This window comes from Uloborus diversus, chromosome 3 (genome assembly GCF_026930045.1).
Source record: "Uloborus diversus isolate 005 chromosome 3, Udiv.v.3.1, whole genome shotgun sequence".
Taxonomy (NCBI): Eukaryota; Metazoa; Arthropoda; class Arachnida; order Araneae; family Uloboridae; genus Uloborus; species Uloborus diversus.
The window spans coordinates 195,464,973-195,537,061 of NC_072733.1; positions in this window are offsets into that span (position 1 = coordinate 195,464,973).

Consider the following 72,089-nt stretch of genomic DNA (forward strand, 5'->3'; position numbering starts at 1 on the left):
ATCATTATTAATGAGATTCAGATTTATGAAAGTAATAATCTTTAACTAGCTTTTGTCTTGAACGAGAAACTCCTGTCCAGAGTCTGACGAATAAAATGTCAAGGGGCCTTAAAAAAAAAAATTGTGGATGGTTCTTAAAAATGTCTTGGGTTTCCATCAATATGTAGGAGCAAGTGTCAAAAGGGTAATTCATTCATATGTAGTAGGCATAAGTCATTGTAATGGTTTCTTCGAAGCAGACGTATGTGATATCTGCATGCTTACAGACGTTCATGTTAGCTGTTAGCTCCATCACACCTGAGTCTCATCGAAGATTTCATTGATATATTCGATTCCAGGGAGAAATCGGTAATTTTTCGTCGTATTGCACATTTAAATGTACCATAAAGTGGTTCGATATAAAATAAAAACTCAGATTCTCTTTCATAATACGTGAAACACACTCTTCAGCAATGCTTGTTCTATACACCTTATCGCTCTTATCCGATAGAATTCAAGATTCTTCCATCGATGAATTAGGTTTGTATTTATACGGCTTTGTTGCCAGGACGTATTTTTGTGCTATCTTGAGCTTCTAATATATTTTACTTAATATTGTATATTTTATTCTCGACCCTCATCAGCAAATTCCAAGATATTCTCACAGCTGAATTGGCAAGTACGAACACAGAGAAGATGAGTTTTGATAAATTGTTCACGTGCAAACAAAGTAACATTTATTATTGTTACTGTCCTATGTGAAACATATCGTCGCCTCAAAGCAACAGAAAGACATCTAATCCTAGAAATGAACAGTAAGATATCTTACTGTTGCTCTGAGGCGACGATATCTAAGTAAAAGAATCGAAATTTAAAAATCAATCAGGAGGCAAGAAGACTTTTCAGAGTACGATAAAAATTCCCACACGTTAGTTCGAGAGCATTTTGCACCTTTTTAATAATGTGCTTCCTGAAATTTCGGACAAAAAAGTTAAACAAAACACCTGTGAAGTAAGGATAAATTTTTCATATCGAGAGAGAGACGCGGGGGCACTTATAAGAACGTAACATACATGCATATATGTATACATGCATTTTTATGATACATCTAGTTTTAGTATTTCCTGTTAAATGTGTAACCTGTCTATTCCTACCACTCCTCTACTAAGCTACACTTTGCAGCAAAATGTTATTAAAACGCTAAAAATTATAGTAAGCACTGTAAAAGCACTTGTTTTCGCTTGCTGTAATTTTGGTGAAAGGAAAGATTCCGCGAGCAGAAAATTTTGAGAATTTTATATGAACAAAACCAAAGGTTGAAAGAAAAAAAAAAAAAAAAAAAAATTCGCGTTTACGATAGGCTCGCAAAAATCGCGAAAATTAAAGCATCGTGAAAATAAGTGCTTTAGCAGATTTCTGAATGATACCAAAATTAAAAATCTCTAACAGTAAAATAAAAGTTTGAGATTAAAGAAAATAAAGAAATTGGAAAAGATAATTCAGATATCCCAGTCTCTGAAAGAGCGATGGAGGGATGGCGCACGCGCCTCAAATGTTATGTAGCACTCCCCCCCCCCCCTAAAAAAAACCCTTACAACTTAACCCTCCTAAAAATGTCTATGTTGCAGTGTGTGCCATAACCCTCCCCCCCCCCTTGAGGCCATCCCTGTATAATTTAAAGATTAGTTTGAAGATGTTGGGTGGAGAACTTGCGCGGGAGGCCTCATAGAGTGGATTCTAGTCATTATGAAAGAGTTATGACTACCAAAAAAAGAAAATGCTGGACCTGCATCTGAACTTCCTTGAACAACTATTTGAAGGACTGAAAATCGGTTATAGATGGTTGAAATTTTTAATAAACACCGGTCCCCAGCTTGGTATCATATGACGTCAGACTAAGCGGTTGATGATACAGATAAGAAGCTAGTTGCTCACGACACAACGAAGGAACTAAGACCTCAAGGCTGTTTCTTTACCTGTCATAACTCTATCGAAAGTCGCATCCATGAACTCGATCTTTATTAAGTAGTGAAATCCCGGTTCTGATTTGAGCAAGCCTCCATTTTTGAGCACAATGGAAAAAAATATTGACTTCTCTTTAATTCTTTGATGTACCTGACAGTGGGGAGTAGATGGGGAGGTCTCGCCACACCGGGTGGTAATTCTTTGGGTAAATAGCTCTGAGCTAAATCTCAATGGAGCGCTCCTCTTGCCCTTCTTCAAGGTCGCCTGACCCACGAGAGGCCGATGGAGGAAGATCTACCCGCAGAGATGTATTTTGGTCAATTAAGATGGCCAGGTAATTTTGTGGGTTGTTCCTGATGACTCTGGCTTGATGATTGGTTGCTTCTCGGGTGATGAACTCGTGAAGATTTCAGTTTTCTTTATGAATTATTTTACTTGACTAACGACTATGGACTCCAAGTCCTAATCGTGGAAGAAATACGGATAGTTTTGAAAAGACGTACATACTGGCGTGTCTTTAAAAGGATGTTTGATCAGAGCATTTTTTGTTTTTTAAATCGGAAAGTAATGTAATGAATGACGGGCGTACGGGAGTGTTTGTTTGAGATTGTAATTATTTCTCTCTCAACAGGTAATTAATTTCATAAGCTTTTGACAGATGAGGAAAATAATGTACTCGTTGATGTCAGAGCTCTGGCAAATTTCGAAAAGTAGTGAGGTATTATAAAGAGAAAATAGTAGTGTGGACGCATATTGAGTCATTTTCTGAAGTTTCGTTTTTAAAAATGTTTGAATTCATAAGCAAAATTTAACGGCTAATTTTTGCTTTGTATTCCCATCAAAACGTTTTCTGAAAAACACTTTAGCTTTAACAATTAAAGTTTAAGACCCAACTTACATTGACCTACCCTTATCGAGTTTCCTCATGTAAAAATGTAGATAAAAATCTTAAAAGTGATATCATAGGGTTGTCAAATCAAAAGAGGTCCAATCATACTATTATACTAATTTGAATTTTCAGCAATTGAGTAGTTCTGCCGGTATCATCAAATTCTGCAGGAATCTGCAAATGTTCTGCTGATTTTTATATGTTAGAAGTAGATATAATTTTCCCGCGAATGGCGCTTAATCAAACTCGATATTTTCTTATGAAAAAGACTATATGATGCTTTGTGAAATTCTGCAAGAAATCTACAGAGATTTTACAGATTTCTGCAAAGTTTCTTTTTTAATTTGAAGATACTTGCAAAACATCTGCAGATTTACTCAAATATTGAAATTTTAAATAGCGACAACCTTACTATTGCACCACTTTTGAACGAACCTATATCATCGGGTATGTAATGTTTTTATCAACTTTTTTTTATATAAATAACTCATTAGAAAATTCGATAAGGGTAGGTCAACCTGAATTGGATCTTTGACTATTATGTGTTTATCACGTATTCACCGGTCTCAAGATTGAAGGTGCATGAACAAGTTACATGAAAATTGCTTCTGAGACTAATCATGATGATTCTCATGCAAAATAACTTGCTAAATCCAAAGATAATCCCAGACAAAAACACTGTCATTCGATAGCGCCAGAATATTAGAAGCCACTTTTGTATTGCTACAGTTGATTTGTTTATTATTATTTTAGATTCTTTTGAAGTATTTAGAATTGGGAGGCTTGATTACAAATGTTTTTAAGGGGGTCCGGGACACAAAAATCGTCAAATTTTGCAATTTTTTTTTAACATGTGAAAAATTACTCCGTTTTTTTCTGCTTAACCGGATGTTTGAATCTTGTTTCTATCTTAAATAGAACGAAAGATATAATTATTTTTGTTGCATGCACCTAACTAATGTGTACTTAACTTTAAAAGTTTAAACGCGTTTTTCTCCATGACGCAATTTTTCCCGATTTCTTGCATTCAAACTCTTATAAGTCAGGAACCGATAAAGATAAAGTAATGAAACTTGGAGCATACTTTTTTCAAACAGTTTACTTTAATTTTTATTAGGCGAATTTGAAAAAAACGTTTATTGCAAAAATTATGATTTTTTTTTAAAAGTATCTTCGAATTTTTCGAAATTTTTCTTCAAATATTTTTTATTGAATCAGTATTTTTTAAATCGCTGAATAAAAATTAAAGCTTAGGTATTTGTGCATAATTTATTTAAAAAAAATGAAAATTGATCAAGAATATTTTGAGTTATAGCAATTTAAAGCAACCCCATTATTTAAAAAAAACTAATTAAATTTAAATAATTTTCTTTTTTCATATTTATGTTATGATTTTGCTTATTAAATAAATAGTGAATCAGTGCAAAAAATCTCAAAACTCTAAAGTATATAATAAAAAAATTTCAAAATGTGTCCCGGACCCCTTAAATAGATATGTGGAGAACCCTTTTATTTTTGTTCAATGCGGGAAAAGAGATACAATATAACCAGTGCCAGTGCACCGATTTTAAGTAAAAAACTTAATTTAAAACTTAATTCAAACCTCCAGCTTATACTGTAAGATTAGTCGGAATGGATGTGACTGTAGTCCATTCTAATGTTTTTGTGTGTGTTTGTAAACAGAAAAAAAACTGGTAAGCATTTTTAATTTTTTTTCTCATGTTTTCCTTTGACTGTAATGTATTGTTTAACTTTTCATATTCCTCCCCCGTTACTTTCTTTATTTTACAATGATTCGATATCGTCCGATATTTTCATTAATTGTTTTTAAATCACGTTTATAATCAAATATGTTCTTTGACTGGAAATCTTGTTTGTGAATACATTGTTCAAATTACACGCAAGAAAGCTTGATGCTACAAAGAAAGCTTACTACAGTTATGGAGTTGACCTACTATTTGTGGGAAAATATTGGGTTATTTGTGCGAAAATATTGGGAGATGTGTAACTTAAATTTCTGGAGTACTACTAAGTAACTTAAGTTATTGAGCAACCGCGCTAAAACTGTAAATAAAGATTTATAGATTAGTCGTTATTCGTTAAATCATTTTGTTTGTCACGTCTTACTAAAGAGTTGTTTTAATCACGTTTTTAGAGCTTCTATTTCGAAAAATTGTAGGTCCTCTAACGCTCCTAAAGATGACCTACAAACGCTCTTTCAAGAGTTCAATTTCGAAAATGCCCGTCGGTGGACCGAGCCCCAGAACCTCTAACAATCTCTAGAGTACCCTTTTGAGACAAAATTAGAAAAAAATCCGTGGGTAAGCCCTCGAATCTCCTCTCTGTAACTTCACCAAAGTTTATCTAAAACTGCGTTTTAAGAGATCCAGTTCCGAAAAGTTTCCAGGGTACTTCTCCCGAACTTTCTTTTCCCTACCATCTTGGAGATAACATCTGCGTTTTTAACGTTTCAGTTTCGAAAAATGAACGAGAGAGCTCTCCTGAACCTCTTATCCCCCTAACATTATCCGCAGGCTCATCTAAAATGCGTTTTAAGACTACTAATTTAAAAACATTTCCGGGGGAGAAACATCCGAACTCCCCCCCCCCCCCCCATCATGGAGAGAATACTGTGCCCAGGATTAGATTCATATTGTCAATACAAATATCTTAAACCAAAAAGACTGAACCCCATTATCTTTCCCTGTGCTTGAGATGCGTTTGAAATAATTTGAGGGGTCTTCAATTTCATACACTCCTCACTTTTTTGAATCCGCGACTGCCCTGCCCATATGCGTCTATGGCATGTTATATAAAAAGCTTTCATAGTTTTTATTTGTCTTTTGTGCATTAGCCAACTTTAAATTACGTTATAAAACGAATTTAGTTATATATATATATATATATATATATATATATATATATATATATATATATATATATATATATATATATATATATGCTGCTTAAAAATAGTGTTTATTAAATTAGTATTGCTATGAGTACAACTAGTTAAACATTCTTTAACTTCTGCGTCAGCAGAAAATTTTATCTTCAATAATTACAATATGAACCCGATTTATTTTTATGCTTCGGAACGTAACTAAAATAAAGAGAACTGTCTACAGTTCGATAATGTTAATTACAAGATAAGTAGATACATTAGAGCACTTAGTAATTATCTAAATTCTAATCATGGATCTCTAAATAGCTTTCCGTAACATAAACAAGTAACATTACCTACAAAAAGCGGGTTCTTGAAGAGACTCATTAATTATTAATCATACTATTTGGAAATCAGGAGGCCTCTATTTCAGTGATAAATGATGTGTAGACAAGTCCCTTATTATTTTCTGCAAGGTGCATTCAAAATGTTCTGTACGACATTAAACTTTCAGGCACTTTTTGGAGATGGGTGGATTTCGCCGTTTCTCGCTCTTTGTGTTTTTGTTTATATTCAGCAGCTCAAGCAGTTCATCAAGAACTTATTAGCAGGGCTGGCTTTATATCAGGACAGAGTGTGTGGGCACAAGCGTCTTGGGGGCGATCGTAAAAATAAAAAAATATATATATGTGATTAAAGTGAAACATAGCATAAATAAAACGCAAATTGTTTGGAAAATGCTGTATTTTCTTGACAGTTTGTGATTTATTTACGCTGACACGAATGTTGGCGAGCGAGGCGAGTAAGGGGCGGAGCTCTTTTGTCTTTATTAAAAAACTTCTATTTTCGGAAATAATTTCAGAAATTTAAAATTATAGTGATTTTCTTGATGAAATGTCCCAACTGTTATCCTTTTATAATAAAAAATAAATAAAAGCGAAAAATGTTACCGAATTATAAAATACGGATGATGAACAGCTTTTTTTTTTTCATCTACTAGATACAAAAGCATCTCTTTAAGGTGATATTTTTCTGTATTAGTAAATGAAACATTTACAATCAGTTTTAAATAGCGTATTCACAGCACAATCATCTTTTTCACTGTGGGACAGTATATGTATGAACGCTTTGAAAATGACTCTCAACAAAATGACCTGAAAATAAATAATCAGGAATTCACAGTGAAAAGTCTATCACATGAAGTTTCTTTGCCAACATTTACTGAAATATGTAACGCAAACAAAGTGTATCGTGCTTTTTTTTTTTTTTTTTTTTTTTTTTGCACTTGTTGAAGGTGGGAGGGGTTTCCCATTTAACCTGAGGGCTCAAATCATTTTTTATTAGGCTGTAGCTCCAAAACAGGCCCAGCTGTCATGTAAATGACGGAGGAGTCACCTCGCGTTGATAAGAAAAAGCGTTACAGTCGGGGGCAAATTTAGGTTCGAAACTGCCCTGGGCTATCGAAACTATAGTCGTACTCAAAGCTATTGGAACCTTAAACAACTATATTTATGAATTTTTACCAAAAATCAATACACGTTGCATTTAATTTAAAGAGCCTTGTTACTTTAAAAACTGAATTAAATATTGTATAGCGAAACGTTAGTTATCAAAGCTTTTGTAATTTTTCTACTCTTTTGCTTAAGCAAATAAATGAATTATATTTTGGATTAATCGATATCCCTGATAACACAACTTTCTATTGAAAATAAAGAATACAAATTTCCTCTTGTTGCAGTGTTACGAATGTATGTCTTTTTCTTAATTTGCGTGAAGTAAAACGCGTTTACCTCTGGCGATAAATTAGTAGGAAGAAGGTTCTAAAGTATTTCCATTTCGATGTTTATGAATGAATGAATATGCTTGAACGCCTTTCTCATGAATAAAAATTAAAAGAGTAGAGAAGTGGAAAAGATACAACAAAACGAGACTCCGATAAAAATTCCCAGAGTTGTCGTTTTAATTTGTTCAAGACCGGTTTTCAGTTTGTCAACTTTTTTAGGATTGATAAACCTTGCTTTATTGATTATAATGGTAATTCATAACAAATATTAAAAAATATATCTAAAAAGAAAGTGTAAAATGACTACATGATCGCTCAATTTTCTGGATGAAACCCACTTTTTTTTCATTTTTTGGTTGATTAAAGGAAATATTTTGCCGACGTCCCAGTTCCGTTAGCCTACGAACGTGATTTACAATACAGTGCTGTCCAAATTATTATACTAAAGAGTTTTTTTTTTTTTTTTTGTACACTATTTGTACTAAATATTATTTATTTTACTGTTAAAGTACAGTATATACTGTACTGATAATTACGTTATTTTAGCATAATTTAATGCTTGCAAGTGGCAGCACTGTCTGCTTTGCTTATGTTCTTTGTTTATCGACCTACCAGGAACACAACCTCCATCAGCTTATACAGTTCACTAGTTCTTTTTATTAGTGTGTTCAGTTATATTTAAAGTTAGTTTTAGTTAATTAGTGAGTATGTGTATGTGAGTATATATAATAGTGAGTATAAATAATTTTTATCTCCTTTTTTAAAAAGTTAAGAAATGGTGTAAACCTTGTGAAAAGTATGCCAAAAAGACTTAAAATGCTCATCAAGAACAAGGGAATGCATACTAAATATTAGATAATTATTTTACTGTTCGTGAATGTGTCTATAGTTATGTAATCAATCAAGAATTAGCTTTTAAAACAGTCTTAGTCTAATAATTTGACCAGCACTGTAAGGCCATCGAAGCTCATCCTAGACACTACCTAGCTTTCGATAAGGTCAAAATTAGACAAGATTAGAAAATGTTATCGAACTATGGTTTTAGTTTGTTAATTTTGAGGTTTGCACTTTACACGGTGTGACGCGTTTCGAGCAGACGACGGGTTGCTGAGTTCTCCCTCCGTCTATAGATTTCTCTACTCCAATCCTTAAAACAGCTCCATCTATTTGAAGGTTGGCACTGCGGGTGGATCAGATCATAAAACTTCCTCTCTATAAAAAGTGACAGGGCACCCCGTCGACACATCCACTGCTATTCCTCACGTCTCAGGTCTTGACCCCACAGGAAACGAGATAAGAATTCAGATAACTCCCGCCCCCAGACACTTTCCCCCAACTCTCTCGAAAATGTCACTGGGCTCCTGCATATGGCGATCGGTTATCCCCCACTCTATAGAAAGGAAAAAGGTAGGTCAGAGATAGGTAAACAAACAGCGGGCGGTCTTCGCGTGGTTAGAACCCCCTGGAAAAGACAAGCCGACTTATCCGACATCTTGGTTCCAAGACAGCTTTGGATCCAACCTTGTTTCTTTTATTTATAAATATGTTAAATTTTCGCTGGTTGTGTCGTAAAACAATTGATGATAAGTTGAGTAAAATGTCACTTAAGGTAAATCTTGAAAGATTACTTTGTTCACAAATTCAAGAAAAATGTATAGGGAAATGTTTACTGCAATGAATCTCATTTTCACACCTTGTTTGTTTTTAATTTATTTTAGTAAAATCTTCTTTATTTACAGAATAAAATGATCAAACATCAATCAGGCAACATATCAAAAGCATGGGCACCAGTTTTTTGCAACGAATCTTTTGTACAACTGCTAATTTTCCCCCCGACAATTTTGGAACCAAAATGTCGGATAAGTCAGCTCCCCTTATATAGTGGCCTTACGCGTGGTAGTAGAAGCTGTGGCGTTGAAGTGGAATCCGTTTAGTTCGGATGGACGCGAATTTCAAAGTTTTCTGAACAAATGATGCAGTTTATGCAATACAAAACCCCCTGTTGCGTATTTTCATGTGAAATTATAAATATCATATGAGATTTGGCCTCTACACTAATGAAATCATTTATATTAACTTCAGAGTATCCTTAACCCCCTGACATATAATGACATCGGGCAGAGACGGCATTCATTTATAATCTGCCACTGTAGACTTTGATGTCTGCGAAATGCCATTCTTTTTCTGTGCCACTGCAGACTTGGATATCTCCGAGACATTTATAATCTGCCACTGTAGACTTTGATGTCTGCGAAATGCCATTCTTTTTCTGTGCCATTGCAGACTTGGATATCTCCGAGACATTTATAATCTGCTACTATAGACTTTGATGTCTGCGAAATGCCATTCTTTTTCTGTGCCATTGCAGACTTGGATGTCTCAGAGACATCATTTATTTCAAATTCCATTGTAGATTGAAGTCTTCGACATGTCATTCATTTCCTGAGCCAGTACAGACATTTTGACGTCTGTTAGACGTCATTGTTTGTCAAAGGGTTAATGTAAAAAGCAATACTAACATAGTCAAAAAAAAAAAAAAAAAGAGGGGGGGGGGTGTTACCATGATGTTTAAAATTAAATGTACGCAATTATAAACTTTTTCATCCTTTTTTTTTCGCTTGGAATTTATTGTTCTTTTCGTTGAAGTATTTGGTGTGAAAAAATGTATTACGTCTCGCTTAAAGTCCGGAAGAGTTGTTTTACTCTTTTGAGGAAATTTCTCTTCCAATACGTTATAAAGTTTAAAAAAAAAACATTCTTATGCTGTGTAATATTTTCTACTCCATGATTATTGATGAAACATAGAAACAGCTTTAAATTTTACAGACACTTCTTCCCAGAGTGTTACGAATTAAGTCCTCCTCTAGAAAATATCTCCAGTCACTTCGTATTTGAAGAGTCAGAATCTCCTAATTCACATTTTTGAATGGATTTGAAATGTGAACAGCATATAAGAGGAGAATGTGGTTTAAAGTGAAATGGTAAAATATTTTACTGTGGCTGCGAGCCACCTATCGGGCAATATTTAAATTATGTTATTAAGTATGTTGTGGATTCCTGTCAAAAAAATTCTACTTCTGCAGATCAACGTACATGATAATACGAAACATTTTCAAAATTTGATATTGTATGTAATGGGGCGTGGTATATCAAGAATACGTTTTGTTTTCACAAAATGAAAAAGTTCTTGTTATTACCATTTCAGATATTAAGACCTAAGTGTTCAGTGCACAATGTATTTCGTTTATAAATTCATTCACTTATAAACTCATTGATTTAATCATTTATTAATAAATTCTTCAAACATTCATCAATTTATTCGTTCCTTTAGTTATTCAACATTCACTAATTTATTCACATATATTTGTTTAATTAGTAATTAGTTACTTAGTCTTTGATACACTCTTTTATGTTTTTTTTTTTTTAATTTTCCAGAGAACTGTAAGTTAAATGAGCATATAGAAAACATTTTTTGGAAAAATTTTTAACTGTCACTGTGTTCCACGGTCAGGGGCAAAATGGTAATTTTCCTCTTTTATAGTCGAAGTAAGACGTTTATGAAGGATGAAATAACCCCAGGGTGCCACGGGTACCCTAGGGAGATGTTACGGAAGCCGCGAAGAAGCAGCGCAGCCAGAAATTACCTTCTCGGTGAGGTTTTTAGTCAAAAGTGCTCTTATTTGTTTATGAACTACCGCAGTGGGATTGGCAATGTGTGTCAAAACCAAGGACTCTAGGAGGGGTTCTGACCCCAATACCTTCCAGCTGGCTGTGCCACTACCGCGAAGTGTGCACAGTGCCAATATATGTACCTATACAATAGAGTCGATTCGAATGCCGTGAGAAAATTCTAATTCTTCAAAAGATCCCGCGAATTTGAAAAGTTACCCGTCATCAGGCCTTGTCCAGACTTTCAGGAAGGGAGGGGTTCTTACCCCTGTATGGGGGGGGGGGGTAGGATTCAACCTCTCACAACCTTTAGTTTTATGACAAATTGCCGATCCCAGTATGGCGTTTATACACATACAAGGACTGCTGTACCCCCCTCCCCCCACCCTAGAAGGATAATTCTGGCTGCACAAGTGACCAAAGTATTCCTTCATTTTACAGGTTCACTTTAGTCGATCCTTGTTTTTCTTTTTAATTAAATCTATTTACTATGCAGTGCATTGCAAGTAATAAAATCTCTCCACAAATTATTTTATAATGTAGAATGTATGTCAGGTTTTATGTTCTAAAATAATGCTTCAATAAACTAAACAAGAAAGAGCTTATTACAGATGAAAATTACATTACCAAACACAATCACTACTGCATCTTCATAGTTGCAACATTTGCCAAATTCATCATAACCTCCTCACAGTAAGCAATATTAATGCTTTGCATTGGTAGAACATTCAGCGGGTTTAACACCATAATTTTTCCAAAATATTATTTCAGTTGGTAAAGCTCTAACGGTTGTAAATTGCAAAAAAACTTCAGAGAGAAAGTTAAAAGAAAGAAAAAACGCTGAACGTAAGCTTTCCCAGAAAAGTTAATTTAAGTCAAATATACATTTTCTTCATTTGACTTATTTTCCCCAAATGGGAGAATTTTAACCCCAAAATCCTCCCCTTGGACACAGCCTTGTCATAAATATCAGTATCATATATGGTGGTAAATGAAATGGAAGGATAAGCAACTATCTTTAGAGGGAAATTATTAAACTTCATTTATTCTTGAAAAAGAAATGAATAAGGAAAAAAAAAGTGAAATAATTTCCTAATCCCCGAATCTATGTTTCTTTCCAAAAATGATAATTGTCTTTCCAAGTAAAAGGTGAAAAACGTGATTATTGAAATGTTCGCCATGGATCATTCATTCTTTACGTTCGCAGCGAAGAAACACCACCAGAGAGCAAAAAGCATTCGAGAAAATCTACCAGAAAGAGACGCGCGAACGCGCATTTTGCCCGTCGTTACACCACAATAAATCATTTAGAATAAACAACCGTATAATCACGATTCAGCGACGACAAGCCGCTCGTTCTTCTTCTAATAAAAAGAAGAAATAATTATCGCCACGCACGTGGAGCTCAAAAGAAAATGCTAACCAGAGAGTAAAAAAGAAAGAAAAAAAAAAGAAAAAGAAAGAAAAGGAAATGTGTGTATGCCATTCGCACGCGATGCTAGGCGATAGCTGTATTTTCATGGTCCATTTAAATTTCTCACTCGTATTTTTCCTTTTTTCTCCCCTCTCTTCTTCCGGTTGCTACTTAAGGAGGTGATAAACGACGATAATATGAAAGCTCAGTTATGCACACTAGTGTTGTAACTTTTGATTATGGATTCAATAGACTTCATTTATTGCGTCCGCGACTTGGTGTCTCTGTCCGTTATTTGTGTATGCTTCCATTTATGTATTCAGGGTTGCCAACAGCTCCGCATTTTGTGGAGTTGCTCCACACAAATGGCGAAACTCCGCAAAGAAGTTCTTTTGCTCCGCATTTTCCGGCCGAAAATCTTCAAGTTTAAATTTTGCTTGCTCAAAGATTGAAATAGTGTTTGAAGCTGTTTTATTAATTTAAAAATAATTATTTTTTACTCGTGCTTAAAATAATTTATTAAACCTAGAAAACATTTTCAGACACTTTTTAGTTGTTTTTACTGATTTTTAGACAAAATACCGAACTGCTCCGCAAAACTTTAAATTACTCCTCAAAATCCACACAGATGCTTCTTAAATTGTTTCTTCAAGGTTGGCAACCCTGTATATATGAAAGCTTACCATCCGGTAAGATGTAATGAAGTACAGCTATTTTTGCGTCTAAAAAAGGAAAATGTCCTTGTCAACAACATCAAGTAATTTCTAATCACTTATTTCATTTTTATCGTTAGTTTTTTTTTTTTTTTTTTTTTTTTTTTTAATATAGCAATGATAGGAATTGAATAAAAATTTTTTTTCTTAAAAATCAAAATAAGATATAACGACGTTTTATTGCACAAAATTGCAAATTCCTCCTGACAAGTGTTTCGGCGTTTCGAGGAACACATTTTTCAATGTAAAAGAAGTCAGCATAGAAAGGACATTTTGTCTGGTATCTTTCACCCATAAGCACACTTCTTTTGCATTGAAAAAGACAATCCTTGAAGCTCCGAAACACTTGTCTGCAGTTTTCTGCAATTTTTTGCAATAAAACAAAATGTTTATGCTACTTGTAGTACTTTGATATAGACATGTGTTGTGATCTCTGGTTGAAATTATCACTCATTTTGGTAAAAAAACCTATGTAATCTACAGGCATGTTATATCTTATATTATAAACATAATCTATGTGTTTATGGAGTCAGACTTGGTCTCGCAAGAGGGTGCAAACCTTGACTATATATATATATATATATATATATATATATATATATATATATATATATATATATATATATATATATATATATATATATATATATATATATAAAACTCTGAAGTCGCACAGGTTCAAGGAAGCACCTGCCCGTGTGCCGATGCACAGTGCGGCACTCTAATCCGTTCGAAGTGGACAAAAGTCGTTCTTTCCAAAATATATTTAAGAGTTTCATCGCAAATATCTTGTATTTTTGGACAGAGTATAGATTTTAAAGAAAACTTTAAGCTGATCAGTAAAATACCCTGTATTAAGGGAACTTTTAATAAAAATCAAATTTATATGAAAATTTGACGCCCTCTTTTGAGGGTGTAGCATAGCTAAAGTAATTTTCCTCTATTTTTCTCTTAATAAGTCCTTAACAAAAAGTAGGTATACATTTTTTTCAGATTTTTTTTCAGCATTTTTATTTTAAAAAACTTTATGATTGGAAAATGTTAGGTTTTTAGAGAATCACCCAGAACTGTTCAAAGCAGTTTAAAGCAGGAAATAGTATTTGTATAAGTATTTATGGTGTTTGATTGTTATTAAATCAACATATTTCAGAAACTAAAAATGTTTTCAGTCAAAATTGAAAAATATTTATTTGAATTTTTTTAACGTTATTTAAAGACATTAAAGAAAAATTTTTATTCAAAGATATAAACGAAACAAAAAATGGATCTTACTCACCTTTTTTGAAGCCTTCCATAATAAATGGAATATAAATGCAGCAAAATTTTAAAAAAATGCCGATGTGTCCTCAACACGAAAGAGCCTACTAAATTAAACTTGTTTCACCAGTGTCGGCAATTCGGAGGGGAGGGGCGCGACTTCCCCTGCACTTTTTTTTATCATCAAAGAGCGTCTCAGCGTTAAAATTTCAATTTCAAAACATCCTGTGTGAGATTACCTGAGCATTAACTTCATCAAATATTGTTTAAAATTTCAGCTTTGAAACTTCAATTTTGAAAATTTTCCGGGAGAAAACCCCCCAGCGCACTCCCTCCTTTCTTTAAATTCAAAGATATCCTAAATTTGCGTTATAAAGACTCCAGTTTGAGGAAAAAAATAAGAAAGGGAATTCATCTAGATAGCGTAAAACTGCGTTTTCAAAACTCCAATTTAGAAAAAAAAAAAAAAAAATTAAAAAATAAATAATAATAATAATAATGGGAGAACCTCTGAACCCTTTCGTTCCTCTTTATGACAATGAAAGAGAAGTCTAAAATAACGTTTTAAAAAACGTTTAAAATTTTTTTTCAACTTTGCAAAATTTCTGGGAGAGAACCCCCCAAACCCCTTGCTATTTTTTCCAGGAAGAGCGTTACTTACCCTTACATTGCCAAAGACGGTCCAAACCTCTTCGTTTTTATTACCATTATTATTATTTCGACTTTATTTTAAAAAAAAAACATTACGGGGGACAACCCCGGAAACTCCTCTCCATTCCCCAAACGTTGACAAAACACTTCTAGAACGGCGTTTTTAAAACTACAATTACAAAAAAAAAAAAAAAAAAAAAAAAAATTGCGCGAGAGAACATCAGAAGCCCCCCTCCCCCCCTAGTCAGTGAAGATAGCCTAAAATAGTCTTCAACTTCTTTAAAAAAAATTGCCCCCGCACTTGTAAGCCCCATTCGCCACCTCTGTGTTTCACTTATAGAGAAATGCGATCTGTCACTTATTCAGACATGATTTCTATATTTTGTTTTTATGATATCGGATTAATAAAAGGTCCAGTTCCACTTAACGAGGTCACTATGAAAGGATTAATAAAATAAAACAAGTTGCGCGATGGGCCGGCGAGCCAGTCCGCCCCTGCATTTATAATAAACACATAATCCAATAAAATACACAAATAAATATTGCGACCAACACATTCACACTACCGCCTCTAGTTGAAAATGTCTTTTTTTTTTTTATCGAGCCTGCCTATATATCTTTAATTAAGGATAAGCGTACCCTTTTATGGTTGCATTTGAAAATATTTTCAATAAAACCAGTCTTCAAACATTTTGAAAAGTAAAAACCCTTTCGACAAAACAAAAAAGAAAAAAGACAGAAAATCTTTAGAAATTAACTCTGTTGGCTGAAATTACCCCGAAATTATTATTCAAGGGAGGGGGGGGGGGTGAAAATATTTCTAAGCCTGAAGGCATTTCATGTTTAAAGACAAGAAGACGTAAGCAAGGAGGTAATTTTACCTGACCTAGATTCTCGTGTCAGTGCACTTTGAAAACATTATTATGATTTTCAGAGTTATTTTAATAACATTTTTTATCTTCAGCGTTCTCTATAGAATAAATAACAGTAAATGATATCGTGTTTTTGCGACTGAAAGTGGATTCAGTGAGACATATTAAAAAACGTTTCTCCACAACAGTTGTAAAACAAAAATACTTCAAAAGCAGCTGCATTCTGCAATTATTTATTTATTTATTTTTTGCTTTATCGACTTTTCAGTACATTGCTTTAGATCGTTATCATGGTTATTAATTGTAGCGTAACAAGTAAGTGCGCGAGTAAGTGCTTTCTGCTCCAATAAAAAGTCTATATTATTACTGTTATCTTTACCAATGATATAAAATCAAAAGTATTTCTGATTGTATCTCTCCATTTAGCAGCCAAATTTGGTATATAGTGAATCCAAAAATTAACCAAAGAAACAAAATTTGATTACACACACTCCCTCTCTCTGATTATTAAGACAGACCACATTCTGAAGGGGACTTTCAATTTTTAGCATGCTAAGTTTATAGGTTGAGGCTCATGGCTCACGAAGTAGTGAAAACTATTATCACAAACCAGAGGAAAGGAAGACATTTTATTACAGTTCATACAATTTAAGTAACTCCTTACGAAATTCAATAGTTTTGTTAAGATTTTTCACTTTTACCGAGGAGGTAGAAAGTTGCTACATTGTTTTATATTCACTACAAACTGCCAGAAACCATAGCAATTTATAGACCAAAAATTATCAAAAAATATTTTTTATATACGAAGAGGATTTTTTCTTTCAATTTAATTGTAAAGCAACTGTTGAACCAAATAACACGAAAGTTGACAAACAAACTTAAATGCTAATGCTGATTATACATGAGCGATTGAAAGGGGATTGTCATTTAAAACTTTAAAGCTGATTCTTATTTCTATATGAAGACTACACTTAAACAAGCTTTTATTACTGGCAAATTATTCTGAAAAATTCTTACTGATAAACAAACACATTTCACTCGACTCTAGTGTTAATGGTTGATTTATTCTGAAATAAGGAGAATTTTCGGTTAAAAAATATTATTTCAATGACTATAAGTGGATTTTATTTTATGTTAATCTCAGATTACAGTTTCAATTAATTAACTTTTTGTCATTGAACTATTGAAATGACAGAAATGTGGTAATGATATTTGAGAAAATGGTAATGACAGTTCAATGCACGGAAATGACAGGTACCTAAATAATTACACTCACAGAGAAATCGCGTTACAATTCCATTTCACAGTATATCGGACAAATGTCGAGTCCGTAACATGACACTTTTTTTGCCATAACTATTTAATTTACTGTTTCATTTGCAAATTGTTTTAATTTGAGTTTGTGTGTTTGTAGGACAAACTCAAATTAAAACAATGTGCTAATCAAACAGTAAATTAAAAAAGTTATAGCGAAAAAGGTCATGTTACAAACTCTACATAACTTCCCAAAATACCGTGAAATTCTGTTACAACGAACTTCAAGGAAACGCACATTTTGTTCGTTGTGACGGGAATTTCGTTGTAATGGAGTCTAAACAATGTAATGGAAATTAAATGAGGACTAAAAGTTTATTTCGTTGTATTATTAGTATCCGTTGTAACGGGATTTCACTGTATTTTGTTTATAAGCAACTATTATTTAACATCTGTAAACAAATTGCATATCAACCCTTTAATAAGTCAATAAAATACAAAACTTTTAAGTCATTCTTACTACGTTTAAATTTTAGTTTCACAAGTGAACTTAATTCTGGACACCTTTCAATTTTTTAAAGATTTCATCACTTACATTGTATAATGAATTATTAGACTTATTTATTTCCCCTAAATCATGTTTTTTTCTTCTTCTCTAATATTTATTTGTCACGCGCGAGTTCTGAGGTTACTCAGTTTTTGTTTTTGTTTTTTTCTTTTTTTGACTTACTTTACTACTGTTTTAGCTTGTCTAAATATGCATTGGAAATTGTAACCCTTCTAATACAAGCAAATGGAGCGAACCGTGAAAAATGGTTACTTTCTATTTTTCTCATGTATCTCCGGTAACTTGCGCTGTAGATTTTACATGTAACTTCGAAACAGGACTGCCATTATTAGCCAAGAAAATAGTTACTTGATTGAAATTTGTCAAAATATGTAAATGAAATTTGACGAAATATGTTATTGAAATTTGACGAAATATGTCAATTGAATGACGAGAAGTTTTCCATGTTGATGTTTTTTAGCTATTTCTATTCTCAGTGATCCGAGTGAAATTCCCAATCGAAGTCATTATGGAATATGACAAGTTGATAAGAAATGCATCGTGAGTCGCCATTCACAAAGGAATATTTAGCTGATAATATTAATTCAGGAAATAGTTCGATCTGTTGTTCAGTGTCCTTATCTGGGAACTGGTTCTCAGGGAAACTGAGATTTGCCGCGTAGTGGCGGTTCACTTTGAACATAGAGATGAGCCAATACTTGACCTATGCGTTCGCAGAGGTGAGCTTATCACAAGAAGCAATTGGGAAAAAAATCAGTGCCCGCGCTTTTTCTTTCCATTTATGAGACGTATCAGCATTTTGAAGAGTTAAAAAGCAAGAGGGTGGTTGTAGGCGCGAACGAAGATCTGAAAGGATTTAAAGCAAATTTAAATTTTATTCGTCCCTTATCTTATCGGAAACATTTATTTAGACATTGTATTTTCGTTTGCTTCTTCAGTTTTTTAAATTTTGCACTTGCGCGAGAGACTGTGCATCAATCTATATATTATGCACAAATATCGGACGGTGTTGAGGTTTTTTTTTTTTTTCCAAAGCGTTGCAACCAGGATTTAGTTGTAATAAACAGTTAGTAATTGTAACGTGTCTTAATTTACAATTGAAACGTCGGATAATTGATGCAAAATAAAGCCGCTTTCGCAAATTTATCTGCATGAGTTGAAACGTTTTTATTTCCATGAACGAGTGCATAGGCGGCTGGTGCACCAAAAATGTTGCAGTCAAAGGAGATGCGAGGGTGAGGGAGGGTAAGTGGGCGACTTTTTTTTTTCTGGAAAATTAGGCTATATGCTATATTTTGGGATTTTTACGTCATTATTGATTAAATGACTTACTCTAAAATTTCGGAAAGGTAGCAGACAATTCAAATTTCCTCTCAATTTAAAGTAAAATCATAATTATCATGAAATAACACGAGAAAATATAAAACATACTTATTAGGTGATTTCTATTTTCTTTAAACATTTGAATCGATCAACACTATTTTTCAATCGATTTTTAGTTTGAACTAATAAAAGTGAGGGGAAAGGCCCCTATAGTTTCGGAAATGAGGGATCATTTACCCCCTTTCCCCCTTCCCCTTCGTACGAGCCGCCTATGAACAAGTACAAAATCATACCCACATATCGCTCTAATTCAGTACACTATGGATGTCAAGTTTGAAGCAGTAATCGTGAATATAAGTAAGGAAGATCATTTCAATAGTGTAATGTCAACAGGACGGACGCGAGAGATTGAAAAACCAAAATGGTTCAACTTTCAGTTCAATTTTTTTATCTGCCTTGATTATGGCTCGCGCAGACGAAATTAATTTTGATCTGTAATGTTAGAAACAAAAATTATAAAAATCAAAATCTAAAATGATCCCTAAATCAAAACTCTCCCCAAGAGATGCGATAAGAAATTTTGTTTTGTTTGTGTGTGTGTGGAGGGGGGGGGGAGGAGCTAACAGTTGCATCCCGGTCCTTTGATATTTGCTCTGAATTTACCAAATATGAACGGCAAATAGAATTTTGATATTGTTCGGCTATAGCACAAACAATGCATATACTGAAGAACTTTGTTGAAATTTTAATCCGAACTTAGTGCAATGCTTCTTTTTGCTCTTGAATGAGCAAAATTCGTCCACGAGCGCTGTTCATTTCAGAAAAAGGATTAGTATCGCGTAATCCTTTTTCTGTATACTTAGTTATTTTTATCTCTTACCGTAAAGGAGGGTTACTTTGACTCTAATGTCCAGGGTTGCCAGATATAAGAACAGTAAATACGAGACAGACTTCTAAGAGTGAAAGCGGGGGGCAGGGGTGCCCACAAGGGGGGATTATGGCGCAAGTTGCGCCATCAAAATTTTTGGGGGGATTTTTAAAATTGCTCTTTATTTATATATTTATTGATTTATTTTAAATTTAAATTAAAATTTATTTCTTTTTATTCTGTTTATTTTTTATTTCATTTATTTAGTTTATTGTCATTGGCACAGCACAGAAATTTTCTAATAAAATAATAATAATTATTAAAAATAATTAAATACATAAATAAATAAAAAATATTTAAAAGAATAAATAAATAAAAAATATATTAAAAAGAAAAAATAAATAAAAATTATTTAAAATAAATAAATAAAATAAAAAAAGAGCTAAAAACAAAAAAGGGGGGGAGTTGAGGAAAAATGGGGGGGGGGAATTTGCGCCATTGAACTTGGGGGGGATGGGCACCCCTGGCGGGGGGGGAGATATTTTTTAAGGTTGAGGGCAATTACTGGATATGGTGTATTTTTAAGAGTTGCTTTCCGACGTAGAACGTTTCTTCATGAAAAATTTGAGAAATTCAATCGTATCAAAGCTTAAAACTTTACAAAATGTCGCCGATCAAAATATAAAAATCGTTTTCATTGCGATTGCCGACGCATGCGCAGGTGTATATTTCCAACATTAGTCAATGAGCAAAGAGGAAGTAATCATTGCTCTGCCGCTCATGCCAAAACAAAAAACCAAATTGAAACGAAAATAATTTTTTGCGTTTGCTGCCACATGATTTTCTTTGCTCTTTTTTCACATTTTTTGCTTTACTTCATTTTTTTTTCCTTAAAATAATGCCTCGTTTTGTAAAATATTGTAATAAGCTAGAATGTGGGACTTTAGCCGTCCCGTATGGAAGTTCCCCGGGACGCGGGACAATTTTTCAAAATACCGGACTGTCTCTAGAAATCCGGGACGTCTGGCAACCCTGCTAATGTCCTTTTTTGGCCCAAAATGGAGAAAAAGATACAGCGTCCTCTGTCAACCTTCAGGGTGCAATTTTTTCAACATATTTTCAGATTCCACAAGAGAATATCATCAAGCACTCAATTATGTATACCAAGCAGTTCTATAGCTCTGCTCAAGAAGCAACACTAGTGGTTCTGCTATCCTTGTGCAAACATGTGCCTTCATAAACTCTCAAACTTGCAGAAGCAGTTCTACATCAGCTAAGAATTTTTCTAAGTACCTATTTATGAGCACAATTTATTACTCTATGCCGTAGCATAGTTGTACTTCTCATTTTTGTTCAGTTTTTTTTTTTTTTTTAATTGACAATGACAACATATCTCTTAACCTAAAAATTCCGACCTACTTTGGACTACTAAAAACTTGAAAAAAATCTGCCAGAGATTTGGAAAAGTAAAGAATAGCTAAAATTAAGACTCTAAAGAGGAAAAACACAAGAGAAAACCATTAATTCTGGGCAACGGATAAATCGAGAGATTGCAGACTCAATTCATCAGGGCTCAGTTACATGGCTTTCATTATGGAAGATGAAGAGGAATTAAAAGTTGCAGCAGGTTTAGGAAAAGGTTTAGTCAGTTGCATATACTTCTTACAAATACTGTTAAGTTTGCTGGAAAGTTAACTGAATTTTATTATTATAGAATGGAATGAGCTCAGATTTCCAAAGATAGCTGTTCAATGTTCATGCGAGAGAAAAAGGAGCGAATGTTGAGAGTAATGGAATGCACCAAAAATTCTTGGAAGTGACTAAAATTTTAGGATCCTTTGCTTTACGAATGGAGTTATCAAAATAAAAATATTCAACCTCCAAAACTAATGAAAGATGACTTTTATCCGTCGGTAATTTCTGAGACAATGACTAGGCATGCATACACATTAAATAATAATAATAATAATAATATTTTTTCTGAAAACAAATATGTGTGACTCAAACTTCTTGTGAAATGTATTTTTCTTTCAAATAAATATTTTTCCCCATGAGCAAACGTCTTTCTTTGGCTCTAGTTAGTTCTACAATGATTTTAAGTAGGGAAAACAACTTTGGGCCAAAGTAACCCAAACGCAGTGGTAACATTGGCCCAAATAAAAAACAATAATAAAGGGTAAAAATACTTGGAAATAAACTGATCACTATTCAAAAATTAAACTAAGAGATCTCCAGATGCGTAAAACAAGTTTCCATAGCTTGGAAATATGAATAGTAACAAAATTATTGAGGAAGAATGATAAAATTTTCAATATCTAGGCCAAAGTAGCCCGCGTTTATGGTACGCGTGTTTCTTGTTATATTTTATTCTATGATGGTTTCTATGCTGCCAAAATAAAAAGGGTCGGTATTTCAATGGCAGAAGCTTAGTCAAGTTCATGATGAGGGCGAACTGGTCCACCGGCCCATAGACCAGCAAGTAGAGAAGCTCTCCCGCCTGTGCATCCTTGCGCCCTCGAACCTGTGCTTCTTCGTCCTCCCCCCCTCCTTGAACCCTATGCACCAATGTTTGTTTTCTTTTTGAGCCCTCGAACCTGTTCGTCCCCGATGTGCGCCCTTAGGAGTCATGATTGGTGCCCTCTTTGGGGAACAAGTCCGTTCCTGATGCGACGGAGGACAATGATTTGATGAAAAGTGGGTTTCGAAACATTAAAAAAGAGTTCCACAACCGTCACGTGCAATAAATTCAAATATTCGCGAAGATGGTATATGAAGGAAAGGTATGAAAACATAATTGGAATCATATTCACCGCGAGAGGGCGGGGGTTGAGATTCTCCCCCCAGTATACTCTTCGTTTCAAGTCATATTATCAGTCCAATGATTGAATTGTAAATTCATATCCATTTCATGTGAGGACTGTTAAGACCTTTCGTGAAAAATTTTGTGCCAGAGGTTAGTGTACTCTGAAAAACAAAACACTCTAACAACTATGAAATTGAGCCTTTCGGCAATTTTGGTTTTATGCAAACCAATTTCTCTAAACAAAACATATGCGTATTTGTTTATGATGGATAATTTGGATTCCACTGTATCATAAACGGTTATCTTTCACAAGCTGCGCATGCCTGCAAATTTTTTCTCTAGAGGTGCGAGAGAAAAACTTTAAGGTACTCAGTGAGAATTATCATATGTTTTTCATCATGTTTGACAGACCTCCCAAGAACATTTTGACTTCCGGTTCTAACTACATCAATCTATCAAGCAGCCTTGCACTGCGAAGAGAACTTTTTATTTAACGCCGCCGGGAACAAAAATTGCAGTAAATGGTAGAAACAATGATATATACCAGAGGCTCTTCCTTTCACAACAGACTTACGTTTCTTGTTTTTAAGATATCTCATGTACCGCTTAAACTACTTTGAAATTTAAAAGATTAGTAGAGGAATGTGAGGCAAAGTGAAATGGTTTAGATGACATAGTTTTTTTCATAATGAACAAATCGGGAATTTGTTTTGAAAATTACAGTACATAAAGAACATTGTATTTTATAATGAAACTTGCGTTGAAAAAGTATTTTTTATTTTTGGCAGTAAATTTGAGCCTTTAAAAAAAAAGTGGAAGATTTTCATTTTTTTCATGGGGCAAAGTGAAAAATAAACGATTTTGCCGAGGAAATATTTTCTATTCGATTATAAAACATTTTTGATCAAAAAAATCAGTAAATGAAAGGTTGAATGAATAAATGAAAAGAAATGAAACAATAAACGAAAAATTAAATGAATGAATCAATTAATATAGAAGAAAAAATAAATGAGCGAGTAAAAGAATGAATGAATAAGAAAATAAGTGAATGAATGAATAAATAAGTAAATGACTAAATGAAGGAATGTAAATGAATTAATTAATAAATGAAAACGTAAGTGATTCACATTAAATGATTGAGTGAGTAAATGAAACAAACTATTTCACTTTGCCCCGTATGTAATGACTAATTGTTCAATTTATTTTAAATACAAATAAACTTAATACTAACTAAACTAATATTGCATTGAATATTAGGAGGTCTCAATTAATATTTAATATGTTAAAAACACGAACTTAATCATTTTATACTAACAAAAATAATTTTTGACTTACGACAAAATATTACAATATGAGTATCAATTTTTTAAAATTGTCTGTATCACCAAAATTTTTAATCTTCGGCCGTATTTTTTTCCTGACTGGAATAGACTACATATTGTACTACATAGTTAAAATAACACCAGATAAGTGGAGCTAAAACTAGAGTAAATATTTCACCATTCCACTTTGCCCCGCTATTTCACTTTGCCCCATGTTCCCCTACTCTGCGAGGATTTTCATTCATAAGTAACTGAATGGGTTCTGGTTCTGGCAATTCGCTTGAATGAGCTGAGAATAAAATCTATGTCAAGGACAAAAAAAAAGTTAAAAAATGTTGAGTATTGCTCATTGTTGTGTGCTTTCTATTTGAGAGCATTAAGTGTTGATGGTTGGCAAGTTTTTTCATTGAATTTCAAGCTGCATGAGAGCTTTTAATATCAGTAACATAAATACACAAACTATGTGGCGTAGTTCGATATTGCACTTCACTTATATTTTCGTTCACCGCTCACCCCTTGTAGTTTATCGAATGATGTCCTTCCCAATTGTTTGAGTGAGTGACATCCAACCTACGGCACGCGGGCCATATAGGGCCAGCGAAGTTCATCCATGTGGCCAGTTCTTGCGCTCTCAATGTTACAAACAAAACCTGTTCTAGAACCTTCTGACACAACCGAGCATTTTAATTCGGTATTAAGAATGATTGATGCAAAATTGGGGTCCATTGGCCGAAAATTGGTTGCCAAAAAAAAAAAGAGAAAACTAGATGGAGACTTCGCATTTCAGTAAATCATGCATGTAGTAATAAGAACAACAACTCTTGGTTTGTAATTTTATTTCTTTTTGCGTGTTTTCCCATGGTTTCTTGAAAACATTTAAATATATAGGGTCAGCAAGAAATAAGCTCCCGTTTTGGACAGCTTTAGAACCCATTCTAATAGTCCAGATGAGATAAAATTTGAGCAATATATTATTCAAATTACGCGCTTGACATTTATTACTGTACTAGTGGTACTCGCACGGCTTTGCCCGTAGTAGAAAATTAAAAGGTCATTTGGTTCGCCTGTATATTTACAAATAATGGATGATGAATTTCTCGCCAATTGGCTATGTTCATTTGCTCGCCCATGTTACGGTTCCACGTTATGACAATTCCGTAATTTACTATTCCACATTATGATAATTTGCTGTGTAAAATGTTCTTAAAATTGGAATTGATGAAGAACAAAATCGAATTTTCGAAAAACCGCTTCGAGGTGCACACCTCCATGCTACAGACTAACTTTGTGCCAAATTTCATGAAAATCGGCCAAACGGTCTAGGCGCTATGTGCGTCACAAAAATCTAGACATCCGGAGAGACAGACAGAGATCCAGACAGACTTTGAGCTTTATTATTAGTAAAGATGCATATTTTCAGTTCAAAAAAAAAAAAAAAAAAAAAAAACACCGATAGGTGGCGTTTTACACAGAAAGACATTGAAGATTTTTCCTTCAGATCGGGCCGAGTTACTGGTACGAAAGCCATGTCGATCAGTTTCATATTGATTTTTTTGGATTAATAAATATTTATGCGGATTGAATGTTTTTCCTGAAAACAGCACCACCTATTGGAGGTTTTTTCAACTAAAAATTTATTTAATAAAATTCAAGCGCATCTTTTGAACTATCTATAGTTCAAGTTTCACCCCATTTTGACCAATAGAACGGGTTCTGAAGCCCTCTGAAGTATGCAACTTAGTTCTTATTGAGCCAATATTTGAATTTTATGTGTATTCTGGCCAGCGAGATGCACCTTTATTTGAGGTGCGGCCTTCAGTTAAAAAAAGGTTTGGCGCTACTGGTTTATACAGTGTTACAAAAATGACCATGGACGCTACTTTTATTTATTTTATTAAGAATTTATAATTAAGAATTAAGAATATTAAGAATTTATTATTATAATTTTTATTAAGAATTAAGAATTTTTTTTTTTTTTTTTGAAGCTGACAAAGAAGTTCATCAACAACTGCCAAGTACACAAAATCCTAAAAATGAAGCACAAATGGCGCTTAATGAAGCACAAATAGCGCCTAATGAAGCACAAATAGCGCCTAATGAAGCACAAATAGCGCCTAATGAAGCACAAATAGCGGACATAAAAATAAGAAAGAGATACATGATGCATATTGAGCGATGAGCCCTCTAGATCTTCCTACAACTTCCCAACAAATGAGTTACTTTCATCGGAATGTAATTGAAACAACAATCAGAATAAATATAGTAAAAGGTGGCGAGAGTAAATAGAGATACCATTACCATTTCATACGCTATTCAGGCTTAGATTTTAGTACCTAAAGGTATCGATTAATGTCGACGAAATTTCAGGTGGGATACTAAACGGCCGGCTCTTAAAGCTCGACGTAAATGTCATGATGAAAGAAACGAAAAGAAAGTACCGCCACTTTGATTACAGGGTGGAAAAAACGGCCAAGTACACTGCGAGTTACTGCCGTATAAAGAGAACTCGATTTTTTGCCGGAGGGCAAGTTACAAGGATGGAATGGTAGTCCGCCTATATTTTCCCCCTTTTCATCATAAAATCAGGAAGATGTATGGGGAGGGGGGGATGACTACGCAACCTTGCCTCATGAAACGAGCCCAGCATTCTTATTAGTAATTAACCACTCCGGGGAGGGGAATGACAGAGGAGGGGATTATTGAATAAATAATACAGTCAGAAGAAAATGAAAGAATAATTAATGGACCCGAGCGTAGCAATTTAAAACCAATTTGAGATAGGAGCAAAGGTTATGCCAACATGTTCAAAAAGCAAATTGATAGCGAAAGAAGGCTAAGTTGCTCGTTCTTCGGTGTTCACGACAAGTGGTCTAGATTTTGAAGTAATGTATCCCCTAAAGCAATCACCATTCATCTTTAGGAGAAATTTGTCTCTGGTTTAAGCAGCTCACTCCGTGACAGATGTCCGTTCATTCGCGCAAAGCGCCGACAAATATCAAACTACATTTTTGAAAAAATGGGAACAAATTTTATTGAGAGAAAAGCGTCTGTGTCAAACTGTTTGAGAAGAAAAATCATCGATCATGTGTGAGTTAACCTTCGATATTTTCTGATTAATTAGTAACTGACTCCGTCCTGTCGACTCATCATTAGGCTTTAAAACAAATGGGTTTGGCTTCATTGCTGATGGGAGAACCGGATTGTTATAGAAGGAAAGGGAAAATATTATGGAAAAAAAATGAGCTTCTTTCTTCGGTACGACTCGTTTTAAGTACAGTCGACTCCCGCTACAACGCGATTCAACATACGCGAAATGGCTTTAACGCGATTTTTTCACCAGTAAATAATTTTAGACCTAACACGAATTCCTCGCTCGCAACACGAAAATTTTCAGAAGGGACTCGCGGTGTGAAAGTATCGGGTTTTTTTATTGGCTACTAAAAATATTTTTTTCGTGAATGGACCTTCATTCCTTTAGCATCACTGCAGGCATGAATTCCCACACCGTACAAGTTTGGCTAAGTTAAGGGACCAAACGAAGTACTGAAAATATTGAAAAAAGTAAATTCGCATATCTTCCAAAAGGAATTGATCAACCTATGATCCAAAGTTGTCGGATAGATTTTCTATCAGACCCGTCATTTAGAGAGATCAAAATCTGGCAATTGAGCCCTCTGGCTTTGAGAAATCAAAATACACATGCATGTGGAAGTGTTTTTTTTTTTTTTTTTTTTCTGTTTGTCGGAACAAAAAGCGAGTCCTTTGACACCATCTGGAAAATTTTGAAATGACGAGTTTGTTTTCTACTCTCAAAAGCGAGAAAACAGAAATCTCTTCTGTACTAGTTTTGAAGCATTCACTTATGTAATGAATGACCAATCAAAGCAAATTCTGAAACATATTGTGCTACCCCTGTGATGGCAATAATGTTTCGTCTACCGTTTTAGCCATACTCCTTTACTACTCTTGTCGGTCCCTTTCCAGAATAAAAGAAAAGTGAAGTTTTTGCTTCGTAAGGAGGTTTTTAAGAAACTCACTAAAATTCCAGTAAGGGAATGTGGGGCAAAGTGAAATAGTTAAGAAAATTTACTTTTTTCAAAATGAACAAATTGGAAACTTGGTTTGAAGATTACAGCACATACAAGAACAATGTATTTTATAATAAAACTTGCGTTGAAATATTATTTTTTATTCTTAGCAGAAAATTTGTACTTCAAAAAAAAAAAAATTATTTTAAAAATTCATGGGGCAAAGTGAAAAATAAAATATTTTTCTAATGAAATATTTATTATTTGATTACTAAAAATATTTTTGATCAAATGAATGAATGAATAAATGAATAGATAATGAAACAAAAAATTAATAAAAAAATTAATTAGTCGATTAATGCCTGAGAATTCATAAATGAGCCAGTAAATTAGTGAATGAATGGAGAAATAAGTAAATTATTAAATGAAGGAATGCAAATGAATCAATTAGGAAATGAAAACGTAAGTGATTTTATAATTGACTAAATAATTGAATAAAATGAACTATTTCACTTTGCTCCATCTACTTTGCACCGCATGCATTTGACTAAGTGTACAACACATTTAAAATAAATATAAACTTAATATTAAATAAATAAATACTGCACCGAATGTTAGTAGGTCCTAGTTCATTTTTAAAATTTTGGTAAAGAGAAATTTATCATTTCGTTACAAAAATTTTTTTTGACTTACAGCAAAATATTACAATATGAGAATCACACTCAGTTTTTGAAAATTGCTTGATTTATCATATGCTTTGATCTTCAGAGATAACTTTTTCATGACTAGAACAGTCTACATGTGGTACTACATGGTTAAAATATTACTGGGTAAGTGGTGCTAAAACAGTAAATATTTCACCATTTCACTTTACTCCGCTATTTCACTTGCCCCACATTCCCCTACTTCAGGGCTGTACAACCGGCGGCCCGCGTGCCGTATGCGGCCAGCCAATACATATTGTGCGGCCCGCATCGATGCTAAAGTACATCGATGTTGATATTCCTGCCCTTGTAAAGAAGGCGGATCGGCCTAAGTTTTCCCATTAAAATGTAATCAAATTGTTTTATAAACCTTCTGTTTCATTGTTTTGTAATTAATAATTCAACTATTAACTGTTATTGTATAAGAGATAAGAGGTTACTGTTCAACTTTTTCAAACTGCGGCCCGCCAGGTGATCAGTGACCGGAATTCTGGCCCGTGGGCTCTTTGCAGTTGGACAGCCCTGCCCTACTTACTACCCTTATCTTATAACGAAAACTGGAAAACTCCTTTGCTTTCTACTAAAGATGACTCAAGAATGCCCAACGAGGGGATGGTGCGATTGAATTTTTTAGGGGATGCTATTTTCAAGCAATATTTTTCTTTTTTTTGGGGGGGGGGGGGGGGAGTCTTCGTGGTATTTTGGGCCGGCGCCATTGCTCGTGGGGGATGGGCACCCATAGACAATCTCTACAGTGAAAAAAAAAAAGGCGGTCCCATGACTTTCCATTGCCATCCCCCTCAGAAAAAAAAAAAAAAAAAAAACAATTGTATTGTCCACAGAAATAACATGTGCTTTGTATCAAAGTAATTTTATTCTAGTAGTACAAAAGCCTTTCATTCTGAAGAGATTTTTTTTTTGCCTGCAGTAATAGATCAAAAACATGATTTCTGTAATGGAATTTCCCCATTTTTTTCTCATCAAAAGGGTCAATTTTCCGAGCCTAAGAAAGTGTCATCTGGAGCGGACCACTCTATCCGTCTCACCTTAGCTACGACCTTGCTCGGTAGGTTTAAAGGGATGAGACAGTGCGGAATGATTTTCTCTGGAGGTCCTGTACCCAACGGTATCAGTATTGACCTGGCAGACATTGACAGTTTGGAGGAGATAGGATTACAGACAAGCAGACATATACATACACAGACAGACGCGAACAGCTTTTAATGGTATAGGAAGGGGAAAAAATGAGTTCAAAAAGTTAAAAGACACTAGGGAATGGTTACAAAACGATCTAATCATCTAAAGTGTCACAAAAAATAGCTAACTACGAAATACACATACCGAGGCTGCTAGCCATATCTCTGTCTGTTACAACGCATGAGTTGTGGGCTCATTTGATACACTTCTGACACGACACTTATTAGCTTTCACAGGAAGTAGAACAGAACCAACGGCAGTACAGGCACTCATTGTATCATCTTTTTGGTTGTCATAATTTTCACTGTCCTAAGAAATAATTTTCTTGCTCTTTAATGCTTTTCACGGAGGTGAATTAATATTTTTTTTATGCTTTTTCTTTGCTTTTTTTTCTTTGGCTCTTTAATACGCTGGCTCTGTTTTTCCGATTCTTTCACTCGTTTTTCCTTTTTGTAGTATTTTGATTTAAATATTGTATGGAAAGTTGCTGAGAGGCTTAAAGTGCCCCATTTTATGCCAAATTATTGCTTGTTCAGCCAACTTGATCGACTTTCCGTCCGCTATAGTCTATTTGTCGTCCTTCTGCCTTTATTCCGCAAACGCTTGGCATAATTTAGCCAGCAAAAGAGTGAATGACTCTATATTATGAAGAATTAAGATTTTACTGTACGTCAAATACTGTACATCAAAACGGATTTGTGCATATTTCTCCTTCGAAACTCATAAATCTCCCTTTTTAGAAAAGGACTAAAATTGATTACTGTATACCTCTCTGAACATTTCCCCTCGCTACGCCATTGGTGCTGTAAATTCATTTATATTAAAAAAAAGAGAACACCCGCAATTTAAAATTTAAAGTTAATGTTCGTTTTATTTTCCACACGGCATCAGGCATCTTATCAAAATCTTACTTTTATAATTTTTAAGGAGATTTTCATCGATGTTGCCTGAACTTACTTGCTATCGTAATACGCATAATGATCGAATAATTAGAATGGCTCTTCCCCCCCCCCCTAGAACTGTACATAATTTTCAATACAATGTCAATTACAGTAATATAAGGAAATCGAATCTTTAAAGTTCTGCTTTAAAACAATTTTGATTAATTTGAATCTGCTGCTCAGTTTTCTGGATCCCCAACTTTGTTTCCCATTTCTGACATAAAAGTGAACGATTTTTAGTGTTCTTCTGCGTCAAACACTAAAGCAGCATGCTGTTACGGAGTTGAAACATTCATAATGGACTGGTGTAGTGTCAAACGTCATTCCATGTGCCATAGTAAACGTTGTTGTCTCCAAGGATGAGACGTCAACAATTTCCAGTGCCTGAAACTGACGTGTCCGAAACGTCATTCGTTTCATGTGTCATAACAGACTTTTTGCCGTCTCCAAGCCAAGACGTCATTGTGTATTACTGGTTAATATTTGAAAAGTGTTACTAGCAGCCTAGGACACTTTCTTTGTTTCATCTTATCTAAAGCACAGACATTCTGTTTGTAGAAACGTTCTTTCGTTATGATATATATATATATATATATAGATCTTTCGTTATTTAATTTTTCTCACGATTACATCTGATAAAACAAATTCTAAAAGCATTTTGAAACTGAAAAGGAGTGGAGAAAATTGTAAACTACAACCGGTGACATTGCACCACTATTTTCACATATGGGGATCGACCATGGTATCGACATGAATATTCTTCTACATTATACTGTTCGCTTAAGCCAACAGTCATAATTTTGCTTGCGACGACTTAATTTTGCTTTGACGGGACAATGTCATCCTTCACCGCAGAAAATTCAAATCATACAAAAATTGATTAGCACCAGTTTTGCTATAGATACTTGCAAAATCATCTTGAAACAAAAACTCTATTGCATACGAGTAAGGTTTATAAGTGTTTAAAAAAAAAAAAAAAAAAAAAAAAAAAAAAAACAAGGAAAATAATATTATACCTTTTGTGTCGAGAATAACAACTTTTAATGGATTTTTGTTATTATTTCTGATTGCTGTTGGAGCACAAAAGTTTTCGTTTGATCTAACTTTTTTAGCTATTCCAATTTATGATTCATTTAAAAACGTAACAAATATGATAATGTATGGATATGGAAATTCAATGGAATTTACTCGATAGCCGTCAAAGAAACGAAGAGCAACAAGGAAAGTGACGAAAGGAGGGAGAGAGAAAATGAAGTTCCACGTTCCACTCCCTTTCCCGAACAGCAAAATGTCTCCCAACCCCCCTATCTTGTCTACAAATAATGAGCACTTGATAGGGTGGGAGTGACATTTGACAGCAGCTGCCAATCATAGCTAAGTACCGCATTCCGTTAGTTCAAGCCACGTCTCTTCATTTTTTAGAACCCTAAATTAAGGAAGATTTTACAAGGAAAAAAAAAAAGAAATATCCAATAATTGTTTTTGTTTCTTTGAACGACCAAATAACGCAAGATCTTTTAAGTGTGTAGGTAAAATAGGTTGCTCCTTTAACAGTTGGTTGTTAATTAAATATTGATTGTTTATTCAGTCATCCGCTTCAGTTTTTTTTTTAATTATCAACTTCTTACATTTTATTCCTTTGTGCACAGAAAGATAGTTAACTTTCCGTAACAATGATCAATCACCGTTTTTTAAGCTAGACTACTAATGGGGCATTCCACGGTATTTTTGAAATTTATGTAGAGTCCGTAACGTGACCTTTTTTGCCATAACTTTTTAAGTTACTGTTTGATTAGCATATTATTTTATTTTGATCTTTTCCTACCAACACACCAGCTCAAATTAAAATAATTTGCAAATCAAACGGTAAATTAAAAAGTTATGGCAAAAAAGGTCACGTTACGGACTCGACGTAAATGTCAAAAATACCTTGGAATGCCATTAATAGAAGTTTAACAGCTTCAACAGAGAGACTTGGTCAGAGAAAAAAAGATTCTCTTTTTTTTCCCCCTTCACCAACAGCAAGCTTACCCATTAAAATTCCTCGCGATGACTTCAACATCACCAAAAAATGGTGCTCACTCTGTATCGAAACTCGTTTAACTGAGAAATTAGGTTTTAAGACTCAACTGCAATATTAATAGAAACATACTAGGGTAAGGTCACCAGTAACAAACAACTGTCCAGTAACAAACAGTCATTAGTTTGGATTTAAATAATTAGCCTTTTAGGCGGGTAAAACTGACGTTGCTGTAGTCCATCAATACGGTGCAACCATCCAGTGTTATCAGAGCGAATGTTATTAGCTAGTTGGTATCATTGGTTTACAAGGCAGTGGTGGAAGGTTATGAACATCTACCACGAGGCAGCTCGTGCACTTCATTTGAATTTATTATGGCTTAATTCTAAAAAGAAAGAACTTTTGCACTTTTTGAAGATAAAGGGGAATTTTGTCTATTACTTATCCTTTCCTCATCCTGTCTGTTACTGTGTATCATCTGACCGGTGTCTAATCTGCATCTGATTTTTCGGTGTCTGTTACTGGGGGTAACACATTTTTTTTTTTTTCGAAATTGAGCAAATAAAAATAGAATTAACTAATTCCCAGGATCTAGAAGCAGCCAAACGTTAGGTGAGATGTAGTTGCATTGCATGAGAGAAAAATAGTGTAAAAAGTCTAAATACATTAAAAGGCTCAGAAGATTGAGTTAACCTGAGAGCGATGTCTTAAGCATGTCTGTGACTGGTGCCGTTACCCTAATTGAGACAAAGAAATATCAGTAAAATATTTAATAATATACTAACACAAAGGTTCCTAAATTAGTCCAATTCATGGCATTCTTTGGGGAATAAGAGTTGTCCCACGCTCTCCTTTTACGTCTGCGGGACATCCTTCACTTCATGTGCAACACATGGAGTTAGGACATCCATGGTGCAACAGGATGGACTCTTGGACGCGCCTAAGATGTCATTCATATCATGTGCCATTGCAGACTCTTACGTTTGCGAGGTCTCATTTCACGTGACACTGAAGACTGACGTTTCCGAGGCGTCATTTATTTGATGACCCTTTCTCTTGTTGATGTTCTCCTTTACGTTTGCAAGGCGTTATTCATTTCACGTGCTACCGAAGACTCTTCGACGTTTCCGAGATGTCATTCGCTTCATGTACCATTGTAAAGCTCTTTCACGTTTCGAAGGTGTCTTCCATTTCATTTGCTATTGTAAAATCTTTGACGTCTCCGAAACATCATTCATTTCAAGTGCCATAACAGATTCCTTGATGTCTCCGAGATGTCGTTGTACATCAAAAGGTTCATCACATGTTGGGCAGCAATTAAAATTCATGTCGAAAATGAAATAAAAATCTCCATGCGAAATAGGGTGGAGGGACTGGTTTTTATAGCACGCATCAACTTACACGACGTCGTAATTGCGTCGAAAGGAAATGAGAAAGCACAACGACTTCATAAAACCACTTTCTATTACAGTTACTTTTTCTGTTATCTATTGAGCCCTACTCAACGACGATTTCTATTTACATGTGTAAAGGAAGCTTACGTCTGGATCTGTGTGGGGGAGAAGGGTGAGACTTGTCGAGTAAATTATGCCACGAGTCTTATGTATCCAAAAACTATGATAAAGTCAAAGGCCACGAATAAATCTTTTCCCAACGAAATGAAAAACGGCCTTCCTTACAGCAACCATTCTTCAAATGCATTGGAAAACGAGCTCTTACATTTTATTGTTTCCTCTCCGCGAAATCATCCTCCTCGTGAGTAACGAAAACGAACTTGCCCCACAGCAAACAAAAAAAAAAAAAAAAAAAAAATTCCGTAATAACTCTGTCAGCGCGGTCATGACTCATAAGGTGCTCATCAAGTTTTTGTTTAATGCTTCAAAAAAGAAAGAAAAAAGAAAAAGAAAAAAAAATCGGCTACTAAATAAATAAATAAATAAACGACTCATCATTAAGCTTTCATTTTAAGATCTGTGTACATAAGAAAACCTCCCGAGATCTGCCCAAGGGGTTTTCTCTTTCCTTTTATTCTTCTCAGAGTAAATCTTTAAAGATATTGATCGCGTTAGTTATATATATGTACTGGGAAGGGATGCGAAATTACACCGCACGCCGAGAATGATAATTGTCTGCAATGTAACAGGCGAGTGTATCCAAGATGGGCCACGACTGCAATTTACCTTTGGCCCCGAGATAGGTTCGCTACTAACAGTTCTACGGCTTTATTTATTTACTTACTTTTTATTTTTATTTTTTTCCAAAAGGAGTTTTTCGTTTACCTTGGGCTGCTTCAGATTTCACTCGCGTGTCACATTTCGTGTATTCAAGTTGCGTGTCCACCCACAGAGGTTTGGCTCTAATGATAAATCAATAAATCTAAATAACAAAATGAAAAAGATGAAGTATAAAGCTCTTTTTAAGTAGTATAGAGCTGCTTAAGTAAGTATGGGGGGGGGGGGATGTAGCTTTATTAAACCCTTTATGAAGCAGCTACGAAATAACTTCCCACCAAGTACAATGGAAATCAGTGTCTATTATGGACTATTTGACCATATCTGATAAGTTAATACTTTTCCAACATTCAGGTTAGTATTAAACTGCAATGTTTATAATTGATGAATATTCCACTCCCTTCCCCCTAAAAAAATGTAGGGCTAAAAGTTAAATACTTTCAGCAGCCAAAAGGTTAAAAACGAGTTTTTATAATACTTTATTAGGTCGATTTTATTAAGTAACCCGACATTGATTATTCTTTTTCTCTTTTTAGAATAAACAAAAGTTCGTTTAAATCTATTGAAAGTATCAAGTTTAAATTTTAGTCAGATCCTTTTTTTTTTTGGAGAGGGAGGGGGAGTCGACAAGGTGACGAGGAATACTGTATCTGGATACTTAATTTTTGATGTATTATACCTTTTTCTGCCTTGTAAAGGTATTAAAACAATCAGAGATGGTCAAATATTTAGTTACGGACATTAATGTTTGTTGAACATGGTCAGATGTTATTTCTTATTATGAAAGGTTAACCAATTTTAGTACAAAATATAATTTTAATGCAGCCCTGACTCCTTAAATATGGAATTATGACTTACCAACCTTAATGGAAAAGTAAATTTTAATCTTGTGACGTTGAGAAGTACAAAGAGGAATTTTTAAGCATTTAAAAGCAATATTTTTCTACTTTGAAGTTACACCATTTCATTAAAATAATTTGCTTTGCATCCTATTTCTTACATGACTCCAAGTTCCTGCAAAGGAGAGGATAACATTGAACCAGGCTAATTATTTATTTTGAATGAATTTAATACTTCTTATTTCTTAATTTTGGGTAACTATACAAACTTTAGAAGTTTTTCTTCCGTTTTATACCAAAAAATGCAACAAAAGTAATACAATATGAGTAGGGCAGTCCAAAATCTATAAATTGCGGGTAAATTTACCCTGGATGACTATACGTCTAATGATGACACTATCACGCTGTTTATTGGAATTCAGCAACGGATGTGAAACGATGAAATTTTTGTTTTAAATGAAACTATGAAATGGCACACCACAAATCTTGCGATGAATTTTCAGAAACGGAACCCCTTCTAAATAAATGTATCGCTATTTTCGTCTTGCCTTATTCCACCACCGCAATATTATATATATATTAGTAGATAGTAACCATAGCAATACAGTCGAGCAGAAAGAAAAAAAATCATCGGGACGTGTCCGAGTAACGTACAATTATTTCTGCTCATTATTTAATGTCAAACTTGAACATCTAAAAAAATGCTTCATACTCCAAGTGATTACTAAAAATTACTTTTGAATTTACAAATTCGTCATCCGTGCGTTGACTTCATTTTCCGGAATGAATAAATTTTAGTTCAATGCCTTTGAGAGACGGTTCCCTTAAAGAAGATCAAAGGGTTTCCACGAATTGTCGCATGAAGATGCCTGTCATTAGCTGCAATGAACGACCACACGCAGCCATCAAGTTATTCAAATATTACAACTAAACTAAAAAGTGGCGTCATGTTTCTTAAACTGAGAGATTCTAGAAACAAAAAGGAAACAAAATTTTTGCACAACCCCATCATTTCAAAGAGTTCAGACGACTAAGTTAGAATTTTTGACTTATAAATACACGCGTATCGACTGATGAATGATAATAGCAGCCATCCGTCTTTCCGTCAAATTTTTGACCTTCACTGCACGAAAATTTCCGCCCCTCACTGCACGCAAATTTCTGTGTCCGATTGTGTCCTAACACTGTCATTACTTATGCCGGCCATTTGGAATCAATCACTACTAATTGCAATGAGCATTAACAAATATTACGAGTAATATCCTACAGGTGTTCGAAATGCATGCATGATTCTAAACTGGCAGAACAAACGTTTGAACCGCCCTGTACTTAAAAAGCGATCTTTGAGAAATTGCTACTGCCGCATATATTATTTATTCATTTCAAAGGAAAAGTGCATGAATTATTCACTTGAGGCCATGAGAACTGCTTCAAGCAGCGATTCATTTTCAATCCAGTTACAGGAAAAGGGGTTTTCAAATCCTACTAAATAAGGAAATACAGTCCTCGTAATTATTGCATAGGAGCGGAACTAAAGTATAAATTGGCATATGCAAATTTGGAAACATATTTTCGATTGACATGGGCGGAGAAGTGGAACAGAGTCAAGCAATTCCCATGATTTTCAGAAGGGGTAGACGATAGCAATTAAAAATAAATCTTCCACTGCAAATCAATGCCTCTGGGGGTTTGTTCGTCTCCTGGTTTGAGTCAAATAGGCAGAGTAGTCCAGGGCCTCATCCAACTTGAACTTCCAACCGGTAAACTTTCTCTCAGACATGGAGGACTCTGAGGCGTCAAGCGATCAAAAATAACCGTAAATGATTCGAAGTTAGAGAAGTAGGGGAATGTGAGGCGAAGTGAAATAGCTAAGATAATTTATCGTTTTCAAAATGAAGAAATTGGAAATTTGTTTCGAAAGTTACAGCACATAAAGAAAGAGCGATGTATTTTGTAGTTAAACTTGTATTGAAACATTACTTTTTACTTCTGGCAGTAAATTTGAGCCTTTAAAAAGAAAGAAAGAAAAAAAAGTGAAAATTTTTCCTTTTTCTTTTTATTATGAGGCAAAGAACAAAATGAAATACTTTTCGAAAGAAAAGTTTTCTTTTGATTATTAAAAATATTTTTGATCAAATGAGGAATGAATGAATAAATGATTAGATAATAACCCAATAAAAGAGTAAATAAACTAATTATTTACTATATGAGAAAAAAAATGAGTGAATGAAATAGTGCATAAAATGAGTGAGTTAGTAAATGAGGTAATGAAAAGGAAGTAATTAATAAATGAATACGTGACTGATTTAATAAATGATTGAATAAATAAATGAAGTATTTCACTTTGCATCGCCTGCACTTGACTAAGTGTACAAAGCATTTAAAATAACAACAATCTTAATGTTAAATAAATAAATACTGCACCGAATATAAACACAAGACTCAATCAATATTTAAAATCTCAATAACAAGCAGTTTAGAATTTTATGATAAGAAAAATAGTTTTTCAGTTAAACAAAATATTACAATATGAGTATCAATTTTTAAAAACTGTTTGCATTATCATATTCTTTGATCTTCAGAGATAACTTTTTCATGACTGGAATAGCTTACATGTAATTACACTTAGAGATGTAAAATTTCCAGAAATTTTGAAGCGATAGAAAAAAACCGGTTTTGTACCGTTTTTTTTCTGAAAAAATTGGAAAAAATGGAAAAATTGATTCTTTTCTGAATAAAAATAGAGTTTCTTAATAGTATTGTTTTTCTTGGAACATATAAAGGGTTAAGCAATAAAAAATATATGCAATCAACACATCTTTTTCTGCTTGACAGAAATACACAAATAGGGTAAGGTGGGCAATTGTGATTATTATTTACTGTATGAAATTACCTCAGTCTTATATAACACTCAAAAGTATTTGAGATGCATTTACCTTATACTTTTTAATGGATAGAGCTTTCCTATTACATTACTTTTGAACATGGTTTTTAGGTTTGTTGATAATCTACAAAGGTTTTCACTAAATTTTTAATTTTTGTTCTAAAAATGTAATTTTTGTACTGGGCTATTTTAAATGAAGTTTTACACTATAAATTTATAATAATATAAATTTTATAACACTTATAACAGCTATTTTAAGTGAAATCACTTATGCCCCTTTAAAAATGGGGGTGGGGCAATAGTGATGACAAGTGTGGGGCAAAAGTGATTCCAATATGGCTGTACCAGTTGGTGTTCTTTTGAAGCATGTTTTTAAACATCACTTAGATCTACCAATTAGAGCACTCACTAATCACTGAGAGACCTACCAATGTCTACAACTATGACTCTTAGCCAAAGTGAAACAAGATGCTCATTTGAAGATATATTATTTCAAACTGTTACCCAACAGCCTTCATTAACAGCTACTAAACGTCGTCGAATAGATTTCTCAACAACATTAACAAGTAAATCTTATTTAGAACAACGAATAACGGAAGAGGAAAAATAGAAAGCATTACAGAAAGAAAAACTGGAGAAAAAGAAAGCAAAAGAATCGGAGAGGCTAGAGAAAAATAAAGCGAAAGAAAATGAAAGATTACAAAAGAAAAGAGAGAAAGAGGGGCTGTAAGACAAATTAAAAAGGAAGAACGCGAACTTAAAGCTCTAAATCTATGTAAACAAAAAAAAAAAAAAAAGCTTAAAGTGTATCAAGTAGATTCTAATAGTGACGAAGTAGACGCAGATTTGGAAGAAGAACTCAACACAGAGTTGAACAAGGACAGTGATATATCTGTGAGTGACTTTATGATTAATGAACTAGAAGAATATGAAGAAATTGGGAAACTTGAAACTTACCCTGAGATAAAGAGTCAAAATGAAAATAGTTCTGTTGATAAAGATGATGGCAAAATTCATGGAACTCAACTAAATTTACTAGATGATTTAAAAGAATGTATTTTAGATGGACTCAAACAACTATTGAATACAGTTCAGTATCATGTCGAGTTAGAGATATATTATGCTGTATATTTTGAAAAGTGTTATTATATTGGGAGAGTTTTGTCAGAGAATAAAACTGGAACTGGATATATGTTTAAGTTTCTTCAGAAGGCTGAAAACCAAACTTTCCAATGGCCAAGGAGAGATGATATCTCAGAAATTAATAAGCCATTTATATTTGCTGGTCCACTAAATATTATAGGAATTGGACCATTCACGTTGGACTCAAAAACATATGCAATGATTTCTTTAATGTACAAAAAACTTAACAAATTCAAAAATGACATTTTTGCACTGTTTCCTTTATAAATTGTAGGTTATAACATCTTTTTTCATGTATCATTTTTAATTTTGAAAAATGTTCTAATTTGTGAGTCATAATAAAATTTAATTTCTCAAGAACCTATTGTCATATTAAAACTAAGAATGTAGCTACTTGCAGTTCAGAATGTAAATTTTTCATCACAATTACCCTGTATGATAAAGCACTACAATAAGTACCTATAATTGGCAGTCATCACAAATGCCCCTCAAAAAATCATTAATGCCCCAGTCCCGGGGCAAATGTGACTTTTTAGATACTTTTTTAAAAAGTAACACATTTTTAACCTTAATTCAAAAGTGCATCCACAAATAGCATATTATGTACACAAATATATAGTCCATCACCTGACAGTTTTTATTTTAATACTTTGCTGTAAATAGTTTTCCAGATAAAAATAATCAAAGATCAACAATGGATTTTTCAGTCACAAATGCCCCATCTTACATTTGAATTAGAAAAAATTGAATAAGTTGAATTAGAAAAAAATAGCCTTAGAACTTTCTTGGTCAAACACCAGAAATAAGTCAAATCGTCGTTCAACCAATAATATTTTGAAAGGCGTGTCTAATCATAACGATTACATTTTCTATTTTAGATTGCCTTTGAACCTTGAAACTAAAAATGAGTAATTTACAATCACCGAGTTTCCGAAAATCGTTTTCACAAACGAAGAGTAAAAGATGAAAATAAAACGCTAAACTAAGGTTGCCTACCTTTTTCGGCTCCCTAATCAGGGTTGTCAGGGGATAAAAGGTTTTCAATGAGGGAGATAATTTACCCCTCATCGAGTTTCCGGAAATTGTTGTCATAAATGAAGAGTAGAAACTAAATAAAACGTTAAAGTAAGGTTGCCTACCTGTTACGTGTGAACTAATCAGGGTTGACAGAGGCTAAAAAGTGCCCAAAATGAGTAATTTACCCTCATTGGACTCCCAAAAATTGGTGTCATGAATGAAGAGCAATTAAAAGCTGTAAAGAAAACGTTTAAAGTAAGGTTGCCTACCTGTTGCGTGTGAACTAATCAGGGTTGCCGGGGGCTAAAAGGTGCCCAAAAATGAGCAATTTACACTCATCGAGTTTCCAAAAATTGATGTCGTAAATAAAGAGTAAAAGCTGTAAAGAGAACGTTAAAGTAAGGTTGCCCACCTTTTTCCGGTCCCTAACCAGGATTGTCAGAGGCTAAAAGGTGTTCAAAAAATCAGTAACTTACCCTCATCGAGTTTCTAAATAAGTTATATAAAAAAAAACGTAGGTAAAAATATTACAAAACCGATGGTCTACGGTTGCCTAAGCAAAAGTGCTCCAATCATAGGGTTGCCACTATTCAAAGTTTCAATATTGAAACTTCAAACAACTTCCATCTTTTACTCTTCGTTTATGGTAACGATTTTCGGAAACTCAATGAAAGTAAATTACTCATTGTTAGGCACCTTTCAACCCCTGTCATCCCTGATTAGTTTACGTGAAAGAGGTAGAAATTCTTACTTTCACGTTTTATTTACAACTTTTACTCTTAATTTAAGGTAACAATTTTAGGAAACTCGATGAGGGTAGGTCAAGCCAAGTGGGATCTCTCTCTAAATCGATTTGGCTTTATTTTTAACTTGACGATTTCCAAGTCGCTTATTTTACATTTAATATCCAGAGATTTTTAAGGATTAATACCAAAGATAGTTCACACGCAAAGATGTTCCACTCCGGTAGAAACGTATGTAACCTTCCTTTCGACCCCTGACGAAAAAGTGGTTCGACCAAGAAGCCGACATTAAGGAACAGGTTGGCGAGACAAGTTTGGGAAAAAGCGTGCTTGAATGATCGAAAAGGCACTAAATCGCCAATGCTGATGTCGCTGCATTTGCAATGCGAATCCGGAGGTGAAGATGTTTTCTCTCTTCTCTCCCCTCTGCGGAAGCGCTGAAAGGGAGGTAATTAAGCCTCATTTGTACGATGGTTCATTGCTAAAGGGTAGTAAAAAAGTCACTGTAGAATCGTCAAGCGTAAGTTATTACGTTAGCGATACGTGATTTAAAAGAATTGGGGCGAAATTAGAATGGCGCAAAAGTATGAAACGAGTAAAAATTTTGAATCCTTAAAATAAATTAATTTTGCCGGAAAAAAAAAAAAAAAAACATGCGTTGTTTTTCACTTCGAATTTTTTTTTCTTTTTGTCCTTTTTTTAAATCACAATTTGCTTAACACCAGGGCCTGTCATCAGTCGGTGGACCCTGGTATCAGATATTATAAAGAAACCGCTTGTGAACCCCCCCTCCCTTTCACTTATTCATTTTTACGCGACATTTTTACCTCTTACATATTCCCCCCCTCTCTTAATTCTAAAATGAGAGTACTAGTGGGTTGGTAAGATAACTTTATATCAAAAGTACTAAATAAACGATCAGCAAACTTCAACATATTAATTAATTAGCATACTAATTTACATCAGAACTAAACATCCGAAATCTAAATATTTTATTTCAGTTACTGGAAAAACCAAAACATACTTTTTCATTGTGTTCGTGTGTTTTTCACTGTGGATTTTTGCAGTCAAAATGTTCTAGACTTTTGATAAACGCTAAACACGTCTGTTATTTGTTCCCAAACGTGCTAAATACCCCTCATGTTGTTGTAAAACAATTGTTAGAAGATCTTCGAAAAAAAGTAATTCATCATTTATTGAATTACCTTCTCAATCAATTTGGCCAGCCTGAAAAATTGAGACGGATGGACATTCTCCATATCCAATTCTAAGTTCCGCAGTACTTCTTAAAGCACGTGAATCAATTATATCACTGATATAGTAGAGATAAGCAATTTGCAATTATTCAAGATATATGCATTTTCTTAAAATCTGAGCTCCCGTTATGTGTGTGTATCTGTCTGTCGCACTCTAGCGCCAAAATGGACGGACAGCTTTATTTAAAAAAAAAAAAAAATTTTAAAAATCGAAAGGGGAGTTGATCGGGAGTGTTTTTAGCTAGGTTGTGTTTTTGGATGACATTAATTAACGAAGATATTAGTTAAAAACCTCTGAAATGTTTTTCGCGATTTTTGCAGTGAGAACATAGTTAAAAATTTTAAAATTTAATACCAAAATAAAGAGAAATTTTTTCCGCCTTCTGGTAAAATGTGTTTGGAGCTTCTATCTTTCATAAAATTCGAATTATGACGTTTTTTAATGCAGATTTTAATAACCGCTAAACATTTATTCACGCGATTGAAAACCGAATGGGGTTGTTTCCTTCAGTCAAAAGTAATACTTTTAGTCACTAAAATTGATTGAATAAGCAAAAATAAATAAATAAATAAATGACATAATCCAAAAAATTCTTTCATTTTTCCAACAGTTATTTTTTAATTAATTTTTTAATATGTCCGATTTTTCAAACAAAGCGTGGTCTTGGTGACGTCACAAATGATGCTCTTTGACGCATCTTTGTACCGCGTTTCCACGTTATGATAATCAAGAAGTCAATTAAAATTGAGCTCTACGCTTGCTATTAACTATATCGTTGCCAATACACGTGAGTAAAGATGCGAATTAAATATTTTGCTCTGTGAATGGCAACACAGAATGGCATTTCATCATTTGTGATGTCATAGACAAGAAATGTAAACAATGAAAGCGCGCAGATTTTAGCATTTTTTTTAATATTAAACTTAAACAAATTATTTAAAAAATTGTCAGATCCTGTGTTTTTAAGCATGCTCTTTCAGAAAAAAATACTTTTAAAATTTTGGAAACGACCCCATTCATTGTTGACCAACAAGGGAATTAAAAGCAGTGATTTAAAGTTTTTATCTGTTGCCAGTTTCAATTTAATAGCAAAAAAAAGAAAAAAAAAAAATACTTGACTTTGATTTTAAATAATATAAGACTTTTAAAAGGATTTTCAATTTTCCCTCTTGATTCTGCAGTTGCGACTCAATCGGGGGTTTTTAAAATTTTTAATTTTATCGTTCCTTGTGAATATACGCATTTGCGTTTTATTCCGCAATTTTAACTTTAAGACAATAAAAGTCTTCAGATTTCAAGCGATAAATGTTCGCATTGTATCCTTATCAACTAGAAATCAGTCCGCAGACCTTTTCCACGACACATATATAGTGACCTTTATAACTTTTTCCTGAAAACCACCTTTTCGGACAGCGTTTTTATATGAAGAAGGTTTTTTAAAAAAGTACAGAGATAAATACACAACGTCATGTAACACTTTTAAGAGTTTTTTTTTTTTTTGAACTACTAAAGCTTAACAAAGAGTAAATATTAGGTTTATTTTGCATTCAATATCATAATGCTTCTTGAGAACACAAAAAGCGTTTCCCCAATAAGAAAAATATGCATGTTTGAACACTCAAAGCTATGATTGAAAGCTATATAATGATAAGAAATTCTCTTCATGATTTGAGCCGCACTTTTCTTCGTTTGTGGTGTCATTTTCTTGGAATTTTCGAAAACTACAGGAATGCTTAAATTGTCCTTTCTGACCCAGAAAGGTTATTTTGTCCTTTTGAGTGCGTTATGAAAAGTGCTTAGTATTTTTTTTTTTTTTTTTTTAATTCTGTTATTTAAGCACTTTTATTATACTTGGCCTGATTCTCTCGGAGAAATCTGAGGCCTGGTTTCTCTTATATCTCTGCTATTAGACTACTTAGAGACTTCGGGATTTCACTAAATGATTTGCTTAATCTTAAGGTACAACTTAGCGCTGAAAAAATAAAATAATTATTTAAGTTAAGATGGAAAACCGCAAGTTTCATGTAATTTCCTCATTAAATGTTTAAATATAAAACACATTCTTACAAATTTTGTTGCCTTTCAACACTAATGTTAAAAGCAATCATAATGAAAATTTTGAATCAAGGCTCCTCTGAAGCAATCATGAAATTAGCAAACATAAATCCTACAGAGGAACAAGGATTAAATTTTAGTGCCTACTGCTTAAAGTTTTAGACACGTACATAGGTTTTCTCCCTTTTAGTGGGGAGCATTTATATTAAAAACGTGAGGGTAAAATTATTCTATTTCTGAAATACATTTACACTAAAAAGAATAAAAGAACAGAATGTTTTTAAAAATACCAAGCACTTTTCATAATGCACTCAAAAGGACACCTGAACACCCCTGAAACTACCACCCCTGATTCTTTATTAATGCTTTTGTTTATAAGGTTTGACTGTAGAGGACCCCCAAAAAATTTTGTTTATTGTCTACATTAGTCGGACCCTGAAAATATTACATACAAAGATCCAATTCGTCACACATCACGCAAAGCGAATATATGCATTGCAAGAACTTACAAGTTGACCGCAATTCGTTGAAGCCTTGTTACTAAACTTACTAGATATTTATTTCATGTAGTGAGTTTTTCTGAATGTAACTAGACTGCCAACTGATTATAGCAGAGCAAACATGCTGGAGGCAGTCCTTGTTTCAGAAGCCTACACTTTGATTTAGAAATGCATAAAATGGAGTTAAAACTGCATAATTTGGGTAAAGCAGCTGAAATTATCTGAAAACTAGAGCTGCTAGAGAAACTTTTAAATTTATTTCTTCGTTTAAACCATTTCTTTAAATTAAAAAAAAAGAAGAATACTCCCCTAAAACAACTCCCGTAGCAGACCAAAAAGGTTATTTTGTTTTTACAACCTCAATGATATAAATCAGCAAAAGTGGAAATAAATAATAATGTTTCTTCGCTCAATGATCAGTAAAAGGGGAAATTTAGGGCGAATTCATTCTGATTAGTAGATGCATTAGTTCGCACAACGCTCAGGGGTCGAACGGCGCGATGACACTTCTTCCAGGCCCACTCAAAGAGAAAAATCGCGGTATCAGTTGCGGTTTTTCAACAGTAGCAAATGAGTACATTAGTTAAAAGAGAAGAACGATTGAACATCTGGAACTCTTCAAATCTTCAGATACAAAAGGCTTTAGAATCTCCATGGGGGGTGTGTCTCCCCGACTCCCGCGAGGAAATGGCAACCCTCCGCCAAGCCAGTTCACCGTTGGCGACGAATTTGTTCCTAAATGTCGGCTTTTGTCCCAAAACATGTTTTCGTTAGTAATTTATTTTCTCTGCGGAGCTTACAAACCGGTCTCGAAGTGAAAGTTCTTCTCCTTTATCTATATTCTTTGTTAATACTGTCTCATTTTTCTACCATTTAAAAAAGTGTTGCGGTGTTTTTTTTTAATTTCTGTTCTCATTGGCACTGTGAAAAAAGAATTTTGAAGCTCCCTAATATTTAGGTGAGTCTCTTTTTTTAAAATTAAATTATCCGGTAGTCCGGCTGAGTTATCAATAAATATATTTGTTGTTACTTTTTTTTTCGCTATATTTGAAGGAAATGCATCTCTTTCTTTTGGGCAGATTGTGGGTTAAGATTACATGGTTGACAGATTTTTGTTTTTTGGCGGGGGGGGGGGGGGGGGAGGTCAGTTTCGATAACTTACGCCAGTTTTTACTTAAAAAGCAGACGTTTTATGAAACAATATTTCTGTTAAGTAACCGTACATAGTTTTAATAAACATTTCTTTATTCTCGTGTTTTGTATTACAGTCTGTTTTTTTTCTTACTTTTTTTTTTTGCAGTTATTTATTTCGTGATTTATATTTTTAAGAATAACCGAAAGAACACATTCAAAATTATTTTTTGTTTTATTTTCACCTGTGACCATACTACACTTGGCGATATATTTCTATTTAGAATTAGCGCACTATTTCACGTAAGTTCAATTTTGAAAATTTTCGGACATCACAAACAATTTATTAATTTTTTTCATATAGTAGTAAAATTTAATAACTTAGTTTTGTGACATGATGAAATGGAACCTGCGATTTTTGGAACGGAAAACCTATCTTAGCATTCGGCAACAGAGAAATATCTTATGAAATGAACTATAATTGCTTTATACATCTAAACCTGAATAAAGTTTTTTTGATTCATTTTTCATAGCCATGTTTTCTTACTTTTAGATGATTTTAGTAATTTTTCCTTCAACGAATATTACTGATCTAATGAAACATTTCGAATGTATGTGAGTATGTCATGCAGAGAGATCTCCTGCAACAACTTTTTTAAATGAACGAAGTCGTTCAAATGAACGAGTTAAATGAACGGATCAAAAGAATGAACGAACCTCTGATGAACGGATCATTAAAAAGAACGACAGTGCCCACCTCTAAACGTATAAAAGAACCAAATTATTCAATTGTTCTTCAGTAATCGCCATACAAAATTTCTAAGTCTGAATCAATAAAAGTTTCTCCTCTAAAACATTTCATTCAGCCTTAGATATGAATTTTTTTTTTCTTTATTGAATAGTACCTATTTAAAACTAGCGCAGAGTGCATGTAGGTCAAAATCAAGATACGGATCACGTTGTCAAATGTAAGCTAATTACTGCTTCGATCTTCCGATGAGAATCGGGAAGCAGCCACACAGAAAACCGATAAGCTCTGATAAAAACTCTTCAATTACAGGGGGGAAACATTGCTAATTTTTATAGGTAACAGTTATTAAAAACGAGAAATTACTTTTCTTTCAAAACATCAAATCTACTTTTGATAATAAATAGAATTGTTTTTAAATCCTCATGAGTAAAACTTATTGTTATTATTTTTAGTTGATGTTCCCGTTTGGGAACTTAATCGTTTAAAAAGCTAGTGCCTATTTCTTTTGCTGAAGTTAATTATAGACGTTGCGTGTGACTGCTTTTGTTGCGTACTCATAGCAAATGAACTTACATTGCACGCGTTTTAGGCCGAATGGCAGAATACAAAAATGTCTGTCTCTGCTGATAACTCTGCGCAACCCTTGCGGTGTAATTCTACGCAGCAGTAGCAGCAGCAAGATATTCAAATGTTACCAGGACTAAATACCATAACATTATTTTTCCATTCCCTCTATTCACCTCATACAAACCATAGACTCAAACCACTACTGATTGAAATTTTTTTGATCCCCTCTGAAGACGCTTTCTATAAGCAATGCTTCCTTTTTCTTAAAATAAAACGACCCTCTTCAAATGAAGCAAATAGAATCCCTTAAATACGTATTAGCCTTATTATTTTCATTATGCTAAAATGCATTTTCTATGTATTAAAAATCGTGAAGAGTAAAGAGTAAAAATAGGCGAGAACAAAACTTTTAGTTAATAATAACTAAATGGTAATCATAAACTAAAAGCTTTGAGTCCCCACTACGAGCCTAGCCTAATCGGCCGAAACATTAAATACCGTGCCTCTCCCCCTCCTTGAAGATTTACTTATTGTATTCAAGACAATTTCGTTACACCGGGAAAGAGACGGAAAGGAAGAAAAAGAAACAGAGAAACTGCTAAGATAAATTCTTCCACGTCAAAAATGATTTTCAAAAACGTCAAATCTTGCCTTAATTAAAATACTATTGTGAAACTGTCTATGAAGCCTTTCGTCCCAAAATAATGCTTTTAAATTATTATGTGTAATTCCAAGTAAGGAATTAAATGGAAAATTGCATTTTTAGAAGTCTGCAAGAATGGTTCGTGTTGCTCATTTTCAAAATCAACGCATAAATCAAAAACAAAAGTTAGTTTAAAAAATAGAATCGACTTTTATGGACGCGGGGAGAATAAATTAAGAGCTTAAAACATTCCTTTTTTATGCAAATTTGGCTTGCTTTAAGTATTTTCTTTCTTTCCTTTTTTGCTGGCTTTCATTCATTAATTTACATTTTACTTTGTCGTGTATGTTGATCAATTAACGCAGCTTGAGCTTTTATCATCCGGGCAGAAAAAAAGAAAGGGTCTAATAAACCAGTCAAAAGAAGAGAAAAAGTGAAACTACAAATACTCGCAGTTTCTTACCTAATAAATTAACTAAAAACGAAACAAAACTAAGAATTGATTTATTAAGCGATACCCCGCGACCACGCGACATTGATGGATGATACGGTGAGCTTACAAAGTCTCTTTCTTCCACGAAAGTGAGGACACGATCTACTCGCAGAGGGGGTGATCCTCCCCAGAGCGAGATCCTTGGGTTAACAAGGAGGAACGATTTATCAAATCCTAGTGAGAGCTCTGGGCGGTCATCAGGAGATGACTCGCTCCGATGACTTCAATGTGGTTTACTTTTGCACCAAGTCAGCATGGGCTCCGACGACAACCGATTTGGAGACTACTCTGGCGCAGGTGGAAGTCGGGAAGTCTGCAAACGGAATTCGGCGAATGCAGAGAGTCAGTGTGAGGAAAATGGGGGTAGCGAGAGATTTTTCTAGGTGGTCCTCATTTATTTTCTCACACACACGCATCTATATACAGTAGAGTTGAACTTCTCAATGAGATACTCTAAAAGGGGACATCTATATACAGTAGAGTTGAACTTCTCAATGAGATACTCTAAAAGGGGACATCTATATACAGTAGAGTTGAACTTCTCAATGAGATACTCTAAAAGGGGACATCTATATACAGTAGAGTTGAACTTCTCAATGAGATACTCTAAAAGGGGACATTTTGCCCTTTAAATAGAGGTGTGCCTTCTGCCTTCTACAAAGGTATTTGAGCCAATACGTGCAGTATTAAATCAGAATAATTTTACTGTAAACGTAAACTATTGATAGTCAAGATTAAATGCAGAAAATATTCTATGAACCAAACAAAATTTAGAAATATTCAAATTTAAAAGTTTACTCATTCAAAATTTGATTTAAATATTGGCGATGGCAAAGTTTAGTATCTTACGGAAATAAGTTTGAAGTAATGGGAAACATGGATGGTACTATTATAAGTTTCTTTTATTTATGGGATGGACTGTAATTTCCTTCTTGTAATCAGGGCTGCGGAGTCGGAAGGAAAATGGCCGGCTCTGACCCCGGATTTTTTTTTAAATTGTATTTTTTCAACTCCCTCTCTCCCAGGGGGAAAACCTCTAAGCAGAGGTTGAAATATTAATTCCTTTTTATGAAAATTTCGCATTTTGTTTTTTATTGTAAACCCAAGACGCATACAACGTTAGAAATTCAATTTAAAAATCAAATTTTCCAATAGTTACGAGTTAAAAAGTGAGATGACTTAAAAATCCCTTTTAAAAAATTTGAAAAGGATTATCTGTAATTTGCCCCCCCCCCCCCTTAATGTTTAACAAATAGATATTGATCAAATCGTGTGTTTTCAATTTTTGAAAGCTGTATCTTGAGAGAAAAAAAGCTTTTTTTCTAAATCCAAGTTCTTGAAAGGGGTGGTTTGCCCCGGGTGACACCCATCTGGTAGATGACACCCAAAGTTAATTTCAGAGTTTATAAAAGATATAAATACTTTAATTTTGAAAATTTTCGCGAGTATATTTTAAATTATATTTCATCAATAAAATTTCAACGAAAATAGGACACATATACGTCAGGAGCTAATTTTACGCAAAATGCGGCGTTACACAAATTTGTACGAATAGCTCTTACTATACCTATATTTCTACTTCGCTAAATTTTTAATTTAAATTTTATTGGCTGCTTTATAATTAACCTTAATATGAAGATTTTAAGATTAACTGCAATTATTGAGTGTTGTAATCAAGAAACTATTTACACTTATTTTGTTCCATACTTTTCAGTGAGAACCAAGCTTATAGAAATAATCTTGATGAAGAAAAAAACGTTACATTATTTCATCGAATCGTTTGAATTCGTGCTTTCGCGCCAGAACTTCTTTGAATTTGCCGATCACCCTTAAACGTTTGAACCTTAGCTCGACTTATAAATTTGTTACGTTTCTTTTAATATTTTATAACTGAGATCGAACAAAACACTATATTTCTATTTTTATTTGAAAGTGATTACTTGAAAATGTTAGGCAACAAAACCGTTTGCTGACAGTTGCTATTAGTTAAGTTAAAAAGCAAGCAAACTAGGGGACGACTACAGAAAGCTCGGTAAGCACTCAAGCTATCTGATTGCCACAATGGCAGTTTTATTTTATTCTCATTAGTATCTTTTTGTACATGTAATTGAACCAATTGGTAGTCAGTTTTTAAAAAATGCAAAGAGAGTCAGTGAAAAGGAAAGAAAAAAAAGAAGCCCGGAGTCGGAGTCGGCATGTTTTCTAACGACTCCGATTCCTTTACCCCAAAATCAGTCCGACTCCGACTTTTCGACTCCGACTCCACAGCACTACTTGTAATTTACGTCACTACCCATATACTATATACACTCATATGTATGCATGTATATATACAACATATACTATATACACTCATATGTATGCATGTATATATACAACATATACTATATACACTTATATTTATGCATGTATACGTGTAGTTTAAGTGCTTTACGGAGGTTTTATGGTTTTATGAAATGTCAATTTTGCTTCGCCACTGCTTTGAGTCAATTCGATGCACAAAACTTAGTACAATCGAGTACTGCAAAGAGTAACTTTTTTAAGGAAATAAGTTGACAAAAGCAACGTTGATAAAGAGATAAAGTGAAAAATTACTCCACACGTTCCCAGTGACAAAATGTTACGGCACTCCGCACCCGGAACAAGCGATTCTTTGCTACCATTAAACACAAGATTTTTATAAAACAGAAAATTTGGTCTAAACCTAAATTTTTATTTTTGTATAAGGGCAATTCCACGGGTAGTGACATTTTAAAAGCAAAACAGTAAGTATTTTGTAGCATTCAACGCAAAATATACATGTCACAGAACATCTATTCCCTTTCATTATTGTATTTTTTTAGCTGAACTTAATGGTAAAACAGAGTTCCAAACATACTTTTCGGATTTAAGAATTAAAAAAGTTTAAAAAACAACTTCTGTAAAATCATTCACAATATATTTCGCGAATCCAATTACGTATATCATTAAATTCAACTTCAAAAAATGCAATAATCCAGAGGAAAAGATATTTTGCATTGAATGTTTCAAAGTGCGTACACTGTTTTTTGCCTATTAATAAAAAAAAAAGATCATTATAGCCCCTACCTTCCAACCGTTAACTGGAAGCAATTTTTTTTTCCAATTAAGAAAGTATAAATCTATGCCTCTTTCGAAGTCCCTGTCGTAACCCGCTGTACAAGGATTTCGGGGCAGTAAAGAACCCCTTCTTCAGCGCAGAAAACATGAACTTATAAATGAAAGAACATCACTAAAACCTCACGTCTTCTTCATTGAGGAAAGGAGACACTACAGCTTTTATTTCCAAATAGTGTCACCCGCACGGCTTTGCCCGTAGTAGAAAATCAGAAGGTCATTTGGTTCGCCCGTACATTAAAAAATAATGGATGATGAAGTTCTCGCCAACTGGCTAGGTTAAATGGATCTCCCATGTTACGGATCCACGTTATGATGATTTCGTAATTTAATATTCCACGTTGTGATAATTTGCTCGGAAATTTTTTTCTTAAAATTGGTATAGAAAAAGAACAAAATCGAATTTTCGAAAAATCGCTTCGAGGTGCACACCCCAATGCTACAAACTAACTCTGTGCCAAATTTCATGAAAATCGGTCGAACGGTCTAGGCGCTATGCGGGTCACAGAGATCCTGACAGACAGAGATCCAGACAGACAGAGGGACTTTCTACTTTATTATTAGTAAAGAATAGAAATTTGTGTATTCCTATTGTTAATTTTGGGTTTAAGCTGCAATAAATGAAAAAAAAAAAAAATGTGGAATAAGATTTTTTTTTTCATACATGCTTTCATTTTGCACTTTCAATGGCTTATTCATTTATTTCAATTAAAAATTGCATGATTTTGTTTTCATTATACAATGCATTGAAAAGAACATTATTTGCGTATTATCATGACTTCGGAAATAAATTATAAAATCTAAACTTTAAATTGTTAACGTAAAACAAATCAGCCAAGTCTCAACTGGAGATCATAGAAGGAAAGACTTTAAGAATGTAAAATGAGGATCAAATTAAAAAATGGCGAGTTCAAAAATGTTTTAAATAAAAAATAAAAATTTGAGCTCTCGATTTTTTAATTTGATCTTCATTTTATTACAAATGCTATTAACACCAAATTTTTGAGCATTTATTTTTCAGAAATATATATTTTGGGTAAAAAAATAAAACATTTTTCTGGAACAATAGTCTTAGAAAACGCTACGTTTCATCATTCCGCCACTCGTCTTACTTTTGGAGTATTGAAAAACCCTTTGGAGTTTTTATTTTTACTTATTGTTGTTTTTTTATGTTTAAAAATTCTGTAGTTAATGAAATTTCATCAAAGAATATATACAATCCCCAAGATTTCCGATAATGCAGACTCATTGTGTTTGAGAAAAAATGTTGAAATCAATTGGCAAGAGTTGGGGATAAATCAATCTCTTTGATTTAACTTTCTTACAAGATTTGTATGATTATTTACGTGAGGCTATGAAATTTCTCGCCTGTGTTTCGTACCTATGTAATTACATAGTTTCGTACTGAAGCGCAGGTGTTTAATTTTGCGGTACTATACCTGATTCATCGGTAACTATGTGCCTCATAAACCATACGGTGCAATCGGGAATTTTGTTCATATTGTTACAAGTAAGAACTATTATATTTATCTGAATATTTTAAAAACGAAGGAAATTAACAACTAAAATGTTTAACTTGACCTTTTAAATATTAAAAAATATGAAATACCATATGAAATTTTATATTAACTTTAAAATAACTGCTTACAACTGCTAAAACCAGTATTAAATTATTTTTTCTTCCTTCAAATAGCAACAATCTACTGCGCGAAACAGCCGGAAGAGGAAAACTACAGCAGCTCTCTAGCAAAAGTTTAAAGGAATTCTCTGTAAGCATCGATATAGAGATTGTTAGCCGGACGTTACCCTTTTATATAAAAGCATTGTAACCATAAAAGTACTGTTACTTTCTCTAAAAAAAAAATTGGAACTTCTTTTACCGAAGCAAAATAAAGAGAAGGTAGGAGGGGTTAGGGTCGGTGCTTTGAAGAAAAAAAAATCGCCTCCGTACTTTTGAGAATAATAATTACTACTTCCACTTAATTTCTTGCGTTGTTCTGTGGATTTCGACAGAAGGTCTTTCAATTTCCCATATAAAGTAAATGCGGCCCAAATGATTACTGATTCACGCCCGTCGCCTCCAACGAATTTCCTGCTGTTTCAGAAATGATGCAGAAGCATTCAACTTCTCCTCATCAAATCACCAACCCTTTACGCCATTCACTATCCACAGTCTGTTGGTGTTTTGAGAATTTTTTAGATGAACTATTACGGATTGCTATTCTCTAGTTTTTTCGGTTCTTTTTGCCAAAAAAAAAAAAAGTTTTAGGAAGTTAAAAGAAATACAAACATCGCCCAATGTATGTATTGGCGATGTTTTCATAGCTTTTCAACTCCCGAGGAACTATAATAATAAAGACTACCTTGCATCTAGAAATTTGCGTAAATGACATTTTATCTTTTTGACCGACTTCAAAAAGGAGCCGGTTATTAGTTCATACGTATGTTTTTTTTGTCCACTCAGAGAGTCTCACCTAGTGAACCGATTTAGATGATTCTTTTTTTTAATGGATAGGGGATGGTTCAACTTAAGTCTCATTACTTTCTTTGACGATATTTGTTCATTAGAAAAAAAACGTTATATTGAAAAAAAAAAAAAAACGCCTAATTTCATGCCATTTCCCCTACTAAAAATGATTAAATATAAACAGTGGCGGATCCAGACTATGAATTTCGGAAGGGAACGTTTATAGAAATTATGTTCATTGAGGGTATATGAAATGTATTGCGTTTTTGAAATTAAAGTAGAATCTCGTTTATCCGGCTCTCGTTCGTCCGGATCAAATTTTCTGAAAAAACATATATATCGTTACATAAATAACAATTTTAAATTTCGCTACAAACATGAGCTCTTTCTTTCGTTAAATGAAAGCTGCTGTACATATTTTATAGTATATTATGGTGGTCTAAGAAAGAGACGGTCCTTGAGAAAACTCCAAAGCTACCGTCAAAAATCGCATTTAAGGCTTCTCTCTCTTTTTTTTTTTTTTTTTGGTAACGTAAGTGGAAAACAGGAAGCAGTGATTTTCTCTCGAATTTTTTTTTTTTTTTGAAAATTTAAATCACAGGTGACGTTATGAAGTCGGGGGACAAGGAGCGCAGAAAAGTCACTCTCTTTTAGAAATGTTTTAAAAATGTATTCTTTATAAAAATGCATTTTTAAAGTTATTCGTGGCGATATTAGGAAAGGGGGTGTGGGAATCGAAGTTTTCAGAAATTTTGCAGAGAAAAGAACGAAAAGTGCGAACGAAAAGTTTTAAGCTTTCTTCGGTCTCATAGGGAGGCCACGACACCCTTTTGACACCACGCTTTGGCTCTTATCGATACACTTCAATTTGCCACCCGAAGAAAGGGTCCTGCACTGTTAAAAATTCAGGAAGATTTTCTGGTAATTGTTACTGTAAAATGACGGACTAACGCATAGCTGATTTTTACGGTAATTTATACCGGAGAAATAAGCGATCCCAGCGCCAATTGGTTGTTGCGGCCTACCAAGGATACCGTAAAATTTTACAGTAACATTTGATTTTTACGGTAATAGTTACTGGCAACATGGATGCCAGTAACAATTACCGTAAATTTTCCGGAAAATTTTTAACAGTGTGACTGGCTAACCCCAAATCCGGCAGTGGTTCAGATTCAAGGTATTTTGGAATATTTTTGTGTAAACATCTCCCTGGCAGTGATAATTCATTTTTTGGTCATTTACTGAACCGTCTTTCATAGGGTGGTTTAGTTGTGATATCATTGACACAGACATCTGCGACAAAACCCTCAGAATCATCTAGGATTTTGGAAAGGGAACGTTCTTCTTGTTTCCGCTTCGTGAATCCGTCTCCTCCCCATTATAAAAACACATTATTGCAAAAGTTTGTTACCATATAACAGTAATATTAATAATAATTGTTATGAGAATGTTGAATGGAGGCAAGAATCAAGTTTATTCCCTGTCATTGCTCTGTAGTGGGGGCAAACTTAACCTGGAAGCGGGAGAATCGTGTATGCCAATAATAGATATTGAGGCTAATTAAGGAGACATGGGATTGCGTCACAAGCAACTTGTATGTTGTGAAAGATAAATTAGTTTGAAAAACCGTTTATATTTAAATCGGCATACAAATGAATCCCAGAGTGGAAAAAGGACAAATTTTTAGTGTCAATCGCTTAAAGTTTAAGGCGTGTTTAGTTTTTTTTTTTTTTTTTAGTATGGAGCATTTTTATAAAAAATAAGGTGAAGTTTCGTGATGGTAACTTCGTACTGTCTCTGAAATACATTTACCCTAAAAAGAATGAAATGAAATTTTTTTTTTTTGGGGGGGGGGGGAATAGAAACAACTTCAAAATTGCTCTAAAAAGCGAAAAATAATTTTATTCTTTGAACACCATCAATAATACTTTTAAACGTAATTTTTGAAGTTGGTGTAAAATCATTAATAGCCATAATTCAACTAGTACAACTATTAAATTTTTACTGAGCCCAGTTCCTTCAATACCACTCGCGTAAATTATGCATTGACATTGATAACAGCATATTTGAGTAACGATATAAATGTTTGGTTCCTAACTTTGGATGATTTTAAACTATGAACGAAGTATAGTTACACATGATTTTACTTTTTGTTTTTGCGCCAACTTCAAAAATTACGTTTAAAAGTATTATCCATGGTGCTCAAAGAATAAAATTATTTTTTACGTTTTAGAGCAATTTTAAAGTCGGTTCTATTTTTTTTTTTCAAAATTATTTTCTCTGCGCTGTTTTTCATAGTAGAAGTGCCCTCACATGTCGGAATTTTCGCCCTACCTCCAGGAATTTTTCCCATTAAACTTTCACCAAGTCACTGAAAGTTTTGAACCATGCGGTTAAATCTTAGAATCTTAATCACATTTTTTTCAGCCCATTTCCTGCCGTAAATTCCAAATTTCGATTTTGTTTTTCCGTTGTCAGTTTTCTACACGATAATCAATAAAATTAGAATTACAAGTAATGATTGTGGTTTCTTATTAATTAAATATACACTCAAATAGAATCGTGAAAACTAATCAATCACAATCAGCATTTTTTTTTTTAAATATCAATTGCACACCGAAAGTTTCAAAACAAATCATTCTCATATCCCATTCGACTACTATCCAACGAAGAAGGAAAACAAAAACAAAGGCTTTATTAAAAGATTTAAGAGTGTTAGTGCAAATTTATTTTATTTATATAAAAAATCCAATAAAATAACAAAATAAAGAAAGATGATTGCAGCTACTCCATAAAGTACAGTAGAACTTCAACTATCCGAATTCAGAGTATCCGAATAGCTGATTTCAAAAATCGGTTTCAGACTTTCAGAAAAATAAATTAAGAATGATTTTTAAGAAGATTAGCCAACGAATCTAATATAGGTACAGTTCGAACAGCATTGGAACAATGCGTCATCGTGCATTTCTAATACAGTGGACACCGGTTAATTGAATCAACCGCTTTAATGAATGAAATTATCAAAAACAGAATGAAATCGAGCTTTATTGAATTAGCCGCTTTATTGAATCAGTCGCTATATGGAATCAAAACTGTTTAGAACAAACGTGATTCATATAAGCGCTGGTTACCATGGGCGCCCATATGCAAAATTGTAAGGGGGAGGGCTCAAATATTTTAACTATGGTTTAGCAGGTTATTTTCCCCATGGAAACCGATTTCAGGACAGATTAGAGTCATTAAAATTTGACATTTTTAATAACTTATTCATTTAACGACTGGAAAAGAAATGTTTTTACATTTTTGCAAAGAAAAAAGTACTAAAAGTTAAAAAGCAAAGAAGTTCTAATTTCTAGGGGGGGGGGGCTCAAGCCCCCCTTGCCCCCTATTTGGACGCTCTTGGTGGTTACTGTATTGGCTTTTAATGTACAGCACTTGCAAGTACGCTTTGAGTAAAAGTGTTGCTTTTTCTATTAATTCATTAAAAGCGCCTTTTCTCTAAAATAGTTATTTCTCCCATTTTAAACGCACAAAGTGATTAGTTAAAATCCAATTATCCGAATTTTAAATTATCGGAAGGGGAACGGTCCCAGTTGATTCGGATAGTTGAAGTTCTATTTCACAAGCTACAAAGCAATTTGGCCTGAGATAATAAGATAAGGTACTTTCATGCAAAATTTGTCTTCTCTCGAAGAACGTACTTGAAGACTTTTTAACGCTTCCTTTCCTACCTAGTGCTACAATCGAAATTGTGCAGGAGAATTCAACGAAAAGTATAAGATTTTCTTTTATAAAACATTGGAAAAGATAAAATACACTCTATAACAAAAAAAATCGACGCACCAAGAAGGAGTGATCCGATCGAGACGAAAATTGGTGGATAGGAAGACAATGCACAGAATAGTAAATGATTAAATTATCAGAACAATTGAATAATTTATGTCAGAGTTACAGTAACAAGTTCAATGAGGTATTGACCCGCCTCTAGCATGGATATAAGCTGAAGTACGGCGTGGTAAACACCGATAAAGCTCCCGGAGGGTGTCCTGCGGTATTTCCGGCATAATTCGCTCCAATTGTCAGACGAGGTTATCAACACTCTTTGCCAGATGCAGTCGCCATCCCATCATATCCCAGACATGCTCGAAGGGAGAGGGATCTGGCAGGCCACGGAAGAGTTTGACAAGCTTGTAGACAGTTCATAGTAACACGTGCCGTATGTTATCGGGCATTGGCCTGCTGAAAACCAGCCGAGGGAACTGCAAAAGGAACGGCAGCAAAACAGGTCTTAGGATGGCGTCGACGTACCACTGTGCAGTAAGTGTACTTCTAATTACGACCAAAAGGTCCAGTTATCAAAAGAAATGGCATTCTAGAACATAATGCCTTGTTGAGGGCCAATGGCGTGCAAAAGTAAAACCAAGATCCCCCCTCTCTGCCCTGGGTGTCTCCAAACACGTCTTCGATGATCATCATGACACAGTTGGAAGCGGGATTCGTCGCTAAAGACTACACGACCCCAGTCGGCACCATTCCAACCTGATCGAGTCATGCACCACTGTAATCTGGCTCGGCAGTGTGTAGGTGTCAGTAGTAGGTGGCGTAAAGGTCGGCGCGAGCGTAGATTTCGTTGTCCCAACCGTCTGTAAATGGTCATGATGGACACTGGTGTTTGGGTTGAACGTCTGTTGGTTCATATAGATGAAGAAAGCACTGTGACGGCTGATCGGACAATCACTCTGTCATCACGATCTGTTGTGACCTTAGGTCGACCGCTACCATCCTGACGCTGAACTCTGCCATTTTCCACCCATCCTTGCCAGCATCTTCGAATCGCCGCATCGCTTCGACTCAAATGACGAGCGATTCTCCGATTTGACCAACCGGCCTCTTTCAATCCAATGATACGACCTGTTTTAAACTCTGACAGTTGCTCGTAATGAGCATGAACCATGCGACGAGGCACTTTTAAGTTGTTTAAAGGTAATCTGAATCGCAATCAAACCGAAAGTTTTAACAACTGTTGAAGAACTGCTCTTTATATACATCTGCTGGATGCGCAGTTTCGATGCGCTGGAGATCAAACTACTCATTCATTGGACACCAAAATTTAATCATTTGCATATCCGGTCAAAACACTCATGCATTCAAAATTTCAAAGCAATCGGATGATTGCTTCTTGGCGCGTCGATTTTTTTGGTTATAGAGTGTATTTCATATAAAGTTTCACTTCAGACAATATGAAGACATTCTCCTCTTATAACTTATGACTGATCCAAAAATAAAAGACAAGCGTAGGCGAATCAGCTTGCGTTCAGAAAAACTAGCTGATGACTTCCTTTTACACCAATTCAATGTTATTTCCCCATTATTGGCAATTTTAATGTGATTCAATAGTTTACTCTCTAAATATCACCAACAATGGCCAACTTGAAACCAAATTTTAAAAAATTGCCCAATTTGTCACCAAGTTGGCGACAAAACTTGGCGACCAAAAGACTGGCGATATATCGATAAGTGTTCGACAAATTATAACACCACTTGAGTTTATATCAAAATTAACTTTGATTTCTCCCCAAAAAGGGCCAAAATACCCCCTTAGAAACACCCGAATGCAACCAAAAGGGGAGGTGCACAACTAGACCCCACTAGTTGTCTACGTACCAAATTTCAACTTTCTAGGACATATCGTTCTTGAGTTATGCGACTTACATACACACATACGCATATACATACGTACATACATACATACATACAGACGTCACGAGAAAACTCGTAGTAATTAACTCGGGAAACGTCAAAATGGATATTTCTGGTGTCTATACGTTCTTAGGTACATATATAAGTGTGGTCGGGTCGGAAAAAAAAAAAAAAAAAAAAAAAAAAAAAAAAAAAAAAAAACAGCATTCATTCGTTGATGAGCAAAATGGAAATTAAGGCCCATTTTTGAGTGAAAATGTTTTCGCGAATTCAATACTTCCTTTTTTGTAAAAGGAAGTAAAAAGGGGCCATTCATTAATTACGTACGTATGATTTTCGGCAACTTTTGACCCCCCCCCCTCCCTTCCACCATGTAAGGGTACGTAAGATTTTTCAAACTCCTCCCACCTATTCTTACGTAAGATTTTATTTAGTTTTTCAACATAATAAAATAACGAATCTATAACATCACTGGAATCGAAATTAAATTCACTATTATTAAATTAAACCTTTTTGTGTAAGGAAATATTTACTAAAAAGTTAAAATCTGGATTGAATGTTTTTTCGACATTTTTTTTTTTGTATATGATGCGATACTAATTAAAATGAAACATGCCATACAATAGTGCGATTCTTTTATTATATTTTACACTATTCATTCTTTGTAAAACAAATAAAAAACAGCTCATCCAAATCCGTTTTTTACCTTCCAGACGCAAATGAAATATAATCCCTGTCAAACCACTTGACCACGCGATTTCTAATGCAAAATATCTGCTTGGAAAATATTACGTAAGAATGGGCTTGATCCCCCCCCCCCCCCACACACACAATGTTAGGGTATGTAAAGCTTTTTCCATCCCCCTTCCCGCTCGGGACATTATGTAATTAATGAATGGCCCCCTAAGGGAAAAATATAAAAAAGAACAGATTTGGACCGCTCGGTTATGTAAGAACTCATTCAACAATACTTGATGTTCGAGTTCCAGAATGTAACTACTAAAATGATACGTTGTATTGATGTTCAGTCCCCTGCTCATTACCATATTGACCGCTCTCTTATTATCAACAGGTCTAGATTTTAAGGGGATCATTATTGATGTTAAATAAAACCGCACAAATCGGATAAGTCATTAGTGTTCGAGCACAAATGGGGAAAGAAGGAGAGGGGGTGTTGGTGCTCTTTCCCTAGCAATTTCTAGAAATTGAAGCTCTCAAAACGGTAATCACAGGTTGTCCTTGGTAGATTTAGGGGGAATAGGTGTGACATCTTACCTGCGCTTGGTTTCACGCATGGTTGGACACGCGCTGAAAATTTCCAACATAGAGAAGGGGGCGTTTTCGTGCGGTTGTATTTATAATATGAGAGGGTTGAACGCAAGGTAGGCGGCAAAGTCAAATTTACGTTTATCACACCATTCGCTGTTATTATTATGGTCACAATGTGATGGAAACACGGGACCCTCGGGGGTGATGTTACTCTTATGTATTATTATTTTAATTCTATTTTTGAGCAATCACAATTGCTTATTGCTTAAAATACACCGCCAGCTCAGTTATTCCATCCGAGGACTGCAGTTTCGTGCTTTTTTGCACTCATCAGCCCGGAATAGGAATCACATGAGCTGGAGGCGAAAAATCTCTTAAGGGAGCCAAGAGAGCCAAACAAACTGGTAGCTAATACAGAATTAGCAAACCAGATGAGCGACCGCAACAATGGTGCGGTTCAATTCAAAGATTGATGGCGAAGCTAAGGTATTTAACCTTAACTTCAATAAATACCTTAGCTTTGCCATCAATCTTTGAGTTGAACCGCACCATTGTTGCGGTCGCTCATCTGGTTTGCTAATTCTGTATTAGCTACCAGTTTGTTTGGCTCTCTTGGCTAAATACCTTAGCTTTGCCATCAATCTTTGAGTTGAACCACACTATTGTTGCGGTCGCTCATCTGGTTTGCTAATTCTGTATTAGCTACCAGTTTGTTTGGCTCTCTTGGCTCCCTTAAGAGATTTTTCGCCTCCAGCTCATGTGATTCCTATTCCGGGCTGGTGAGTGCTAAAAAGCACGAAACTGCAGTCCTCGGATGGAATAACTGAGCTGGCGGTGTATTTTAAGTATTTCTGCCTTAGCCCTGACTTTAGGGCGGTAACTTACTACAAAATACAATTGCTTATTGTTCTCATTTGACTGTCCTTGGCGTTGTGGTTCCTTTTTCAGCTTGGATCAGAGCTGCAGCACCACCGCCCACCGACTCCTCTGGTCCTGAACACTGTTCTCCGAATTCCGCTTCTCCTGGTCGGTGTCGTTCATGTCCTACACACGCACACTCATACGCAAACATACACACCCACACACGCGCCGCTACACACATATACACTCACACACACACGCCGTTACACACATATACACTCACACACACACACGCCGTTACACACATATACACTCACACACACACGCCGTTACACACATACACACACCCCTAAGTGGATACATACAGGTCTACGGACACACACACAACTATACACACGTAACCGCCCAGGAACAGGGGCCTTTCTAGAAACAATAACTCCAAAGAGTAGGTTCATTTCCTTTCTTTCATTCTTTGTACATAGCAAAGACAATCAAGCAAAAGTACAAACACAAACGGTGCCGCATTGTTGCAAAATAATGGACTTGAAAACTTCGGGAAATTCAAATTCATTTTGTTTTGATTTCATTAGAAGATAAGCAAAAAATTTGATTAAATTTCACCAGAAGATGAAGCAAAAAAAATAAAAATAAAATAAAATAAAGCCGTTCTTTCTCTCCATGTCTCCATGTAGGAATGTGGTCACCACTGAGATGAGATTTCCAGCATTATTTATTCTTGTTTCTGAGCAATGTACGCGTGGTGTGCGGTAAAACATCGAGGTTTTTTTCTTATTATTTTTATTGTTTCGGATGAAGTTTTATTCCAGCAACCCCAAAAAGCAATTTCGTTTTTGGTTTAAAATAAAGAATATGCAAATCGAATTGGTAGCTCATATCCACCCCTCCCCTCCAAAAAAAGAAAAGAACAATGGGAAGAAGAAGCGGTAACGTAACACACAAGTGTGCCTGCAGAAGGGGTGTAATAACTTTCCCTTCGGGAATAAAACCCAAAAGGACGATACATGCAGTGGGGTTGGAAATTCGATTAATGCAAAGAACAGACGAAAAAGAAAAGAAATTAACAGCTGCAGAATGTGTACAGTCGAATATCATTGGTATTATGTAGGGAAGGATGGGCCAAAGCGGATAGGTTTTCAAAGAACGCCCGAAAATGATAGTTTTTAGATTTTTATCGAAACAATTTCTGTTTTATTTCCTAGCAGTGTTATTGACCTTCAAAATAAAAAGCGATTTTTGTATTATTTTAAACTTAATATTTCTTTGTTATCAAACTTTACATACATTTGAAAAACCAGCTTTACCCTACCAGGGAGCACAAAGCGGGTAAGCTTAACTAATTGTGGTTTGGTACATTTGCCAATAAAATTTTAAGTTGTAAATGATTAAAATAATTGACTAGCTATCTGCCATTATATAAAAAAATATAAAAAAGTTGTACTTATCCAATTTAAAGTCAACACATTTGTTTATAAAACATAAATAGATAACTGATTAAATTAATAGACTAATTAATTGCTGTCCTAAAAAATAACTTTTTAAAGTTATACTTATCCTATTGAAATAGAAAATCTAAGTCAGCACACGAGTCAAGAAATTATAAATAAATATATGATTAAATCCTATACCCGCTTTGCCCGACTCTCGTTGCCCGAAGGCACGTTTTTTATTTCAATAATAATAACCTTAAATTCAAAAACGAAACAAACGAAATGACTATCGTAGTTAGTAGGTGGATGGTGTCAGAATAACGTAATATTATTGACAATCAAAAAAATAATTTGGTCTTCGACTAATCGCATGTTACAAAATTCGTTTTTTTTTTTTTTAAATGTATCATTTTTTTTTAAAGCCTGGTTAAGCCGCTTCGCTGGGACTGATTAAAACTTCAGGGTCTTCATGTAAACACGACATGCATAAGCATCGCAGCTTACACACCATGGGGGGGGGGGGGTCATACGAAGGCCTACCCGCTTTGAGCCACCCTCCTCTACTATTTTTCACAGGAATTACACCCAAGTACGATAGTTTGCTGCGGGTGTAAGAAATTGCATTTTTATTGAGTAAAAACAATGAAGAATTTTACAAAAAATATATCCAGACATCGGATAGTATGTTGAATTCTTGGACAAAAGAACATATTTTTTTTCCCAACATTTGAGGCTCGTCAGGCAGTGGAAAATTAATCCACGAACCAAATGTTCCAAAAAGCAGTCCGAGAATTTTTTAGGGGGAATGCAGAGGACTGGATTAGTTTTAGAGAAATATTTTGATCAGTTATCTGTGGACAACAATCTTTCATCAACTGGGTGGTATCGACAAACAACTACTCGTCTACTGTCAAATTAATTCGCTGGTTTTCCCCAGGGGCGCCCCGAACTCAAAGTTTTTGGAGACCAGAAATTCTCAATTTTGCTGAATGGAACTTTAAATTTGGTCGAATGGAACTCCAAATTTTGCCGAACGAATTCCAAATTTTACAGAATGAACTCCTAATTTTGCCGAATAAACTCCAAAATTCGCCGAATAATGATAATTTTGCCGCGTAGAATTCCAAATTTTGCAGAATGATGATAATTTCGCCGAATCTCCCGTAACCTCCCATCGGGGCACTCCTGCTTATCTCTCCGACGAAGGCAGTGGCGGATCCAGATCCAGCCGATTGTTTTGGGAGGGGCCATCCGAAATTTTTGAACAAACTCCCCAGGACCGAATTTAATTCCATGGCGCCCCTAGGCAAATTTGAAATCTGCCGCCCCCTCAAATACTTTTTGAAAATAAAGCTTAGAAACCAAAATATTCTGCTATTATACATTGAGAAGTTAGAAGAGGAGGGTTGCTCTTTTAGTTCTTCAGCTATCCAGCCTAAAAATGCAACTTTAGGTAATGTTTGCTTACATTAAAGGAAGGGTGAAGGGGCTTAGAATCCTTTTTTCGTGGAAATATTTTGCCTTTGAGGCTCTAAAAATTCGATTTTTAACTATATTTATACATATTTTAGAAATGGATTGAAGATTCGTGAGCTCCTCCAAAAAACCTCCTTTTAAAGCTATCATCACAATATAAACTAGGGAGGGAGAGGTTCTTATCAAAACTCGTTTGTAATTGAAGTCCCCCCCCCCAAAAAAAAATCATTTAAGTTGCTTTTAAGCAAGTTAAGTGATAAGGGCTGGATAAGCTACTTTCCGTTGACATTTTTTCCAAATAAGACTTAAAATGCAATTTTTTGCTACAGATCAAGGCATTTGTGAAAGAGCATGGGAAAAGGGGGTTCTAGTTTCGAAATTAAAGCCATAAAAACGAAAATTTAGGCTCTCTTTGGTCCTGTGAACAATAGGTATACTCTGAGAACCGCAGCATTTAGAGATCGTCCAAGTGTCTGTAGTTGGAATCAAGAAATGATGTAAAAGATGGAGAAAAATTTTTGGAAATAAAAGTTTTGTTTTGCGGATAGGGATATAATTTATCTCCCAATTAAGGCCAATGCTTCTTTTTCAGTAAAATACATGTGTTAAATTTTGTTATCTTCTCATAATATTTTTTTCTTTTTTTTCCCTTAAAAAAATCCTACAATCACAAGGCTTTGGGAGGGGCCATGGCCCCCATAGAGGGGGGGGGGGCATGGCCCCCATGGCCCCCCTCTAGATCGGCCCCTGGACGAAGGAGCTATAAAAAAGCTGCTGACACATTTTTTGCCATAGATATAGAAATAAATGCATCTTAGCTTAAAGTCACACTAACAACTTTTTATCTTCTGAAACGACAAAGGTTAAAAATACAAGAAAAAAAAAAAAAAAAATCTGCGTGAGCTATATTTAATAGATGATTGTAAGAAACAATCAAATCGATCTCGAATACACACGCAGTCATAAAGCACTCCTCTGCCATTTGAGACACAGCCGAGCAAAATTACCCGCGGGGTAATGTGTCACGAAGGTGAAATTTAACCAGCAATTGCTCGTCTTTTAAGATGATTATTTTTTAATTAGTAGTCGCAGATAAAATGAAAAAAATAGAAAAATAAATAAACAAATAATAGAAAATAAAAAGTCATTTTTCATCTTACTTTTTAGCAAAAAGTTTTGAAATAAGATCTGCTACTCACTATAGGTATCGTGTGAACATTTTTTTTACTACTTTTCAAATACGTATAAACACAATCTAAGATAGCATTTTTCTTTTTCATTTCATTCTATTTTTTTTAACCGTGCGTTGAAACAAAAGTAATAAGAACAACTAATGCATTTTACGAAATTGAAATAAAATGTTTTCTCTTCTTAAAAACATCAGTAGCATAACTAGGGGGGGGGGCAGGGGTGACTCTCGCCAGGAGTGCAGCAGCCGGGGCGGAGGGGGGGGGGCGGCATTTCAACTGATTTAAAAAAAATTTTGTAAGAGTTTTTTTTTTTTTTTTTTTTGATCATAGAATTTGAAAAGAAAAAAAAAAAACCTCGCAAGAAAAAGTGCCAGAGACATAAATATCATCTACTCAGAAGGAACATTGGGCATCCTTGAAAACAATTCTAAAAAAGAAAATAAGAAAAAAAATTTTCAATGCTGACTCCTATTTGTCGAATCAACTAATCAAAATGCGCCCAAAAAAAAATTTTTTTTTTGGAGGTGATAATGACTTCCGGCGACTTCCCATGTGAGCGACCCTGGTGGGGGGGGGGGGGCACAATTTCTTTAGTTCGCCAGGGGCGCTAGACCTCACAGTTACGCTACTGAAAAACATATTATAATTATTTGCTTTCAAATGAATTGACATTTTTGAATTATAATTACACTGTATTGTCAAAACAAATAATTAAATTTTCAATTACGAATGTATAATAACTCCATGCTCATCATTAACACAAAAAAAGTAATTCTTTGCTCGTAAGTTGATTGAAAAACAATTCACGGATCAAAGGCAGTCAAATCGCTGTTTGGCAACGTAATTTTTCCGACTTGATCCGAAATCCATAAATGCTTTAACTGTTGAGAGAGAAAAAAAAAAGGAGGGGGTGAGGGAGGGGTAATAAATAGCGGGTACAAAATTTTTCCGTTTTGTTTTCCTTTCTCAGAAATGTAATTTATTCAGATTTAACATTATTATACAGGGCGGGCCAAATAAATTTGTGCTTGATAAAAAAAAAAAAAATGAACGAATTGAGGAAGGGGAAAAGGACGCACATGTGAACAGGGTATGTTTTACTACGATAACTCCAAGCAAAAAACCTTGAAAAATTCTCGAGCAATGATGGTACAGGTTCTACCTCTTGACCAAACTTTTAGCGCAATGATCCGTTATATGTTTTGTGGTGACAATTTCTTTGTTTTAGCAGGCGCTGAATATAATTTTGCTCTAAAAATACTCTAAACAAACTCCTTCAACTCTAAAAAAAATATATGGAAAAACAGCACACGTACGTTAAAGCTCCTTGGTGCTTGGACATTCTGAGAAGGGTTCCGTAAGATTGAAAAGGTCGGGAAATGCTGGCCTAAGATACCGCACGCGTTATCTTAGCCCACGTCTTCCTTTTTATCTCCATGCAACCCAAAGAGGGGGTGAAACGTTTTTGAAAAATCTTGTGAAGAGAGAGATGAAATGATCGCACCCCTGGGGTAGCTGAGCTAGGAGGTTGAGCGGGGAATAAGTAAGAAGGGAAAAAAATCATGAAGGGACAGTTGAGTAGAGTTGAGTCGATCCGTACTTGAAGGAGATATGAACTGTTCCCGGCTTTGTGACAGCACTTGATAAATAGTTCTCGGAATGGTTCGAAGTAGAAGAAAACGGACCAAAGGGTAACGAGTAACAGAGCCATAACTAAGGCTTAATTTATAGACCGTCTTCCCAAGTAATGACGAAGGAATGTCGGTGACATGTTTCTTTTTGTCAACAATTATCTGTGTTCCATCGGTGACTGTCTCGTGTACGGACGGGAGAAAGTGCATAGCTTTTATCAAGGCTAGTCCACCAGTCCCAGGGATTTTTCTAGACTAAACAAGCATTATTTCGGCGCCCTTTCTGGAGGTATAAAATATCCTGTGAGCACAGGGAGTTCTCTCCCCCCCCCCGTCTCTGCTATTAGGAATGATGACTTCAGAAAGAGGTTTAGAGAATTCGTTGTTTGAAATGTCAGCAACCGTAAAAATCTTATAGAGCCTAGTTTATTTCAAAGCATTAGTAAAATAGTTATAATGAGAGATAATAGGTTGTGATGCTTGTACGTATATAACTGTTCTTTCTTTTTTTCTCTTATTTATTATTTTTTCTGGATGAAACCATTCAACGTTTTTGGAAAGTCAGTTTAAAAAATTAAAAAGAAAAGGAAAACTAACGGAAAAGCTGTTTCGACACTCTTGATTCGCTTTAGAAAATATTGTTTTCATTCAAAACTTTGATGAGCTGTGTGACTGCTCTGTTAGAGTTTGAAATACAAAAACCCAAAACCACCACAAAAAGAAAGGGAGGGGGGAGCGCAAAGAAATCTGTGGTTTACTACATACTAAGATTAGAGATTATAGTTTTGAACGAGAAAATGGACGTAATTACAGAGATTCCGAGAATAATTTTTGTTTTCAAAAAGACGAGAAGGTTATGAGTGAAAATAAAATAATTACGTCGCAGATGTAACGTTGAATAACGTAAGTGACTGGTACTTGTAAAGCGTTTTTCCCCCCTACGCAAAAGAAAACGCTACTGACGATATTCTTCGACTGGTTATCGATATTGAGATGTAAATCTGTAATCTTCATTCATTGTTTAAATACAATAATAATTGAGCAGTAAAACAATTTGCTTTCGACAAAAAAAAAAAAAAATGCAAATTCAATATAATCTGGTTAAAGTAAAGAACGTTTACAAAGTGTTAAAATCACGTTCATTTTAGTCATTTAATTTTTAAACTATATTCAGTTTTGAAATATTGTAATGGGAGGAGCTAAATCATTGATTAGGTATTGTATATTATTGGTTGACTAAGCACATTGTTCATGAAATACATGAAATATACCGCCAGCTCAGTCATTCCATCCGAGGACTGCAGTTTCGTGCTTATTAGCACTCATCAGCCCGAAATAAGAAGTGAATGAGCTGGAGTTGGAAAACCTGTTAAGGCAGCCAAGAGTGTCAAACAAACTGGTAGCTAATATAGAATTAGCACTGAGCAGATGAGTGACTGAAGCAATGGTTCGGTTCAGCTCGAAGATTGCAGGCAAGGAAAGTATACCATGCCTTGGGGTTCTTTTCTAACACACAGTTTTATCTACAATTTACAGATTATTATGATCTACTTTATCTGAAATGTCATTTGGAATCAAAAGGTTAGTTACAAACGAATTTCTCATGGAATCGTCAGAAAATGTTCTTATTTTCGCCTTACGTTGTTTAATTCGTATTTTTGAAGAGGTAAAAATACCTGTATGGTAAATAAACAGCAAGTTGAAAGCCTTTAGATCATAAAATAAACTAAGAAAAGCATACCTTTCGAATCAGACTTCAGGATGCGGAAAATACTTGACGCCGGCAAATTCGTTGCATGCCAATCTTTCTTTTGCCATCTGTGGATTTTTAAAATGCTGATCAGTTCGTGTATAGAAAAAGTGGGCGTTGCCATTCTAAAATTTCAAAATGTTAAACTGTATAACGAAAAACACTGCAATGTTCAAAATCGTCAAAATCTTGGGGAGACTGGGAATACTTGACCCCACTTTAGTTTTCTTCTCTGCTGTAAATTATCAGTTAAAAAAAAAATAATAAAAATAATTTGAATTTTGACATCTTGAATTCAAATTATGTTTTTCGCAATCACGAGTGTGTGTATGTAGGCATGTGTGCTTGTGTGTGGGGGGGGGGGGGTTTGTGTGTACGGGGTATGTGTGTACGGGGTATGTGTGTTTGTGTCTGTGTGCTGGCATAAGTGTGGGGGGGGGAGGGTATGTGCATGTGTGTGTAGGCATATGTGTTTGTGTCTGTGTGCAGGCATGAATGTGTGGGTAGTTGTGTGTATGTGTGTGTATGTATGCGTATGTGTATGTCGGCATATGTGTTTGTGTCTGTGTGCAGGCATGAATGTGTGGGTAGTTGTGTGTATGTGTGTGTATTATGTATGCGTGTGTGTTTGTGTGTGTAGGTGTATGTGTGTGTAGGTGTATGTGTGTATAGGTGTATGTGTGTATGTGCTTGTGTGTGTGTGTGTATGTGCGCGTGTGTGTGTGTAGTTGTGTAGGACATGGATGCAACCTGGAGACGGCTTTCGCTATAGGTGCAGCATCGTGAGGAGCCCGCTAGTCCACGGTGATGGTGCAGAGGGTGGCGAAGGGAAAATAAAATGATAGGACATCAAAAACAGTCAAATGAAAGCAATAAGCAATCGTGATTGCTCAAAAAAAAATGCAAGAACAATCGTACTTGTTTCCTTTATCTGACAATATTTTTTTCAGTAGAAAGTAAACAGATAGCGTAGGTAAATTTTTTTTTTTTAAATATTTTTATAAAGGGATCATGTATCCCCACATCAAGGGACACTTGATCCCCTTCATGGGGGACACTTGTTTCCACTGAGAAAATATGTCGATTTTTCATTAGATCAGCAATTTACCTATGGATTTCAGTTTTCTCTACATAATGTTTCTAAAAAATAACAATATTTCTAATTTCCTTTCTTAAATGATACTATTGTGAACATGAAAATAACGTTGTTTTGAATTCAACTAGGAAATTTTTAGAAAAATATACACATTTTAATGAACTTAGATGCTTTTGATTAGTTACTTATTTAACAATACAGTTTTGAATAATATATTTTATAAATAAAACTAATAATTCTTTTAAAAGTAGAGTAATGAAGCTAAAATTATATCAAATGATAAAAAAAATATTATGATAACTACAAAAATCAACTTATTTGCTTCATATCTTGCAATAGTAAAATTAAGAGTTTTTCAAATGAATTAATTTTTTATAAAGAAGAAGAAAAATGCAAGTATCTGCATACTTATGAAAAAGAAAGCCTAGCATATGTTTTCAAAACTTGAAAAGTCAAATGTAAACATGACAGTTGATGTAGTTCTTTAAGTGCCGCTCAACCTAACTCGATGTAGCATCTTAACACATTCATTCTCATCCACTACACTTTTGTCAACTTTTCAGGAAAAATAGATTGATTAAGCATATTACTTTTTTGTTTTAAAAAGCTTATTTCAAACGCTGGAAATCCAACTTTAGTTTCTATTTGACCTACATAATGGGCAACTCTCTTTTTCGTTGTAAATCTAATCACAGCAATATCGTTTTT